Genomic DNA, 72,089 nt, shown 5'->3' with positions numbered 1-72,089 from the left:
TTAATTCAATTTAACGAAAATTAATTGAGGCTAAATTTGTCACAAAAGTACCATTTTGGGATTTTTAGTTGTCAAAATATTAGTTTGTGGTAAATTTATCACAGATGTACCAGTTTTGAGGTTTTTTGTGATCAAAAAATTAGTTTTTGGTAAAATTATTATAGGTGTACCAGTTTGGGATTTTTCGTGGTGTTAACCGTTCAAATAACTAGTGGAAAACCCACGCCTTGAGGAGAGCCATTTGAATGAAAAAAAAAGAGGGTCCATGTAGTTTTGGGGAGTTTACTTTGTTTTTGCCATAATATTAGTGTTCCTACCATTCATTGATAAGAATAAAATTTTTCATATTTCCATTCCATACAAGACCTAAATGACCTTGGTTATCGTTTATACATAAATATATGTTTGTACAAGTCTTTAGAATTAATATTAACTACTTCACTTAAAATAATCGAAACAATTTTTCTAAGTCGATATTCAAGAGTTGAGACTGACATTCGATACGAATAGTCTCCCCACAACATAAACATGACCTAACAATCAATGTGATGCTGCCTTATCCATATTACTAAAATAGGACGAATTCCATGAATTGTCTAAAACATTTTGCCAGTTAAGCTAGTGACTTAAAGCTATAATTAGAAAATTTTAAAATTATACACATTTTTCTAGAAGTAATCATTATGTCTTCATGAATCTAAATTGAAAATGTCACCGTCATTGGTGCCTGGGGCAACTTGCGAAACCAATATGGCCGAATACGTTCTAGGGTGGATAGGGGTCACAAAATATGTATAAAGTTCTAAAATTTCTAAAATTGATGAGTACAGGATATGTTCTAAGGTTTTGATCTACTTATAATTTTGTTTTTTCTTTGTAAAATTTTTCATGTTCGGATATGAGAAATGGTGGAAGGAAAATTTATTATTTGTATTTAACTTTTCTTAATGTCTTTAAATATGTTGACATTGGATATGGACATGTACTTTATAATTGTTGAAAGAGATAATAATTTCTCTATATTGAAAATAGAGATTACAAAAGTATATATATAACTCTATAAACCCTCAATGACTATTCTATCCTTACTGATATATTTCCTAACACTCCCCCTCAAGTTGGGATATAGATATCAAATAATCCCAACTTGTTACATAAAAAAGCTCACTCTACTCCCTCATAGGGATTTAGTAAAGATGTCAGCAAGCTGATCCTCCATCCTTGTATATTGAAGAATGATCTCTTTCTAAACTCTTTCTAGTACAAAATGACAATCAACCTCAATATGCTTGGTTTCCATTCAATGTGCTGGTTTGCTCATGAAAGACAAGATTATTTGCAATATGAATAGCTGATTGATTATCACAATATAATACCGACGGATATGATGTTGACATACAAATTTATGACAATAACATCCTCAACTAGAGCAATTCACTCGTCACATGTGTCATAGCTCTATATTCTGCTTCAACACTTGATTAGGAAATCATATACTATTTTTTGCTCTTCTAGGCAACTAAATTACCTCCAAGAAACACGCAATAGCCCGACATTGATCTCCTATCAGTAGGACATCCAGCCCAATCTACATTAGAGAAACCTGTAGTATTCTGATGTCTATGATTCTTGAAAAGTAGTCCTTTACCAGGTGCTCCCTTCAAATACTTAACAATTCGAAGCATAGCATCGCAGTGCGTAGTACGAGGAGAACTCATGAACTGACTTACGATACCGACAGTAAAAGATATATCAAGTCTTGTGACAGTAAGATAGTTCAACTTACCCAATAATATCTTATACTTCACTAGATCATGTAATAATTCTCCATATTCTGCATCAAGTTTCATATTGGGTTCCATAAGAGTATTAACCGGCTTTGCTCCAAGAAATCCAACCTCATCAAGAATGTCAAGTATATATTTTCGTTGTGATAAATTGATACATGCATGTAAATAGGCAACTTCAATACCAAAGAAATATCGCAGACGTCCCAAATCCATAATACTGAACTCTGTATGCAAAAACTGTTTAAGTCGTTGAATACCATCTGAATCACTGCCAGTTATGATAATATCAACCACATATACTACCAAAAGGATATAGTCAGCTGAGGAGACAGAAATAAAGACGGAATGATTTAGTTGACACCGCTTTAATCCAAACTTGATAACAGCATCACTGCACCTACCAAACCAATCACAGGGAGATTGCTTGAGTCCATACAAAGCCTTATTTAAACGACATAACAAATTCTCCCCCTGAGTAACAAACCTGGGTGGTTGCTCCATGTCCACTTCCTTAGTTAAATCACCATGTAAAAAGGCATTTTTGACATCCCACTGATGAAGAAGCCAGCCAAAGCGTGCCACCTGGGATATAAAGACACGAGCATATAGAAATTTGGCCGCATGTAAGAAAGTGTCATCATAATCAACACCACACGTCTGAGTATATCCGTTTGCAACCAACCAAGCTTTCAATCGATCAAGAGTTCCATCGAGATGAACCATAACAATAAAATCCCAACGACAACCAACAGGTTGTTTCCCCGCAAGTAAGGAAGTGAGTTGCCAAGTATGATTCTCGATGAGTGCCTTCATTTCATCCTCCATGGCTTGCCGCCATCCAGGGTAATTAAGAGCTTCAGTAACACTGCTTGGTACAAAAACAGAGGACAAGGATGAGACAAAGGTAGAGAAGGTAGGGGATAAATGATCATATGACAAAAAATTGGAAATGGGATGATGAGTCCGAAAACAATTAGAATAGAAAAGGCGAAACAATGAAAAATCTTAATACGATCTTTTATTAAGAATAACCAAATTATTCGGGAAAAATCATTCACGAATGTGACAATATGTCTAAAACTAGAAAAATCAGAAACACGACACGGACCCCATACATCTGAGTAACTAGCTCAAAAGGACTAGACACACGACTCTAATGCGAGAAGGAAAAGAGGTCCTATGGTGTTTACCAAACTGACAGGCTTCACACTAAAAGGAACTCACAGACTCAGACTCGAGAAATAAACGCCAAAGAATGTTCGGTGGCAGATGACCAGCATGACAATGCATCCAATACACATCAAAGGATGTGCCCTTCACAGCTACATCAACTAACACCTTCTTGTCAAGGTAGTATAGACCATTCGATTCATGTCCCCCACCAATCATCTGTCCAGCCCTCAGATCCTGAAAGACATAATGAGAAGAGGAAAAGGTCACTGAGCAATTTAGTTCTTTAGTTAAAGTACTAGCAAAAATCCAATTATATGGAGATTTTGATAGGTGAAGGACAGATGGCAAAGAAAGAGAGGGACTCAAATGAGCAACTCCCGTACCAATAACCTGAGATTGTGAGCCATTCGCTAATGTAACCGAATTTAGCAATTAAGGAGATGTAGAATGAAATAAAGACAGTAGATTAGAGTTACCAGTCATGTGATTGGTAGCTCCAGAGTCCATAACCCAAGAGTCTAATGCTGCAGAAAACAAACAAAATGAAGGGAAAAGACCACCAAAAACCCCAAACTTTGCCACCTGTGACACATTTACCCTGAACTTTTTTTTGTGACACCAAAAACCTCAAACTATGCTATTTGTGACACATTTACCCCATTGTACTTTAGTCCATGGGCATTTTCATCTTTTTTACTTTTTCTTTTTTTCCCTTTTTTTTTTCCTTTCTAGCGACGGTGGCCCTCGCCAGATCCGGCAACGGTGGCCCTCGCCAGATCCGGCAACGGTGGCCCTCGCCAGATCCGGCGAGGGCCGCCCTCGTTCTCCCAAGCGAGGCAACCCTCGCCCGACTCAATCGAGGGCGGCCCTCGCCGGCGTCGGGCGAGGGTCGCCCTTGCCTGAGTCGGGTGAAGGCCGCCCTCGCTCGCCCAGGCGAGGCGACCCTTGCCCGACTCAGGCGAGGGCCGCCCTCGCTCGCCCAGGCGAGGCGACCCTCGCCCGACGCCGGCGAGGGCCACCCTTCCTCGACGCCGGCGAGGGTGGTCCTCGCCAGATCCGGCAAGGGCCGCCCTCGCCCGACGCCGACGAGGGCCACCCTCGCTGGAAAGGAAAAAAAAAAGAAAAAGCAAAAAAGACGAAAATGCCCATGGACTAAAGTACATTGGGGTAAATGTGTCACAAATAGCATAGTTTGGGGTTTTTGGTGTCACAAAAAAAAGTTTAGGGTAAATGTGTCACAGGTGACAAAGTTTGGGGTTTTTGGTGATTTTTTCCCCAAAATGAACTACCTTTGGATGTTTGTGCTAAAGTTGTGATGGGAGCTGAAGATCTTGTCATCTACTGAGCACGTGTCAATGTAACAGAATTGCTTGTATTCTGCACAGCAATTGAACTTGGTGGAATCAGTGAGGAAGGAACAAGATAATTTTCAACCTCCGCACATGCAGAAAGAGTTGGTCTAAGTTCTGAGCGAAGAATATAATAATAAGGGCTTGTTTGGCAACTGGCCAAATAGTAAAAATTTCTGTTCTTTTGTTCCCATAATCAGTTTTGGAATAGAAATTCGTTTGTTAAATTTTTTGATTCTGGGCACAAATTCTTGCAAATTTGTGCCCAGAATCAGTTTTGAAGCAGAATCAAGAATAAAAAAAAGTAGTTTCTTGATTCTGGGAACAAAAATGAGAATCAATTTTTTTTTCTTCTTCTTTTTCTTGATTTTTAATGTAGCTTCTAATGTCCGGCGCGAGGGCCACCCTCGCCGTATCTGGCGAGATTAAAATATTTTAATAAAAAAATGTTATTAATAATAATATATTTTATCGGCCATGAACAAAAAAAATTATTTTACCAGCCATGGCCAGCGACTAGGCCATGAAAAAAAAATATTATTAATAAAAAAATATTTTATCAGCCATGGCCAGCGACTAGGCCATGGCAAAAAAAGGAAAAAAATATTTTAATAAAAAATATTATTAATAAAAAAATGTTAATAAAAAAAATATTTTACCGGCCATGGCCGGCGACCAGGCCATGGCAAAAAAAAGGAAAAAAATATTTTAATAAAAAATATTATTAATAAAAAAAATGTTAATAAAAACAATATTTTACCGGCCATGGCCGACGACCAGGCCATGGCAAAAAAAAAAGGAAAAAAATATTTTAATAAAAAATATTATTAATAAAAAAAATATTTTACCGGCCAAGGCCGGCGCCAGGCCATGGCAAAAAAAATATTTTCAATAAAAATATTATTAATAAAAAAATATTATTAAAAAAATATTTTACCAGCCATGGCCAAAAAAAAGAAAAAAAATATTATTAATAAAAAAAAATTTATTGGCCATGGCGAAAAATAAAAAAAAATTATTTTTTAATAAAAGCATTATTAATAAAGAAATTTTTTACCGGCCAGGGCTAAAAAAAATAAAAAAATTATTTTAAATAAAATTATTATTAATTAAAAAATATTTTACCAGCCATGGCCAAGAAGAAGGAGAAGAAAAAAGAAAAGAAAGAAATATTAAAATATTTAAAATGTTATTAAAATATTATTAATAAAAAGAAATTTTATGTCGTTACCAAACGCATTTCTGTTCTTTTACTATTTCAGGAATAGAAATTTTGGGCCATTACCAAACGCCTTCAAATGCTCAGAATCAGTTCTCAGGCACAGAATAAAAAAGAATTATTTCTGACCAGAATCTGTTCCCGGGCACAGAATGGTTGTCATGCGCAGCCTTACTATTTCAGGAATAGAAATTTTGAGCCGTTACCAAACGCCTTCAAATGCTCAGAATCAGATCCCAGGCACAGAATAAAAAAGAATCATTTCTGACCAGAATCTGTTCCCGGTCACAGAATGGTTGCCATGCGTAGCCTAAGCTTCCGTATGTCCGGTTCTTTGACACTAATGGCAAAAGAGTGAGCCATGACCATTCCCAGAACTAATGGCACCACGAGTACTAACCCCTCCATCACAGACTCCACGGCATCCACTATGAACAAAACTGCGTCCACGACCTCGGTAACCACAACCCTAACCTCCACATCCACTAGGACCATGGGAAAGCATCGCACTCGTCTCCAAAGTAAGCGTGGAGGAAATCTTCTTAGTGATTATAGGACGGAGAGCCTGAGAGAAGATTTCATCCACTGTAGGAAGAGAGCTATAAGATATAATATGTTGTCGAAGATATGAATACTCAAGCCCGAATTATTTGAGATATAATATCATCGGCAGATCCTCTTGGCATTTGGCCAAAAACAATTGGGTCATTCGAGGCAAGAAGATAAGTATCCAATTACTAACAGAGGGTCGTGAACCGAGCATAATGATCAGATAAAGATTGATCTCCACGCTGAATATCAAATAACGCTTCCCACGTGTCGCATACCTGCATCATATTATTTTGCCCAGAATAAAGCAATGCACATTTCTCCCAAACTGCCTTAGCAAAGTCACACTGAGTAAAGTGAGGACTGACCTTAAGGTCCATGCTATTCCATAAAAGAGTCCGAATCATTGCATCTCCTACAATCCAATCGGCAGCTTTATCTTTGTCAGATGGCCCTGTAGACGTAATATAGTCAAGTTGCTTGCTATTAGTAAGATAGATCTTGACCGCTTTAGACCAAGACAGATAATTAGTTCCATCCAACTTGACACAAGTTAATTGAAAATGACTGGAAGTCGATGTAGAAGTTGCCATAAGTGAATAAAAGATGTGATTGAGCCCCAAAGATGAACTTCACAACAGCCAACACTTAATTCCTGTAATCCAATCAACCACATAGTAATTTCTGAAAAAAAAAAATTTGGGCTCAATTCAACCACCACTAATCGCAGCAGTTCACCAAAATTTCATAAATTTAATGCAACACCGGAACATATAATGACAAGGCATTTCTCTCCTCAAGAATTCTGTTAAATAGGTCTATAGATGCCATTATCACTTTAGTACAAATCACCAAAAAAAAATCAGCAAGGAACATAGAGCATCAACTTCCTGGGTGAAGAACAAAGAACAGAATATTTCCCTTTCTCTCCACAAACTCCCCAGTTTCTACACGCCCTTCATTAAAAGGAAAAATATTTTTTCTTTATTCATTTTTGTGAGCAATCAATTTTAGGAAAATATTTTTCAAATCATTCATTCTTTCGCGAACCAAATGGAACCTAAATTAAGTTTCAATTTGGTAACAGGTGAGCAAAGTATTTCATAAGGGTCCTACTTTGTTGGCGATTTATTGACGTAATTACGTCTTCAATTCCAGTACTCGTCATTGGCACAATATACAAGGGAAAGTCTCTCAAGTGCTATCCAGTGAAAGTGTCCGTTAAATACACCTAAAAAGTATATTTCATATATGTTTCATACAAAAATATCCTTTAAACATTTTATTTATATATCTCGCATATTTGTGAATGTGATTTCATAATTATATCTCTTGCCCATTTACTTGGGTAAAGGCTTCAATGAAGAAGCATTATCACATTTGGACCGTATTATATTCCCATAAACCATGTCCATTCCCAATTCCATGGTCCCTTCTTCGACACCCTTGATGGATCACACCTCTCTCTCTCGTCTCACCATCGCGCAAATTCCTTCTCGGCAGCAGCAATCAAGTTGTACAGAACTTCCATAATAAAATACAGGGATAAAGTTCAACTCGCAACGCAATATCAATCGGGCACCAAATCTCTCTCTCTAATTCACTAGAATCTCAAAACTCCAAAACCGATCTCTCTTAAGCTTTCTGTTGACTTTTGTCCTTTAGCATTTTTTTGACTCCTTAAAACTCCTCAGTTTCTGAACGCCCATCAATCAGAACAGCTCCCCCCACACCACCCGCGCAACGCGCCGCCCGCCGCGCCCTCCTGAGCATCCTTTGGGTGGTGTTCCCGCCGGAGCTCCGGTTTGCCTCCCTCAAGTTCCTGAACCGGGCCTTCAACTGCTTCTCCTCCTACTGCTACATCGACATCACCGAGAATAACGGTGTCAACACCAACGTGCTCTACAACGCTGTCCAGCTCTACCTCAGCTCCTACGTCTCCGCCTCCACCTCAGCCAGCCGCCTCTCCCTCACCCGCACCATCAACTCCAGCGCCACCATCTTCGGCCTCTCCAACAATGACTGCATCAACGACGTCTTTAACGGTGTTGCCGTCCAGTGGGAGCACATGGTGACACAGCGCCAGTCACAGACCTTCTCGTGGCGGCCCCTCCCCGACGAGAAGTGCAGTTTCATGCTCCGGATCAGGAAGGGCGACAAGGACCTCATCCTCCACTCCTACCTGGACCATATCATGGACAAGGCTAACAACATCCGCCGCAAGAACCAAGAACGCCTCCTTTACATTAATTTGCGTGGCAGGTCGCTCGATTCTCATAGCCACCCTTGGGAATCGGTGCCGTTCAAGCACCCGAGCACCTTCTACACGTTGGCCATGGACCCGGAGACGAAGGGGAACATCATGGAGGACCTCTGCAACTTTGCAGCCAGGCAGACCCTATAGCAGCAGACAGACCAAGCCTGGAAGTGGCGCTACCTGCTCAGCGGCCCGCCCGGGACAGGGAAATCGAACATTTTCGCCGCGATGGCCAATTTCCTCGGCTATGACATCTACAACCTCGAGCTGACCGAGGTGCACTCCAAGTCCGAGCTCCTGAACCTCCTCATGAAGACCAGCTCCAAGTCCATCGCCGTCATCAAGGACATCGACTGCTTGGTCAATCTGTCGAACCGGTCCAAGGTGCCCCAAGCCATCGCACCTCAGAGCTACAACGACCCCGGGGTGCCTGACACCACACGCAGAGTTGAGGACGGGAACAACAACACCAACACCATCTGGGGGCTGCTCAACTTCCCCGACGGCCCGTGGTCGTGCTGTGGGAGTGAGAGGATCTTCGTATTCACCACCACCAACCGCATTGAGAAGCTCAACCCAGCATTGCTCCAGAGCAGCCGGATGGACATGCACATCTGCATGAGCTAATATTAGACGCTCCGCATTCGTGTCTTCCTATAAACATAGAAATAAAGCTCGTTTATCCACTTGGTTTATTCTTTTGGATGGCGGGCCACATCCCATGTTGTGTTGGGGTGTAGCTTGTGGAGATGCTGCAATGTGCATTGTGTGATTATAGGTCAATTATCTCATTAAGAAAAGCATTCTGCTCTTTTGTCTTAATTAAGGGAATGTTATTTCCTGGTTAATTTTCGTTGCTTTGAAGATCAAATTGCCCCTACTTTCAAAGAAAAGATTATAAGTGATTTCATTCTACACCTAAATAATGGGAAGTAAGCTTGACGCCTGAATTTTCACCGACAAGCCAAGCATACATTTTTTTTTTGTAGAAATAGAAATTAGTAGTAAAAGAACAAAAAAATTTATAATAAATAAAAATCAAATAAACAAATAAATAAATAACTAATAAGAAACTATGAATTAAACACCAACCTGACCAGCCCAGCGAACCAAAAACCCATGAAATTTGAGATGGAGCCCGGCCCATCTCTCTCTCTCTCTCTCTTCATAACACATAGGGCCAAGCATATATCGTATTGTTAATTTCTTGCTGATTTTGAAAGAAAATTTTCTACTATCTGAAATTAGAGATTTGAAACACCGTGACCATTTTACCCTCAATTCAAATAGATTATTGAAAAAAAATATATTACCAATAAAATACGTAATAAAGCGAAACTACCCCTGTTTGTGCTAAAAGTTCGCCAATTTAGTCCATCTAATTGAGAAAGGTACATAAATAATTAAAGAAAAGGATAAATCGAAGTTATTGAATGTTTTATGGAAAGCAAGACTTCAAATGAAATTTAACAAAAATCGTTTTGTTAAAAAGTGCATTAGGGCGTTTGTAATTAACTATAAAGAAACAGGCAAAAGCCACAATAAATCCTAAACTAAATTCACTATGATATGTTTTCTCTAAACTTTTTTTCGTGACACCAAAAATCTTAAACTTGTATCCGCGTGACATATTTACCCTTTGTCAAAATTCAGTCATTGAAAACCGTTAAAAATTTGTTCACATGTACACTAGAAAGCAAACGGTATTGACATAGAGCTTATGTGGCTTAAGTGAAATAAAAACGACGTTATTTTGACTGAAAAATCATTTAATAGAATCTTGACGGAGGGTAAATGTGTCACTGTAACGTCCTCTCACCTTGGGGTTATTAATGTGGCGTTTCAGGCTCGTCGCCGTCCCGTTTCTTTTATCTTATTAATAAGCACATGCGAAAACGTGTACAAACAAACTCCCAAACAAAATAATAGCTGAAAATCAGAGAAAGCACGGCATGCAAAACACACTATTGCCATTATACATTACATAAACATATTTTTCAAGCTCTTTTCTACATGGCGTTCCACGTACAAACCATATCTAGTTACGTCCCAAGCGAAGGCCGGGGTTAATCCTAGCTTCTCTATGTCAACCTCCATTTTGACGGTTACACCAAAACGAACCGGGGGCGCGAAGCTCAACCTAAAAACATGGAAAACAACGGGAGTGAGTTAAAAACTCAATGAGTAAATTCGCTAATACTCATACAGGATGATGCCTCGCCCTCGTACTAATGCATACAAATATTTTCCTTGTCTTATGTCGATGGTAAATCAATAGCAAAGACTTTGACCTTGCCCTTGCTATGTTTACATGAAAGCTCACATTTATCCGGTCACATAAAAATGGCAAAAGGACACTACAAGTGCCATAAGTTGTGTACGGAGGTCACTTTGGTGTCATAACTTTTTTTTAGATCACTTTGGTACCAAGTCGGAGAAAAAGAGATCACTTAAGTGCCAACTCCGGTAAGTTTGGCCGGAAATCCGACGTGGCATTTTTTATTAATTTCTGACGCCGACGTGGCTCGCTAGAGGATGAGTCAGCGTGTACAATCAGCATTTTTTATTTTAAATAATTTTTTTTCATTTTTTTTTCCTCTTCTTTCCTTTTTCCTTTCTTTTCTTTTTTTTCTTTTCTCCCCTCGCCAGCCGGTTGCCGGTGGCCGGGCCGGCCACCGGCGAAGCCCGGGAAGGGCTGGGCGAGGGCGGCCTTGCCCATGGCTGGCGAGGGGCGGCCTCGCCAGATTTGGGCGAGGCAACCCTCGCCGGCGACAGGTCAGACCGCCCCTCACCCATGGCCGGAGAGGGGCAGCCTCGCCAGATCTGGGCGAGGCGACCCTCCCCAGCGACAGGTGAGGCCGCCCCTCGCCCATGGCCGGCGAGGGGCTGCCTCACCTGTCGCCTCTCCTAGATCTGGCAAGGCCACCCCTCGCCGGCCATGGGCAAGGCCGCCCTCGCCCAGCCCTTCCAGGGCTTCGCTGGTGGCTTGGCCGGCCACCAGCAATCGGCCGGCGAGGGGAGAAAAGAAAAAAAAGAAAAGAAAGGAAAAAGGAAAGAAGAGGAAAAAAAAGGAAAAAATTTATTTAAAATAAAAAATGCTGATTGTACATGTTGACTCATCCTCCGGCGAGCCACGTCGGCATCAGAAATTAATAAAAAATGCCACGTCGAATTTCCGGCCAAACTTACCGGAGTTGGTACTTAAGTGATTTCTTTTCCTCCGACTTGGCACCAAAGTGATCCAAAAAAAAGTTATGGCACCAAGTGACCTTCGTACACAACTTATGGCACTTGTAATGTCCTTTTGCGCATAAAAATGTATAAGAAAATTTACACGTGAAGCCTCGCAACCAATCGGCATGCAAAAATATTCAAAAATATTCATACATGAATTCATTGATTTTACAGTCGAAATCCATTCGGCATCGCCTCCTCAATATGCGGGTGACGGGTCCCCCGGAATCCTTCGAGCATCCAAAAACTTCCGGCTCATCAATAAACACACATACCGGCACACATATTTATCGTCATCCCGGCTCAACCAGGGCATCTCGGCTCAACCGAGGCATCCAGCTTCATGTTACGCATTCTGACTCAATTAAGGCATCCTGGCTCAATTGAGGCATCCCGGGGCTAGCTTACTGAGGCATCCGGGCTTAACTCAGGCATCCCGGCTCAACCGAGGCATCCCGGCTCAACCGAGGCATCGTCGTCAATGCTATATGACGACGGTCTTCTTCTTTCATTTAGTGATCACACATCATAAGTCACACAAGCTGGTTTATTATTTTATATCTTAATCCACGCATACAAGGCCCTAGTTGCTATGTACACATGAAAAGCTCACAAGCTCATAAATCAACAAGCATGGTTAAGAACATCAACATATCACATAAACTAGTGCATCCAAGCGTCATGCAACCATGCACAAGAACAACGTAAAAAAATTCACATGGGGTTCATTTATTACATAACCAAAATCCATCGGTAACGGTTTAATCCCTCGTATGATCATGCGGTAGCAAACAAGACTTCGGTTCTTATCTTTCATTTTTAGTCGATTCAAGAATGAAGCCCGAGGGCGTGCAAAACACGTATACGAAATGACTTATCGTGGTTGAGTACAAATAGGTATGCCGGGCACGAATCAAGGCCCGAGACTCGAATCGCTACACTTTAGCACCGACCTAGATCAAACTTGACATTGGAATGACATTCCTCAATATCGTCCAAGCCTAAGAGAGGCCTGATCCGACATGCCTACGTTTCACGTTCAATGTCGACGGGAACCTTTTCTTCGATGCACGGGATGTGCTTGACTCTTAACAAAATGAATCATGAGCAAACCATACAATAACAAGCACAAACTTGTATAAGTAACATGAAAAATTTTACTTAAGAACAAGTACACCACCATTGAAAACAAAGTCATCTCAAAAATAATAATGGTCACATGAATATTGCTAGCAAGAATCAACACCCATAAGAACAAAACCATTTCAAGCAACAACAACTTCCCAAGCCGCGTTTCAATCACGTAACACACCACCTTATCCAAGTATTAGGGAATTCACTCACCTACAAGCACAAGAAAACATTTACGGGCCGCAGGCACTGTTAGATGAAGTGGCAACACATGAAACCCATCAAATCTGACAATGAATGTGAACTAGACTTGTATTATTCGAGTGGCACTCAATATTTGCTCCCAAGACACGGGCAAGAGCGACAAAAAAATGAATGGAGACGGAGATATCGACAAGAGAATGACCTCCATTTGTCAGCAATTGCTGCCTGCCGTTCCATTTAAATTGGGTAAACAAATTAAAGATCATACGGGATTGCATTCATACAACAAAACAGCAAATAATTAGACAGATAGGATATGCCATATGGTGCAATGGAGCCATATGGTGTACGGTCGGTGAGAAACACTCGACGACAAAACTCTAGTAGAGTGGGACCTGGCCAAAAAGGAAAAGAAGGGGCGATTAGCTCTAGCGATTTTCTATGGATATTATCACGAAGGTCTTATACACGTTACGAATATTCGATTTAAGTCATAATTACTCTGCACCACCCGCAACTCAAAAATACGAGATTTGCAAATCTGTCACGACAGTTTTACCAAAATTCTAGCTGTCAAGAAGTCCCTCAATATGTAATAATTAGGCGAAGTCTGCTCACAACATAAATCGAACTCGTGATCTCATGGAATACAGGTGAATCATCTACCACCAGGTTATCACGACACTCTTGAGATGAACCTCAAGGGAGTTTAACGGAATGATGGGTGGGCGCAAATAATCCTCTCGCAAGATGGCATCTACACTTAGCACAAGCTCTCTCAAATCATATCAATTGCAACTTCTTTTTTCACATTCATTCATGATTATTTTGGAGTCGCCATTGCATTTATACTAGGCCGGTTAGGAGCTTGATGGAGTACTAGAGACCACGTTTATCTCTGTGGATCAAATAATTGAGCATGGGAACTTGGCTACGCTAGATTAAATTAACGCGTATGGATTGGTACCTTTTTCTCTTTTAAGGAAAACCTTTGATATGCAATCTTGATTGATTTTATTTCCTTAACATGCAAATTTACATGGTCATGCATAAGGGCAAGTGCAATTGAAGCAATGTAAAAATAACACGAGCTATATCGGGCAAAATTAGTGCAAGCCTTGGAAACGATGTGATAAGAAATATATTCTAATTGAGATCACAACAAAACTAGTAAAACAAACTAAGTTAATCCTATCATGAAGTGCGAGAGGCGCCTAAGTTCATCTTAAATGATTAAACTCTGCGCAAGTAAACAATGTTGGAGAAAACCCACATTTATTCCTCTTTCTTTTTTATAACCCTAGGCGGAAAATAACAAATCTTAACCATATGGAAAAATGCCTAATTTAGTATAAGGCTCGCTTGCGAAAAAGCGCGTAACTTTCTCGATGGTCAGTGTCCCAGCAAAAGATCAAGAAACGGGTAGGAGGCTCACATCATAAACCCCACGAAACACGAGACTTCAAACTCGAGTTGGTCGCCTTCACCAGGGATGGCCGATGCCGGCGGGGAGGCGTCGGAGCAACGGACAGAATTGGTCCTCAAAGCTTTCTCGAGATTTTTTTCTCTCTTTCTCACTATTTGTTTTCTCTCTTCCTTTTTTTGTTCTCAATCTCTCCCCCTTCACTTCACTTTGGGCAACTTCTCTTTCCTTTCTCCTGTTCTTTTTCCTTGTTTGCCCGTTTCTTCTCCGTTCTGGCCACGAATCAACAGAGTTTTGTTCCCTCATCCTCTGTTTTTTCCTGTTCAGCTCCCACACCCTACTCTCTCTCTCTCTCCCTCTCTGCTTATCTCTATCAACATGGGCCTTGGTGGTTTACCAAAATCGGTGGATATGAAAGATAATGCTTTATTTCTTCAAAGGCATTTTGGCTAAGCAAATTCCTTAAGAGTGTGCAAAACGGACCGCCTAACTCGGGAACCGCCCGTATCGGACTGGCTGATTTGGTCCGGTTCCTGGAAGTGTCGGTCCGATTTCCGGTTTCTAAAAGTGGAACCGGCGTTCGGGTAATCTGGTTCTTGGTTTCAAGGAGGAATAGGACCGACCACATATACTTTTTTTATTTCTACAAAAAAAATTAGTAAAATGTGAATTAAACCCTAAGTGAACTTTATTGACATAGATTCATTGATAAAAATTAGTAAAATGTGAATTAAACCCTAAGTAATCGGTTCCATTGGATCGGATCGGTCCGATGCGATCCCTGGTCCAAGGACCAATTGGGCTGGTCTTTGGTTTTCAACTTTGAGAACCGATCCTCCCGGTCCGAAACTTTACGGAGAGGAAAGAGAAGGCGAACGAAGAAGACTGGAAAGTCTGGTTGTGTTGGGGTTGCCACTCGCACCATGCGTGGAAGGAGCACTAAAAGATTTTGGGCAAGTAGCCGACAAGACAAGAAAAGTGTAGATGAGAAAGATCGAAGTTAGGCCGAGCTTTGCTCGCTCGAGTCCTTCGGGCTTGCTTAAATTCGGCGCAAGAAAATTCGGGTCGGTTCGCAAAAATTCGCGATCTCATTAAAAGGGTGTCTAATATTTTTTGTTTAGAGGTGAAATTCCATTATTGCTAGGGGTGTCAAAAAAACCCGAGCCGACCCGGCCCAGCCCGACCCGATCCGATCCGAAATTTTAGGGTATTTTAGGTCAGGTCTTATTTTCTCTGGATATGGGTTTTAGATGTGGGCATTTATTAGGATCGGGTCGGGCCGGGCCGGGTCGGGCCGGACCGGGGGTTTTTTGACCTAGCACCAAATATAACCCTTCTCCCCTCCCCCCTTGCTCTCGTCTCTCTCTGGCGACCGTGAATCTCCTCTCTCCCTCCCTTCGCTCTCTCTGTTACTATATCTCTGTTATTTGCCATGAAGCCGCCGCTCCGAATCCCGTCCTCCTCCGAAGCCGAAGATGGGAGGTCCGTACCGCGGCGGCGTCTCCAGTCGCCGGGACCGTTCCCACTGCGAGAACGGCCGCCACACCCCCGAATCGGACCGCTCCGGCGAGCGCCGCCGCATCCCCTCCTATGACTCCTACGACCGCCGCGAGCCTGATCGCCGCTGCCGCAGTCGCAGCCCCAGCCCCTCGTACGATTGCTACGACGACCACCGGGACAGCTCCAGCCAGTGGCACCGGCGGCGAGTCTCGCCCCAGGTTCCGGCATATCCGATGGATCTCGCCCTCGCCCCCCTCGACCCGGAAGCTCGTCTACTCGAACAAGTCCAGCGACCGCATGTGGAGTGAGGCCGAGGCGGAGGACGAGGAGTCGTCGGGCGAGTGCGACGACGAGGACGCATCGTAGTCGTAGTGCTTCGCGGCATTCCGGCCCTCGAGCCCCCTCCTCGTCGACCCCCGATTCGTCCCGGACTCCATCGGCTTCGCTCTAGAGAAAAAAAAAAACCTCTAAACCCAACCCGAACCGACCCGACCCGACCCTATTCTTGGAGTATATGCTGAACAGGGTCTTGGGTCGGGTCGGGTTGGGTCAAGCTTGACTCTGTATATTTCGGGTCGGATTGGGTATCATGAAAACCCGACCCGACCCGACCCAATAACACCCCTAGTTATTGCCGACGGATTATATTTGTAAGGTGTGTTTATTTCGCGAAAAACGAAATAGTTTGGGAAATATATTCCCAAAAATGATCGGCCTGTATCTCTTACAAAAATGAAAAAATATTTTCGTCATTCATAAAAATTTCTAAATACAAAATATCATTGATAATAAATTTATTTTTATTAATTATTTATTTTAAATAATGTGATCAATTATTTTTAAAATAATATTTCGCGAGACAAAGGGATCTCGTCCACGGACGTTTTGCACATCCCAACTTGAGAGGGGTTGCTCTAGTGGCCCATATAATGATTGTCATATTTCATATACATTGTGTGGGACCAACCGTGTTAGATCTCAAGAAAAAAAGTACACGGCTTTCAAATGATTTGTTCTTCCACGTTGTTGCGTATTTTTTTTTGGGTCGAACACATTGTTACGTACTTGCTACATAGAATACATCACATGATGTTCCGTAAGGTATTCAAAAATACTGCATCGTTAACCTTTCATCGTTTTAAAAGATAGCGCTTGCCGTGAAATTCATAAAATATCTCAAAATTCCAGAGTTTATTTGTAAAGAAGAATAAAAACCAAGTTAGTGATTGACCATTCTATCGTCATTTTTTTCTAATTAAATCTAGACATAAAAACATACAATACTTTTAACACGTAATCTCTACTTTTAATAAGAAATTTGTTGAAATCACCATCACAAAATGTTTCATAATACATGACCTATAATATATGATCATATGATTATCGTGCGAGATGTTACAGGACTCAAAATCTCAATGGGTGAATTGCAATTATCCCAAAAAATTACTAACTAAGAAAGAAACTAGAAACTCTTACATCTTTCTTTTAAAACAACATGAAAATAACATTTTTGTCGGTTTCACTCATCGGTTACTAAACTTGTTAAAATGGGTTATTTCTTAGGTGTTATATACGTTAGTTATATTCTGTAAATGAGTTTAGAATGGAAATAATATAGGTCTTAAATGAGTTCGCAACTTTACTTAAACCTAACTCACCGTTTGACCCTTTCTTCACTCTTTCCCACTTTCACTTTTTTCTGTGCTCGCTCATTCCGCGATCTCACCTATTTTCCTAAATTGGGAATATAAAAGTATTTTATCAATATGGATCAGTCGAGTATAGATTGGGTCGGGTATGTGTCACTAGATTTGAATTGGTCGAAACGGGTTAAGTTGGTCAATTTGGATCGATCCCTTCTCGATCCGATCCACCCATTCGACGGATCCGTGACCGGATGATCCCCGCACATCACGAGGTCTTCCTCAAATGTGTAAGCAAGCACGGGGCCGAGTTTCTTCCACGTGCTTTTTTTGGTTTTTTTGTCGATAAGCACGTGAGAGGCCTTACGAAACAAATGAATTTTCTTGTCGTCTTCGTTGCTTTGCCCCTTCCTTCTGACGAGGATCTGGCTGTTGTGGGATGCGAATGCGAATGGTGGTGGAAAGATAAGACGTCTGCTGAGTCCCACTGCGACGGACGGGCGGGCGGATCGAGCCGAAGATCATCCCACACTCTCTTTCTCTCTCTCTCTCTCTCTCTCTCTCTCTCTCTCTCTCTCTCTCTCTCTCTCAAAAGCTCGTGCTCTTCTTCTGATCCCCACCAGGAAGATATGGGGAGCGACGGAGGCCGCCATGGCCGCCGCCGCCTCCTCCTCCTCTCTCTCTTCCCTTTGATCTTGTGCCTCCTGCTGTCGCGTCCGTCGGAGACCGGCGCGTCGGGCGGAGGAGGCGGGGGGAGGACGGCCCCCGTCGTCGTCGGGTACGGATACACAGTCCGGTCAGCCGCCATCGACCCGTCGGGAACCGCGTTGACCGCCGAGCTCCGCCTCATCGGCCGGACCACCGTCTACGGGCCGGACGTCGAGAACCTCCGCCTTGTCGCCAGGTCAGAGCGAAACACATGTCGATTTGCTGTTGGCTAAGATGAGCCCTTCTTCTTCTTGTTCTTTTGCCGGTAGTAGCTCTGTAAGTTAGACCGTTTGGTGAGTGGCTTTTCTGTGGAAAAAATTATCCAAAGTAGAAAATTGTCAAAGGAAAAAAAATATATACATCAGATCGTTTCGCAAAAAGATGAGTAATTTTGAAAATATTTTCTTAAAAATAATCGCATAAATCGCTTAAATGTTTTCTTAGACGGTGAAAAATTATCGGTTCATTCATTTTTGTAAGTTTGCTATGATTTTTAGGAAAATAGTTAGCTATGATTTTTTTTTTAACAAACATTCATTTTTCAGAAATGAACCCATCAAAGCGTTCTCATAACGATGGTAGAAGTAATCGTTGGACGAGTTGGGGCTATGCCAGGCCCGAAGGTCGGGGGCCTATCGCACCACATAAGCCCGACCCTGACATGAAATTACATAGAAATGCTCATGCTGAACTTAGACTAAAGTTGGGGGCGAGCTTTCTCATGTGATTGTGTTGCCCGGGCCGATAAGGATGGAAGGTGTGCGGGTATAATTGAATAACCCAACCTAACCATATCCTAATGGACGTATATGGTTAGGGTTTCGATGGGTACGACAGGTCAATTGCTCAATCAAGAGGTTGATCTTATTTTTAGCAATGTTATACTCAATTTTTAATGTCAACATATTTGCAAAAGAAAAATTAACATTTGAAATCACTTCATTTTAAAATTTCTAATTAACAAACAATGAAAAGAAATTATTGAATACACAACTTAAAATTTCTAATTAACGAACAATGAAAAGAAATTATTGAATACACAACGAAAATATATAGCGTGTATATTTATGTGTGAAATGAGAGATATTTTGAAATTTGAATTTTTTTTCTAAAAAGGTTGTTGCAGAAAGATGATAATCAAATTTAAATATTGATTCATGTGCGAGATCGAATGTTAGAAGGAAAACAAAACAAACGAAAATAACTTCAATATTTACAAGTATAATAGTATATATCTAGATATACATATATTAGTAGATTAATTTATAATACGCTCTTTTTTTTTGCGGTCCATGAAAAACAGCTAATTTTGGCTTACGTCATCATCGTCTCCTTCCAGCTTCGAAGCGGGCGGTCGCCTTCGAGTCCGGATCACAGACGCCGACCACCGCCGATGGGAAGTCCCCGACGACCTCATCCCCCGCCGATCTCCCTCCGTTCCCCACCGCTCTCTCGCCGGACAAGCCCTAACTCCGCCGCCGCCTCCGCCGCCGCCCCGCTCCCAATGCCGCCTCTCCGCCGCCGCCGCCTCCGACCTCGTCTTCGTCCTCCGCAACACCACCCCCTTCTCCTTCGCCGTCTCCCGCCGATCCTCCGGCGACGTCCTCTTCGACACCTCCGCCTCCGACCCCTCCGCCTTCCTCGTCTTCAAGGACCAGTACCTCCAGCTCTCCTCCTCCCTCCCTCCCCGCCGCTCCTCCCTCTACGGCATCGGTGAGCACACGAAGCCGTCGCTCCGTCTCCAGCCCAACCAGACCCTCACCCTTTGGAACGCCGACATCGCCAGCGCGAACCTGGATCTTAACCTGTACGGGTCGCACCCGTTTTACATGGACATCAGGTCGTCCGCGGGCGGCCGCGGCGGCGGCGGCGGCGGCGGAGCTGGGGCGGGCACGAGCCACGGCGTCCTGTTGCTGAACAGCAATGGCATGGACGTGGTGTACACTGGCGATAGGATCACTTACAAGGTGATCGGTGGGGTGTTGGATTTGTATTTCTTCCCCGGGCCGTCGCCGGAGGCGGTCATGGAGCAGTACACCGAGCTCATTGGCCGGCCGACCCCAATGCCGTACTGGTCCTTCGGTATGCTGGCTTTCGTGGGTTGCTTTCGATTGCTGATACTGACATTTCGATGAATTTGATTCCGCTATTGTGCTTCGGCTTCTGTAGCTTTTTTTTTTTTTTTTTTTGATAATCGAGGTGTCCGCGCGGCCGGCGAGCTAGGGCTCAAACCAGCGGTGATGCCCATAGCTTGTTCTGCACTAAATTTGAGATTTTGAGCATAATTATGTGGTGGTAGTATATGATAAAAAGAAGATGGAATTGAAGATTCTGAGTTTATTGCCCTTGACTAGCTCTATGAGTTTATTCTCTCATGGATATGACACTAATCGACGCTATTTGACCGATTAATCAACAAATTGTGTATGTTGTGCTCCATAGGGAACAAATCTTAGAGACATTGCATGTTATTTTCCTTTGAAAACCACTGCTTCCCAACCCCCAGCTGATCCTACCACAATGCTCACTGATGTTCAAGAAACATGGTCGCTTTCCTGGTATATGGCTAGATGTAGATCGGTTATAAAGTTTGATTCGCGGTAGATGGCCTCTTCTGCACTTTTTAATCGACAAGTTCAGAATGCAGTTTTACTGATAAAGTGTCTGTGATTTACTTTCTAGGATTTCATCAATGCCGGTACGGTTACAAGAATGTCGCAGACCTAGAGGGCGTGGTAGCTGGTTATGCAAAGGCTCATATTCCACTGGAAGTTATGTGGACTGACATTGATTACATGGATGCATACAAGGACTTCACTCTTGACCCTATCAATTTTCCGGTGGAAAAGATGAAAGAATTCGTCAGCAGCCTTCACAAGAATGGTCAGAAATATGTTCTGATGCTTGATCCAGGTATGCTAGTGGGGAAATTGTTGTGGTTGAAACTTGGTCTTTTAAGTTCTTTCAAATTGCCATCATAATACTTCTTTCCCTCTCTTTCGAATGGGTGATCTTTCACAGGCATTAGCGTGAACGAGACTTATGGGACCTACATCAGGGGAATGCAAGCCGACATCTTCATCAAACGTGAGGGAGTACCATATTTAGGTGTTGTTTGGCCAGGGCCAGTGTATTTTCCTGACTTCCTTCACCCGTCGAGCGAGAGTTACTGGGGTGGTGAGATAAAGAGGTTTCACGATGTTCTTCCTTTTGATGGCCTATGGATCGACATGAACGAGCTGTCCAACTTCATAACTTCTCCTCCTCTTCCTTCCACTCTCGACAATCCCCCCTACAAAATCAACAATTCAGGAGTTCATCGGCCGATTAACAACAATACAATTCCTGCAACGTCATATCATTTTGGTAATATTTCAGATTACAATGCTCATAACCTCTATGGACTACTGGAAGCCAGAGCAACAAACAGGGCCTTAGTCAATGTTACTGGTAAAAGGCCATTCATTCTCGCGAGATCAACTTTTGTGAGCTCTGGCAAGCACACTGCACACTGGACTGGAGACAATGCTGCGACATGGAATGATTTGGCTTACTCAATTCCTGCAACTTTAAATTCTGGGCTCTTTGGAATTCCAATGGTAGGAGCTGATATATGCGGTTTCTCTCGGAACACAACTGAAGAGCTCTGCAACCGATGGATTCAGGTAAAATGTTTTGTGCCTAATCTTAATTTATATTAACTGAACAGCTCTGCAACCGAGTAGTTTTAAGCTTTTTCTGAATTTATATTCAGAGATAGGAATTGATGAATTTTCTTTTTCCTTTTTTGGGGGAAATTTTACCTCCTTTCGAAGACAGAAATAAACTATATCTTTTGGGTGAGGGGAAGTTCGGTTATCTTTTGTGCTTATACTTCATGCTATGTTGAATATATCTCAATCTTCTACAGGTGGGAAGAATATCAAGTAGAGACTAAATAGAGGTGTAAATCATGTTTTTCTATCATACGTATTTAAGCACTTATTTTTAGAGCTTTTACTGATGCAGCTCGGGGCCTTTTATCCCTTTGCAAGAGACCACTCTGAAAAGTACAGTCTTCGTCAAGAGCTCTATCTCTGGGAATCGGTCGCTGCATCCGCCAGGAAGGTGCTCGGGCTTCGTTATCGCTTGCTCCCATACTTGTATACCTTGATGTATGAGGCAAACAGAAAGGGGATGCCCATTGCCCGGCCCCTATTTTTCTCATTCCCTGAGGATAAGATGACTTACGATATCCATTCCCAATTCTTAATTGGTAAGGGTGTGATGGTGACTCCTGTACTAAAATCTGGTGCCCAAACCGTGGATGCTTATTTTCCGAGTGGAAACTGGTTCGATCTCTTCAATTACTCAAATTCTGTGAGTACAGCTTCAGGAATGAATGTGATGCTCGATGCGCCACCTGATCATCCTCATTTGCATGTAAGGGAAGGAAATATATTGGCCATGCAAGGAGAGGCCATGACTACGGAAGCAGCTCGGAAAACGCCATTCGAGCTGTTAGTTGTGGTTGATGGGAATGGGAATAGCTCAGGGCAAGTGTTCTTGGACGACGGAGAAGATGTTGAAATGGGAGGGGGAGGAAATAAGTGGACTCTGGTGAAGTTTTATTGCGAGAAAACAGGGAATGATGTCACTGTCAGATCAGAAGTTGTTAATGGGGAATTTGCTCTGATGGAGAAGTGGGTAATTGATAAGGTGACAATTCTAGGATTGAGAAAAGGAACTAGGATGGCCGGACAGAGAGGGCATGAGTTATACAATGATGTAGAAGCAAAGTCCGGACAGAGAACAGTGAAAACAGTGGGAAAATCAAGTGATGGTGGAGAGTTTGTAATTGCTGAAGTCTCAGGATTGTCACTTCTGTTGGGAAAGGAATTCAAGTTGAAAGTGAAATTGAGCCAATCTTAAGACAAAACATTATCAGAAGGGTGTAATAAAGAACCAAAGCATGTCTCCAATAAGTTTTTGTGTGTTTCCAAAAGGGAAAAGCACACCAGTATCAAGCCACTTTCTTTCCATCAGTGGCTCTTTCTTTTCCCCATTCTAATGGGATTGTGCAGCTTCTGAGCTGGTTAAGATTCCTAGATAAAATTTCTTATGTTTTCTTGAGAGTGAAAATGATACAAACGGCTCTTAAATTTTTTGCCCAATGTGGAATGTCATCCCTGAAGTTCAATTAGTAGAAGGACAATGTAAAATATTTTCATAGAGATTAGGGACTAAATTAAACATTTACCAAAAGTATAGAAATCATATTAAACAAATTAAAAGTTCATAAATGACATTACACATTAAATTAAAGTTCAAGGCTTACATTAAACAAATTTAAAGTTTGTGGACTACATTGCACATTGAGCTAAAGTTTATGCGTCATTATCTCAAAAAATGTTTGGGCTTTCACATGATTTCCTCTTCTACGTTGTTACACGCTTACTTTGTAGAACACATCACATGATACTCTGTAAGCTGATCAAGAATAATGCGTAGTTTACCTTTCATCGTTTTAAAAAAAGATAGTGCTTGTAAAGAATTTCATAAAAAATCTCAAAATTCAAGAGTTTATTCGTAAAGATGAATAAAAACAATATTAGTGATTGGCCATTTTGGAGTCATTTTTTTCTAATTAAATCTAATTATAAAAAATATAATACTTTTAGGGCGGTGCTATTTCCACTCCCATTTTGCCTAAGATACTCCTCTCTCTTCAATTTATTGTTTCTTTTTTTTATCAAGCTAATAAAAAAAACCGCCTTAATTTCTATCATCTCTCTTTTGAGTTTCACAATACAAATGCTCCATTATACTCGACAGAATATCATCTTATCATGCATTATTTCACTTTACTAGGAGAAAATTATTAAATTTATTTTTTGTGTCATATTTTTAATCACAAAAGTTACATATATATATGACGTCTTATAAGCACACAATTATTTGCCTATTTTTAATCAAATAGTTTAAGACTATATTTCAAAGTTGAAGCTTAAAATTCAATCTAATTATCTAGCCAATTTTGATCAACAACGGAAAAGAAAAATTGATCAAAATATGGAAAAATAATCAAATGTTAAATATGTTTATGTTTAGATCACATCTAAATATTAAAAAAAATAAGCACAAAAAGGAAAAAAAGGGAACTTCTTGTTGCTCTGCTCCTACCATGAAGAAAGTAAGTAATATCGATTATAAATTCAATCTAATAGCAAGTGGATCAAAATTTTAAAATATGTTTATGTTTAAAAATTTCATTTATAATAAGCTGATGTTAGCTTAAAAGTAAAGAATGTGTAATAAGATTCTCAACCCCATCTTGAAATACAAATCAAAATGTTTAACTTTAAAACTCAACAAATTTATTACAGAAAACACCTACAATGTCAATATTGGCTAGATATATAGATTGAATTTTAATTTCCAACTTTGAAATAAAATGTCGCTCAAATTATTTGATAAAAAATAGGCAATTAATTATGTGTTCATATGCCTTATAGCCGTCATAAATGGAAATTTATAATAATCTATGTAGCTTTTCTGATTTGATCATATATTAAAATTAACGAACTTCTCTAGGCAAAGTGATAACAAAATGCAAGATAAGATGATATCTTGTTGGGAGTAATTGAGTTTTTGTATTGTGAAACTAACAAAAGAAATGACAGAAATGAAAGCAATTTTGTCGGTTAGTCTAATAGAAAAAGAAACAATAAATTGAAGAGAGAGATAGAGAGAGAGAGGGAGGGAGAGAGGAGGGTATATTTGTCGTTTAACTAAATAAGGGAGTGTTTTAGCCAAAATGGAAGTGGAAATAGCGCCGCCCGTTTTTTTATTAGCTTGATAAAAAAAAGAAACAATAAATTGAAGAGAGAGGAGGGTATTTCGATCATTTAACTGAAACAGGGAGTGTTTTAGCTAAAATTGGAGTGGAAATAGCACCGCCCTTAACTAAATAAAGGAGTGTCTCAGCCAAAATGGAAGTGGAAATAGGGCCGCCCATTTTTTTTATTAGCTTGATAAAAAAAAGAAACAATAAATTGAAGAGAGAGGAGGGTATTTCGGTCATTTAACTGAAAAGGGAGTGTTTTAGCTAAAATGAGAGTGGAAATAGCTCTGCCCTACTTTTAACACGTAATCTGAACTTTTGATAAGAATTTCGTCGAAATCATCGCCACAAGAAGTTTTGTAATGTATGACCTATAATTTATGATGATATGTTCGTTATGTGAGATGTTACAAAACTCGAAATATCAATAGGTGAATTGCAATTACAAAAAAAAAAAAAAGCTCAGAAGAAAACTAGAAATTCTTGAATTTTCACTTAAGCTCCGTTTGTTTAACAGAAAATAAAAGTTTGGAAAATATTTTATTAAAAACTATTACTTTTGCTCTTACAAAAATGACTAAAAAAAATATTTTTCATCATCCACGAAAATATGTAAATAGAATTTTTTGTCGATTATGAAAGCATTTTTCATCGATTAATTATTTCAATCGATACAAGTGATCGTTTTTAGGATAATGTTTTTCAAATCATTTATTTTCCGCGAAACTAATGATACCTTCAAAGGCAACATAAAAATGACATTTACGTCGGTTTCACTCATCCATCGCACCTGATACGTGGAGATCGGACGGTCCCCGGACATCCCGAGGTCTTCCCCAATGGGTAAGCGAGCACGGGCTCGAGTTTCCTCCACGTCGAAAAATTAGAACAAAAACCCAAAAAAAAGCATGGGAATGGAAATGAAAGCGACGAGCACTTGAGAAGCACGTGAGCAGCCTACGAAGCAGATGAATTTTTCAGTCTTGCGGGGCACCAATTTACCCCCCAAATGAAAACTAATTTTTCACTCTCTCTCTCTCTCGCTCTCTTTCTTGCTCATGAACTTCTTCGAGCTCTTCTTCTGATCCCCACCAAGAACATGGGGAGTAACAGCAACTGCCATGGCCGCCGCCGCCGCCGCTGTCGTCGCCACCTCCTCCTCTCGTTCTTTCGATGGTGCAATATAAAATATTTTGGGTTAGGTGTCGTATTCCGTCATTGTCGGCGGATTCGGTCTCTAATTTTTTATGGAGTGCACGAGATCTCTGGACGAAAAATTTTAGGTGTAAACATAGGCCAACCGCCTTGGCAATCGCTTGTCTAATCATGGGGCTAGAGAAGGAAGCCTCGTCCCTTCACTAGTGGCGTGACCAGCCACAATTTTCATCTGGTTATTGTGACGGACGACGAATCACATTTTGTAAAATCTCATGTGGGACTCATCGCGTGAGATCTTAAGACAAAAAAAAAAAAGGCATTAAACTTCCATGTTATAACGTACTCGCAATGTAAAATAGGTCACGTGAAATTCCGTAAGCTGTTTAGGGTCTGTTTGTTTCACGGAGAATGAACGATTTGGAAAATATTTTCCTAAAAATGATCAGTTATATCGCTTAGAATAATTAGCTAACAAAAAAATATTTTCATCATCGATGACAATTTATGCCTAAATATTTTCGTGGATGATGAAATTACTTTTGCCTATTTATTTTTTTGTAAACGATACAATCGATCGTTTTTAGAAAAATATTTTCCAAAACGTGGATTTTTCACGAAACTAATGAAAAGAAATTTTAAAAACAACGTGTCATTGAACTGTGGTGGTTTGAAAAAAATAGAGCTTGCCATAAAATTTATAAGGTATCTCAAAAGTCCTCCAGCCATTTTTTTAATTAAATCTTGATTAGAAAAGTAGAATTACTTTCGACATGTGAATCTGTTCCTTTTAGTGACAATTATGCTGAAATCACGGTCGCAAGAAGTTTCATAATGTACATGATTATGTACGCGTCGCGTGCCACGTTGCAAAACTCGAAATTTCAAGGGGTGAAACGCAATTATCCAAAAATAAGGGGAGAAGCAAACTAAAAATTTGTAAAATCGGCCGTTCAGCAGATGACATAGAAAGGGAAAAATAACACAAACAGTTCCTGAACTTTGGCTCAATGTGCAATTTGGTCCATGAACTTTTAATCTGTTCAATGTAATCCCTGAACTTTAGTCTAATATTCAATGTGGTCCATGAACTTTTAATTTGTTCAATGTGATCTCTGAACTTTTAGTACATGTTCAATTAGTCCCTGAACTAATGAAAATGTATAATATAGTCCTTGAACTTGATTTAATGGAAGAACTACATTGAACATTTTTTATAAAGTTCAGGGACTACATCAAACATGTACCAAAAGTTCAGGGACCACATCGAATATTTTTATAAAGTTCAGGGCCTACATTGAACAAATTAAAAGTTCATGGATCAAATTGCACATCAAGTCAAAGTTCAGAGACTGTTTGTGTTATTTTTCCCCACATAAAAAGTGGCGTTTAGACTGGTTTCGCTCATCAATCACACTCGCGCCTCTCCCGATCCCACATGATATGCCGGGACGGAACGGGTCGATCCCCGTGCGTCGCGAGCTTTGCCCCACACGAGCGCCCCCCAAAGAAAAGAACGTTCTTGTCATCGTCGCTTTTCCACCGTCTGAGACAGGGAATGGAAGACCAAGACCAAAGACCAGTGCCAAGTCCGCCGTGGTGGGTGGATGAAAATCGAACCTCCTCCGTCCCCCCACACACTCACACACGCTCTCTCTCTCTCTCTCTCTCTCTCTCTCTCTCTCTCTCTAACGAAGAACATGCCGAGAAGCAGAGACTGCCGCCGCCGTCTCCTGTCTCTCCTCCCATTGATCTTGTGCCTGCTGCCGTGCCCGCCGGACGTCCGCCCATCGAGCGGCGGAGAAGGCGAGGGGACGACGCCCGATGTCGTCGGGTATGGGTACGCGGTCGGGTCCGTGGCCGTCGGCCCATCGGGAATGGCGTTGGCCGCCAAGCTCTACCTCATCAATAGGACCTCAGTCTACGGGCCAGACGTCGAGAATCTCTGCCTAGTTGCTAGGTTAGAACCAAAAAAAAAAAATGAAGTATACAATATCGAAATTATCTGCACTATAGAACTTATGTTTATTATTTTTGCTAAGTTCATTTTTGCAATGGAATATATGAAAAAAAAAAATTAGAATTCGAAATCATTGTATTATTACAAAAATTTAATAAAGAACAATACGAAAAAATTATTAGTAATTGTTTTGCCGGTTTTATCCCGTCGAAAATCTTTCACTGAACGTTGCGTTTCGGATTTTATTAGAGGAGACTTGGGTCTTGAATCAAGTTTGGACAGAGAATGTCAAATGCGTTTATTAAGCCCAACTTATATCTTACTACTTGGCTTGATAATACACCAAACTCGACAATACTAATAATGGGATGACAACTTGCAAATACCGAGACCAAGCTATGTCGGAATCTAATCAACGACACAATTAATATGCGGCATTACCATTCAAAGTACGCCAGAATCTAATCAATGACGTAACTTGAGAGAATATGGCTGGAATCTAATCAACAGCCATATTTCAAGCACAACGCCGGAATTTAATCGACAACGCTGAACTGATGGCACAACATTGGAATTTAATCAACAATGCTAAACCTGATAAAGACTCTCGCCGGAATTGAATCTGAAAGTTGCAGCTAAAACTACTCCTAATACGCTAAGAGTAAGGATAGATAAAAGATGTGTTGTGTTGTTTGCGAAAAGGGTCCTCTCTACGTTGGAAATCCTTGAGTATTTATAGAGCAACTTAATAACTATTGACCGACCACTTCTCCTTGAAAGTCGTTTTCCACTTCCTTACGTTTCGCGCTTTAACCGCTTCCTGACTTATCGATGTTGCTTACGCTCCTTGGGCATCACGTAATAGCTGATTTTCTTCCATGTGTCTCTTTATTTTTTGCTATTTCCTAAAAGTCATTCTCTAACTTTCTTCATCTTCACGCCCACGGTCATATCTTTACCCTTTGACACGTGTAAATGAATTTTTTCACCACATGTCACCATGATTTCAGACTTATCGACACCATGTGCAAAACTCATGATTTTGGACTTGTCGACGTCACGTGAAAAGCTCATGACCTTGAATTTGTCGACGTCACGTGAAGAGCTCATGATCTTGAATTTGTCGACGTCACGTGCAAAGCTCGTGATTTTGGACTTGTCGACACTTCTATGACGTGTCCTGTCGATAATTACCTCAAGTCTTCTCAATGTCTCTAGGCCTGACTCACGGCCTTTTTCCGGATTTATGCCATGTGAGCCGTACTTTATATCCTTTGTGACTTATAACCGGCCCGCTCCCACCAGAGGTAATTTTGAGTGTCAACATATGCCCCCTTTTAAAAGGAATAAATTTGAATTTATTTCTTTAAAAGGTGTACCTTGTCTGTGTACAAATCCCTAGGCGATAATCATGCTTTTTTGTCCCTTGACGTCCTTTCGAGCAGTCCATACGAATTCTTCATCCAATATCCTTTGGACACGTCACCTTATATCTTCTTCGAACAGTCGTGACTTTTCAAATTGTCTTCTTCATCCTGCATTCTTGTAAAAGCTTCATTTCACCGCCGCGTCTTCTTCTTCAACCATAAAAATCCTTTCTTGAACCCTTTTCCGATCTTGATCCATCATTTCTTATGGCGTCCAAAAAGTCTGTATATTCGGCCAGCGATCACATCGCGGTTTTTGACAAGTTTAAAGAAGACCCGCGCGCTGGCAATTGCTTTTTTTATTTACTGAAAGCTGTCGAGGGTGAATACAACTGTTCCTCTCTAGGCCCCAGCTTCATGGACCATCTCAATATTCCTGTGAATCTTCAATTCCATTTCCCGTATAAGCATAGTGAGACTTTGGCATTGCAACATTCTTCTATTACGGATATGTGGTCCACCGGGTCTTCTCGATTTCGAAGTTTCCCCTCTTACGAAGAAGATTTTCACAAATGGTTTATTCGCTTGAAGGCTGACCAAGAAATTCAACTTTTATGGACAGCTACTGGGATCGACATCGCTCTCGAGGTCAGTATGTCATCTTATGACCTGGAACGTGGGTTATTGGGCTCCGCCATCACTTCCTGGTCCTCTTCCAACAACTATTTCTTTTTTCCTTGGGGACACATGTCCATCACTATGATCGATGTATTTGCCGTAGCGGGTTTTGAGTTGGTTGGTCATGCCGTCGAGGATTTGCCTGTACTGTCCACTCCTTTTATCTCTGAAGATGCTCTGTCATACAGCAATTTCTTGTCTCGATTTCATCGAACTTCGGGTCCCGTTACCCAGGATGAGCGTCTCTTTTTCTTGCTCTTTTAGCTATCAAAATACGTGTTTTTTAGTCCCGCCCTTAAAGTTTGCAAAGACTATCTGCAAATTGCCGCAGCCTTAGCCACGAGACAATGCCTCGCATTGGCCCCTCTTGTTCTTGCAGTTTTATATAGAGGCTTTACTCACGCCTCTCGGGCAATGAAGTTTGGGGATTCTGGAACCATCTCGAGCGCTTTTTGGATACTTCAAGCATGGATGGCTTTGTATTTCCCTTCCCTCTTTAGTAAAGGTGATTGTCACCTTCCTCATCTGTCTCTGCAAGGGTATAGAAGACCTGTACCTTTACCTCTGGGCTGTCGATTGCTAAACTGTGCTCCTCGACATATTGCTTCTCAAGCGCCTCCTTTTATCTTCTATCTTCGAGCTTTTCTTGAACTGAATCATGACCAAGTCATTTTCTTTAAATATGGCTATGGAGAGTTTGATTATTTGTTCGATCTAGCTCGATTCAACCTCTATAGGCCTTTCTGGACTTGTGCTTTATCTGCAGCAGATCTTCCCATATATACTTCATTAAAAGGTCGATTCTAGCCTGGGTTTGAGGTATATTCTCCACAATATTGTGCTAGGCAATTTGGACTCTGGCAAGCAATTCCCATGCCAATTCCTTATTCAATGGGCTTCTCGGAAGGAACCAAGAAGAAATAATATTCCCTTAAGAATCGAAGCCCACTTCTATGTTGTATTGAAATTGCTAACACAATGCGCACTCATTACAGTGCAGACCTGCCTAATGGTTTCAGAGCCCGTCCAGGACACCTTGCTGAATGGCAAACTTGGTGGTATTCCTTTGCATTTGAAAGTACATACGAAGAGGCCCTTCGGTCCGCTATTGGTCATGTGAAGCGGAATGGTTCTAAGAAACCGATTACCCGAGGTATAGACACCACCACGCTACGTTCCTATTCTGTTTCAATCCGGTGTATCTTCTAACTTTCCATTTCTTAACTCAAAAATAGAAGAAGACTCTGACGCAGAGGGTGTCGATGCTGCAAAAAATCCTACTGATGGTAAATCTCTGTCTTTCTTCCTTTGTGTCAGCTCACTTTATCCTCTCCTTTATATTAGTTTGTTACTTATAAGGTCTTTCTCCCCTTTGGACCGTCTCGAAGAAGAAACGTTGGAAGAAATTGTATCATTGCTGAAAAGGAAAAGGAAGAGATCTTCTCCTCCCTCTCCAAGAAAGAAGTCCAGCACTTTATCTATCGAACCATCTGCTGAGCCGGTTGCACGCAATGTGGCTTCTTCAGAACCCGTTACTTCTTTTGATAAGGGTCAAAGAGATAGTATCTCTGTTTCCACAACCCAGAATCCTGTTACCGCCTTGGCATCTACTGGTCTTCATTCTGTCGAGCCATCGACTGGCATTTCTAGCACAACACCAGCCGCAACCGCCTTGGTGTCTTCCGGCCCCTCTGTTACCAATTCAACGGCACCCCGAGTACGGCTCTTCATTCAGCCTAGTTCATCCACTATTGTGACCCCTGGTAAACTTTTGTTTTGTCTGGCGTATTCTACTTATCTTGTTTATTGGATTTATTTATTCTTCTTTTCTTTCCAGTTACACCAGTAATTGTTCCTACTTCTCCACTTGTCCGAACTGCTCCAATTCTTGACTCCACTGTAGGAACCACTTTCGCTCTTAATATGGTTGGATGCGAGACAGCTATGCTTGAGACAGATACGTGTCTTTCAAACATTACATTGTCTTCAATTCTTATCTAATCCTGATACTGAGATATCATTCCGGTTTTATAGCATGTGGTCCATCGACAAGTATCATGGTTCAACGGACCACTATTCCAGCCACTGTGGTCAATCCTTCCACAGTCTCACCGTCGACGTCCACTCCAATGTTCGTAGCCTCGGCTCTCATGACTAACTCTGCTGAGGCCTTATCATTGACGCCTGTCTCATCAACTCCTGACCATCAGTCGACTACCGCTTATGCGGGCAAGGCAATGCACGCTATAAACGAAGCTGAATTTATTTTGGCATTTAATTCATATGACTTGTTACCTCATTCTGGTCAATCAAAACTGGCCATTATCAAGAAGAAGATGGAATTGACGCGCTTTTTAGACTTCTCTATAGGAGGATTTGCGAGGATGTCATATGATGCCATGGCCTTAGAGCAATTCAAACTCCTCATTGAGCGTCTTGGGAATGACAATGCTGAAGTTGGATCTATTCTTCCTTCGGCACTCAGGGAACGACTCAAGGCTTTCTCCCAAGAGTTTCAGACTATGTTCAATAAGTACCAACAACTCTTGGGCAACGTACGAGAGGTGGCCATTCCTACTGAAATGCATGAAGAGCCAGCTAACACTGTGAAGGAGGCTAGTGAGACAGTAAACACTCGTCGCGAGTCCCTTCGGGTTATTACGAACGAAGTAAATGTCCTTGTCGAGAAGGGAAGGCATCTTACGACGGTCCTCGAAGAGACTCGTCAACGGCGAGAGATGAAGCTTCGTCAACAGGCAGAAATCGAGCAAGAACTGCGTCATCATGTCGGCATTTTGAAGGGCTTGAAGCAACAGGAGCACATGCGAGTATTAAACTCCGCAATGGAACAACGTCAAAATAAAAGCGCATGTATTTCAGAGATGAGTAGACTAGAATCTCAATTGTTTTTGCTCCAACGAGGGGTTCACGACTTTCTGTTGGACAAACCTTCTTCTCCTCAATAAAATACTCTTATTTTCATTGAGTGTCCTACATGTGCCACGATTATTCATAACCAATTTTGATAATGGATCCCGAGCCTTGCGCCTTCGTTCACGTGCACGTCACCAGTTAGTGGGCCTAACTCATCGGCCAAATAGACTAGTATAAAATACCTTATAGCCGTTGCTAAGCTTCATCACTCGTCCCATCATAATGGCTAACTTTTCTTTTTCCCCAACCAATGCTCAAGCTCTCCTTCGCCTGAATTGTTTTGAGAACCTTTGGAGTTTTGAACGACAAGGGCGCCTCTCCCTATCCTTTATGGATTACGATGCAAAAGCTCGTCACGTGATCCTAGGTCCGTATCTCAAATCAACACCTCCACCATCCATCTTTACCTAGCATTTTCCACGTCATTATAAGGAGGTTCTTCCCATTAGTCGATCCCGACTTAGCATCTCCACTTGGGCATCACCAAATTCTCGTTTCAACTCGTATCCGTGCTATGACGAACAATTCTCTCGGTGGTATCAAAGGATGAAACCAGAGATGTCCAGCATTTCGAAAGCGGCAAAGATAGAAGAGGCCTTATCACTAAGCTGTCTTTCCATAGATCCTGTGGAATATGGGCTTATCAGAGCTCTTTGCTGTCTCTGGTCACCATCGACTAATTGCTTTTCCTGCCCCCTGGTCCGGTAACCATCACTTTGCTCGATATGTGGTCACTGACTAGCCTATCACCTTTTGTGGAATTTTATAATCAGAAGTCGTGGTCATGTCCATATTTTTATGGTATTCCTTTCGTTGATCTCTCATTTCATGACTTCATCAAGGAGTTTAGCAAGTTAGACGGACCAATAACTCCTCAAAAACATGTTGCATTCCTACTTTGTTGGCTCTGTCGATATATCTTTTGTACTACTTCCATATCATATGGGTTTGTGGACATCGCATACGCCCTTACTCAAGGTGTTGATGTGGGGTTAGGTCGAATGGCCTTATTTGCCTTGTATAAAGGCTTGACCAATGCACAATCTTCATTGTTTAATGCGCACCCTGACCCTTTCATCGGTCCGCTGTGGATATTGCATGGTTGGGTTCGATCATATTTTCCTCATCTATTCACGTCTTACGGTTCTACATTCGTCGATTGGTATGATGCACATAAGCAACCCATAGAGATTGCTTTTGGTCCCCGTAAGTTTTGTAGCATTTTTCTCCAACCAATTGGAGGGCTTTCGGTCTTGGAGTACTTCCTAGGTATTATGCTTACCCTGAAGGACTTCATTTTTCATAGGTTTAGCGTAAACTTCGTGTGTGATCCATCGATTGTTCAACATGACACCTTAATATTTTGGGCAAGCATCCTCGTTCCCACCGATCTTCCACTGGAATTCACTTTTGGAGAAAGGTTTGGTATTGGCTTTGAGGCATACAACCCTCATTACTGTGCCCGTCAATTTGGATTGGTGCAAGGTATTCCCATGCTAATTATCTACTTGGTGAACTTCCCTTATCCTTTGTCTCCAAGGAATGATGCTCTGTCATGCTACAATGAGGTTGCCAAGTATATCCTGGGGCAATTCAAGCTTGTCGATAATTTCAACACTCCATCTAGTTCAATGTCATTTAATCAATGGTGGGATGAATATAATGTCTTGATTTTTCCTAAAGACCTGGATTCAGTTTTGTCGAGGATAACCCTGCTCCTAATGGGATTGTTACATCCTTTCAGGAGGTTTTCTATGTCCGATATGCCCTTATCTCCGAGCACGCCATCATTATCTTTCTCCGATATGGATGAATTTTTAAGCGAATCGATGGACGAAGTGAGTTCTACCATGGATCATTCTTCCCTTAAAACTCCTCAGGTTAACAACATTCGAGTTATTGGGGGTAAACAACCTTCGGTAAGCAACTTTTTTCCCTCTGCTAATCATGATGAAATTCGCTCGAAGGGAGCTCAACTTTGTGAGCTCTTAAAGGAAGGGTACGACGTTATTTGTGACGTCCCAGAGATCGAAAGCAAAGTTAAGTCCTTGCTTGACTATCTAACCAATTCACCGTACCCTATACCTTGTCGAGCTCTAGACTTTGCTCTTCATGAATTCTCTGATTCATTCGACGTAACTATGAAGGCTTTCAAGGCAGGGCTTGAATATGTTAATGATATCGAGGGCAAAGAGAAGACCTTGGGCCTCAAAGGAAAAGAGCTAGATGAGGCCCGTAAGGTCTTTGAGGCGTTCCGCATCAACGAAAGCATTTCTATGTCGACACTCTTTGATCAAAGTAAGGTCATACTAGACCTCGAAGCAACCGTGAAGCAACTGAACACTGAGGTGGAGGACAGCCAAGCCAGAAAGAACGAAATTCTGGAATTAAACTGTGATCGAGAAGTCCAACTTCACGGCTTCATCTTGGGCCTTGAGCAACATTTCATTTAATTTACAGCTAGCACCATCTTTTCCTTTCTTTTCCATGCCATTAATGCCGAGAATAGTACTGCTGTAAATATTTCTACTGCTCTGCTTTTCCTTTTCCTTGAATATTACCTGAATAATCATAGTCTGTGCCTGCTTTGATGACCTGTATGGTATTATTGACCAAACTACCCTTTCTTTATGATCTCGAAAAGACGTCTGTGTGCAACCTTCTGCACTTGCATTTAATGAATCAGTATGATACGTAATCAATCTATATCGGTGTAATTTGCTTTTGCCATCGTGTGGGCATGCGCCTGAGAATAGTTAAATCCCATCAGTACACGTGTAAACCATCGAACGGCTGGGAGTAATCATCGGCACGTTTTTCCCAAATCTTGCTTCGTGACCTTCAAGGAATGAATACCCATTACTCGCAACGTTCCAATCCCTGTATCTTGGGCTGATCAAACGGATATGAACGTGCGAACCGAGATATTCGTCACGTTAGTTGATCTTCTCGTACCGATTCGTGAAGATTTGAGACTCAAGTCGCGGGCTATAAATAGTGGGTCAAGACTTAGACCTCAGCAACTTTGAATTCTGACTCCCCATTCTCTAGAGAAATCTCTTTTCTTTTATTATGCCGATCGACGATGGAATCCAGTGCCTCGTCACCAACCTTGAGTGCTCGCAAGTTCAAGGCTTTGTGGAAGGAGATTATCTCTTACCTGAGCCTGACCTACGCCGTCCTGGTCATCAAGCCCCAGGCGGTGGCCAAGGTCGAGAAGCTGATTCACAAAGGGAGACTTGATGACTTGCCTTCCGATCATCCTTTCCTTGCTGACTACGAGGAATTTGTGACCGTTTTCGGGCACGGAGTGTCTCAGTTTCAAGCCAATGGGAGGGCCATCACTACATACCTCGTTACGGAACGCTTGTCCGAGAGTCTCAAGGAGGAGATCGAGCATGCTGATGTAGTGTACAGCACACTCTCTGACATGCAGGGCTAACTCCACTCCTCCCGAGAGCATCTTGACAAATATCGGGAGCTGATTGTTGAGCAGATCCAGAGGGCGGAGAAAAGACTGAGGTGAGGAGTTCCTTGCCCCGAAAGGGATGAAATCGAGATTGACCTCTCTATGGATTCTCGTTGTGAAGTTTTTGTCAACTCCGCTTCCACATCCTTGGGCACAATGGCCGAGAAGTCGGATGAACTGGTAGAGTCCCACCTTGAACTTATCCGAGGGCTTAACAAACGGCTGTCGAACCTGGAGGAGATGCTCCCCAAACTCGAGAAGGCCAAGGAGCAAGCTGAAGTGGCGAATCAGCGCCTGGAGGAGCGGATGCAACACTTTGTGGCCCGTTCTAGAGAACACGTCGGTCTCGGCCTGGGAGAGTGAAAATGGCTGGCAGGTCTGGGTTCGGAAAGAAGGAAGAAAGGAAGGAAAAAAGAAGGAGAAAGAAAGAAAGGGAAGAAGAAAGAGATAGAGGAAAATAGAAAAAACCAAAAATATTTTATTTATTTATTTATTTTTTTGTAGTCTGTCTTTTGTTTGTGAATGAAGCTGGACTTATTCGGAATTTTCAATCTTTTCTTCCTCCATGTCTCGCATCTCCCACATAGTAGGATAATACTTCTTCAAATATTTGCCATTGATAGTACGGGGAAACTCCTTTCCGTCGATATCCATTAATCGATAAGCATTTCCGACAAATGCTTCAACTATCATGAATGGTCCTTCCCAAGTTGGTGACCATTTACCAAATTTTTCACTGTCCAAACTCGTTGGCAAAATGGTCTTCCAGACCAGGTCACCAATTTCAAACTGTTTATGATTTACATGTTTATTATATGCTTTGGCAACTCTATCTTTCTGGAGGATTAGATTTTCCAAGGCAATCGCTATGTTCTCTCCCAATTCATTGACGTTGGCGAACATTAACTCATCATATTCCTCCTTGGCCAAGTTATTTTGGAGTCTGACTCGTAAGGATTGAATGGTAACTTCAACAGGGAGAACTGCCTCTTGTCCATAAGTGAGCATATATGGGCTAGTTCCTGTAGCAGTCTTTTTAGACGTTCTATAAGCCCATAATACAGTTGACAACAACACATCCCACTCTCTGGGATTATCCTCAAGGTGTCGTTTAATTAGTGCGATGATGGCTTTGTTAGAGGCTTCAGCCTGGCCATTGGCTTGGGCATAATAAGGAGTTGAATGAATCATTTTGATGCCTCTAGCCTTGGCGAAACTAATCACCTCTTGTCCCGTAAAAACCGTACCTTGGTCAGTAGTTATAGATTCTGGAATGCCAAATCGATGGATAATACGCTCCTCGATAAACTCTTTCATTGTCTTTTGTGTTATACTTTTATACGAGACCGCTTCAATCCACTTGGTAAAATAGTCGGTGGCAACCAAAATGAAGCTATGTTTCCTTGACGAAGGGGAGTAGATTTTTCCTATTATATCCATCGCCCAGCCCCTAAATGGCCAAGTTTTGATGATAGGTTTCATTACGGCTGCAGTAACATGTTGAATGGGTCCGTACCTTTGACAAGCTTCACATCCCTTAGCATAACTTATGCAGTCTCGGGTAATAGTTGGTCAAAAGTAACCATGTCGACGGAGCAACCACTTCATTTTTATTCCGATTGATGGGCTCCACATATGCCTTCATGAACCTCGGCCATTGCTATCACAGATTCTTGTCGTCCCAAACATTTGAGTATTAGCCCATCCACAGTCTTACGATATAACTCATCTCCAATCATCAAATAATTCAAGGCTTTTCTTTTGAAATTTTTATCAGTAGAGACTGGGTTGTTGAGATACTCTATAAATGGAGTTCTCAAATCTTGGCTTACTACTTCGTCAACAGTCGTGTTGTCGACAAGAGTTTCTGTCGATTGTGTAAACATAACTCTATTGTTCATCGATGGTAGAACCTTGGTCTGGGTAATCATATGGCCAACAAGCTCTTTTGATATTTCATAACCGGAAGCCATTTGTGCCAAATCATTGGCCTCCGCGTTATGCTCTCTTTTAATATGGATCAACTCAAAGTCGTCAAAGTGATCTAGAAGCTCTTTGGCCAGTGAATAATAAGATATAATATTCTCATTAAGACACTGGTACTCCCCAGATAATTGCTTTATCACCAATTGAGAATCCCCTATAACTTTGACGAAACGTATTTTCATGTTGGCCAAGATATTTAAGCCAACAATTAAGGCCTCATATTCGGCCTGATTATTGGAACATTCGAAATTCATTTTGAACATAAGTTTCGTTTTCTGTTCATGAGGGGATATTATCATGATCCCAGCCCCAGCAGATCCAGGGGTACTGGATCCATCGAAGTAAAGCTGCCATGGGACCACGTGAACGTATCCCTCACAACTTTCATCTCGTGCTCTAGGATATTCCGTAATGAAATCTGTTATGGCTTGTCCTTTTATTGCTTTAAGTGGTACATAGACCAAATTTATTTCGGTCAAAGCAAATGCCCACTTGGCAATTCGGCCTTTAACAATAGGCCGAGTCAACATGTACTTAATCATGTCTACTTTACATATCACATATACCGTAGTCGGCAGCATATAATGACGTAATTTTGTACATGCATAAAACAATGACAAGCATAGCTTCTCAATCGCAGTGTATCTTGTTTCAGGATCATTCAACATCCGACTCAAATAATACACCGCTTGCTCTTTGCCTTCACCATTCTCCTGCGCCAGCATGCATCTGATGGTAGTATCGGTAGCGGCCAGGTACAATTTCAATGGTTGACCCGCTCTTGGCGGCATCAATACTGGCGGATTAACCAAGTACCGCTTAACTTGATCAAAAGCATGTTGATGTTTGTCTTCCCATATAAACTCTTCTTGACTTTTCAACTTCAACAATAGGGAAAACACCTCAATTTTTCCTGACAGGTTAGCGATGAATCGACGCAAAAAATTTATCCTTCCTAAAATCATCTGAAGTTGCTTTTTGGTTCTGGGGGGCGGCAATTCTAAGATAGCCTTAGCTTTATTCTTATCGATTTCAATTCCTCTTTGATTAACCAGGAATCCTAAGAAGTTACCAGCCCTTACTCCAAAAGCACATTTCAATGGATTCATTTTCAGGTCAAATTTCTGCATCCTAATAAAAGCTTGTTCTAAATAATTTAAATGACATACCTGGTCTGATTTGACAATAATGTCATCAATGTAGATTTCCATAAATTCTCCAATCATGTCATGAAAAACAAAGTTCATGGCTCTTTGGTAAGTTGCCCCTGCATTCTTTAATCCAAATGGCATGACGAGCCATTCAAAAGTGCCAATGGCCCCAGGACACCTGAATGCAGTTTTATGGACGTCCTCTTTAGCGATGAATATTTGATTATAGCCTGAATGACCATCCATTAATGACATAATTTCATTTCCAAAAGCCGAGTCAACTAACATATCCGCCATTGGCATCTGGTACTCATCCTTGGGCGTAGCTACGTTAAGTCTCGGAAATCAATGCAGACACGTAACCTGCCATTCTTTTTCTTTACCGGAACTATGTTAGACAACCACTCGACGTACCATGCCGTTCTAATAAATCCTGCTGCTAGCAATCGCTCGACTTCTTCTTTTACTTTAAGGATAACCTCCGGAAGGAATCGTCTGGGCGGCTGTTTATGAGGCCTGAACCCCTTTTTTTATGGGTAGTCGGTGTTCAACGACATCTCTGCTTAATCCTGGCATTTCTTTATAGTCCCAGGCAAAACAATCCCTATACTTCTTCAGGAGTCTTATTAACTGAGCTTTGAAGTCATCATCGATCAACGAACTTATGTAAATAGGTCGACGTTCATTGCCTAGCCCAAGGTTAACCTCTTATAACGGGTTTTGAGCTTCAATTGATTTTTCAATTTCTTTTATGGGTGACTCTTCAAACTCAAGGATTCCATCGACAGCTTCTGTGGATTGTTCTGCGAGCTCGACCCGATAGACCGAGTACCTCTCAATGAGGTCTTTTGACAATATAAGGTTCTCCATGAACAACCTCATTTAATTGTACTGCCAGTTGACTCTTCGGGACCCACTCAACGATCCGTTTGTCGAAACGGCAGTAGGCAATACTATTGGGGTCAACGAGAGGTGACTTACTGATGGATATACTGTCTTCTAGTGCCAATTGGTGAGTTGGAGATGCATGTGCATAGGTTGTCTGTGACTTGGTGTTTGCTTTGACGTATTCTACCTTATCTCCATTCCAAAATGCTAGCATCTGATGGAGAGTTGATGGTATGTATTGATTACCATGGATCCAATCTCGGCCCAATAATAAATTTTTAAGATCCATTTGCATCAACCATACAAAAGGACGTCCTGGAAGTTTTGGTGCCAACGGTCAAGTTAGTAATGAAAATTCTTTTAACTTCGGAGACTTCTCCAGTAAAGTCGGACAATTGGATGTTCGATGGAATAATCTTCTCATCACGCCTTCCCAGTTTCTTGTAGAAATGATATGGGATGAGATTCAGTGTAGATCCCCCCTCCACTAACACTCGAGACACCGGTCGGCCATTAACTTTTGCGTTGATATTCAGAGCCCTTAAATGGTTTGAACCCTTGGGTGGAGGCTTCTCGAATTCAACCACCTCCTCTATATCAAAGTGAAATTCTACTTTTTCTTTCTCTTCCATTGTAATTTCTTCCGGATGACCTGGCTCCACTGTCATAACCCGAAGGTTCGATGGAAGGCATACTCGAACCATGCAAGAACTCAACGACGAGATTGATCTTGACAATTGTTGTGGTTCATACCGCGCAGGCTCAACGTCTTGCTTTGGTGAAGATTATTGAGGTCGACCAGATGTTGACGCTTGAATTCCTGGTTTTCTTTTCCAGACTAAGTTCCTACGCTTATGATACTTTGGCTTGACCTTTTATTCTGCGATCAAGGTTGGTTTAACCTGCTTGATGTGAACTTGTCTTACTTGTTGTTGGAGCTGATACTCTTTTCTTTTCCTCAGCATTCTCCTTTTTTGAGTCCGCGTCAGATTTGAACTGCGATTCTGAGTTCGGCGGGTCTCATACCATTGACCTACAAATGGGTCTCTTGGCACTTTCAGAGTTTGTCGACGTAGTAGATGAGGGTCTGTGCAAAGATCCTCTCGATCAGGGAAGTTAGAACCCCATCCACTTGGCTCAATCTTCCCATTGTATGAAGGTGGTGGAGCATAATTAACATAATAATCAAATTTACCACTAGCCTCTCCCAAAGTACCAATAGTCGGATCACCTTCTTCGTACCTTTGCTTGAATGACTTAATAGTCTTATTATGGCTTCGTCGGCCTCTATGATGATTAACACCCCTAGAAGGAGTTTGTTCATCATGTGAATCAGTGAGGACCAAATCGGGGAATCCGTTGACAACTTCACTAGGCGGACGTCTTCGACTGTTGGAGTAATGTTTCTCTTGTTCCAACAATCGTTTACACTTTTCGCAAAAACGATATGGCTGATGCTCCCTAGTCTTTGTCCTTAATGACACCATCCCTGCCATTATAAGAAAAGGATCGACATCAACTTCCATCAGGGACTTACCTTTGTCCTCGGAGAATTTTATTTTCCCTTGCTTAATAGCTTCCTGGACGTTTCTCTTAAATACAAGACAGTCATTGGTGGCATGGCTCCATGAATGATGCCATTTACAATACTTCTTTCCCGCTAATTCTTCTTTGGTGGGTAAAACCTGACCCTCCGTCAGTCTGATCTGTCCGTCGGCTAATAATAAGTCAAATATTTCCTCTGTCTTATTTATATCAAAAGAATAAAAAATGGGTTCCTTAGCCTTGGACATGAGGTTGGATCTTTCTTTAACTCTTGCTGGCTTTAGAGCCTAATAGATGTATGGCTTATCAATCACCATTTTAGCGAGAACCACATCTGCTATATCTGTTGATTCAGTTTCATCCTCGCTCTCATTAGCATCAGCCCAACGAACTTCACCCCGTCGACCATACCTTTTGTCTTTTTCCTGAAGGAGACTTTCATGCTTAGTAGCTATGGTTGACAACTGGAACAGATCTGAATATGGTTGTCCAACCATTCTTTCTCGGATTTCAAACTTCAGTCCATTAAAAGCGAGGTCCGCAAAAGTCTTTTCAGGTAAAGGGACTAAACACTTATTCCTTACCCTTTTAAACTTGGAAACGAACTTATCGATAGATTCATTAGCTAACTGTCTCATGGTCGAGAGATCAGCTACCGACAAATCCGGCACAGCCCTTTGAAATTGGCAATGAAATAACCTTTCCATTTGTTCCCATGATGTAATCGAATTTGCAGGTAAAGCAGTATACTAGGTAAACGCGATTTTTGACAAGGATAAGGGAAATAACCTCAACTTCCAATAATCAGCATGAGCCGCATCACCACATTGAGCCAGAAAACGATTAACATGTTCAAAAGCGGACTGATCTTCTTCTCCAGTGAACAATGTAAATTCTGGCATTTTAAAACCCCTTGGATATGGTATAGTATCCATCCAATCAGGATATGATTTTCTATAAACTTTTGGGAGGTATCTCATATCATGGCCATATCCCCTCATCACAGGGTCCACTACTAATTGATTTCGTAGTTGACCCACGACGGGCATAGGAGCTACAACATAATTAGGTGGCAATGACTGGTTCAGATTCTGATGAGGCAATTGGTAGAATGGCTGCTGTGGTAACTGTGGCTGCTGTTGAGGTGGTGGCTACATTAGCTGTGGTACGTTGTGAGCAATCATATGTGGGTTGACTGGTGGGTTTAACTGTGCTGGCAATGGTTGGTGAACTTGAACATTTTGACCCATAAGGGGTGGAAAATGCTGATTTACGTTAGGCACTACAAGCTGGGGTGCCTGACGTTGTGATTGAATGTTTATCTGTTGTATCTGCTCTTGCCCCCTAGGCAAGGGTGTTGCAAGATTCTTAACATCTAGGACTACAGGTGGAGGATTTACCTGGATCACAGGGGGGCCTTGCACCTGAGTAACCTGATGTCCTCTTTGGAGGTTTTCATCGATCACCGACTGTCGAGCAATTCCTCCATTTGGGTCCGCGCTAGCGTGAGGTAATCCCTCGCTGGGTGTTATTGGCAAGGTTTCTCCCCTTGGTAATATTCGAATGGGTGGGATCGTAGACGTACTTTGCATCATTGTTCCAAACTATATTGCAGGACCCCCCAATGCTGACGGAGATCCTGTTCTCAGTTGGGTCGGTGCGATGGACGCCCCATGTTGACCTTGCGTGCATTCATGATAAGTGTTAATGATCGAAGGCCTAACCACTTCAGTCATACGCCTTACTACATAATCAACGAACTCATGGTAGAAAGTGCAACTAGTGTGAGCTCAGTTTGCCTTCTATCTTCAACACGCTGCCTCGACATATCTGTAACCTCCTCTCGAGATTGGTTAGCAACCTCGGTATGAAGAAGTTGAGCGGATGATGTCTCGGCACGGGTATTATCTTCTGCCATCGATGCAGCTTGCTCGTCAGTAGTATTATCCGAGTTGTTTCTACTCCGGGTGCATGGCATAGCACTCTCTCTACTTAACTCAATAAAGGTCCCACTAGGAGTGCCAAAAAGATGTTTCGCCGGTTTTATCCCATCGAAAATCTTTCACCGGACGTTGCGTTTCGGATTTTATTAGAGGAGACTTGGGTCTTGAATCAAGCTTAGACAGAGAATGTCAAATGCGTTTATTAAGCCCAACTTATATCTTACAACTTGGCTTGATAATACACCAAACTCGATAATACTAATAATGGAATGACAACTTGCAGATACCGAGACCAAGCTATGTCGGAATCTAAATAACGACACAACTAATATGCGGCATTACCATTCAAAGTACGCTAGAATCTAATCAATGACGTAACTTGAGAGAATATGGCTGGAATCTAATCAACAGCTATATTTCAAGCACAACGCCGGAATTTAATCGACAATGCTGAACTGGTGGCACAACATTGGAATTTAATCAACAATGCTCAACCTGATAAAGACTCTCGCCGGAATTGAATCTACGACACAGAATTTGAAAGTTGCAGCTAAAACTACTCCTAATACGCTAAGAGTAAGGATAGATAAAAGATGTGTTGTGTTGTTTGCGAAAAGGGTCCTCTCTACGTTGGAAATCCTTGAGTATTTATAGAGCAGCTTGATAACTGTTGACGATCACTTCTCCTTGAAAGTTGTTTTCCACTTCCTTACGTTTCGCGCTTTAACCGCTTCCTGACTTATCGATGTTGCTTACGCTCCTTAGGCATTACGTAATAGCTGATTTTCTTCCATGTGTCTCTTTATTTTTTGCCATTTCCTAAATGTCATTCTCTAACTTTCTTGATCTTCACGCCCACGGTCATATCTTTACCCTTTGACATGTGTAAATGAATTTTTTCACCACGTGTCACCATGATTTCAGACTTATCGACACCATGTGCAAAACTCGTGATTTTGGACTTGTCGACGTCACGTGCAAAGCTCGTGATCTTGAATTTGTCGACGTCACGTGAAAAGCTCATAATCTTGAATTTGTTGATGTCACGTGAAGAGCTTGTGATCTTGAATTCGTCGACATTACGTGAAAAGCTCGTGATTTTGGACTTGTCGACACTTCTATGACATGTCCTGTCGATAATTACCTCAAGTCTTCTCAATGCCTCTAGGCCTGACTCACTGCCTTTTTCCGGATTTATGCCATGTGGGCCGTACTTTATATCCTTTGTGACTTGTAACCAGCCCGCTCCCACCAAGGGTAATTTTGAGTGTCAACAGTAATAATGCACAAAAAAAATTATAAATATACGTAAAAGAGAAAAAGGAGGAAAATATTTCGAAGTTCGAATTTTACTAAGAGGGTTGCTGCTGAAAAGAGAATAATCAAATTTCAATATCGAAACATCGCGCGAGATTAAATTAAGATGCTAGTTTACATACTATTTATGCGATATTTTGTGAGATAAATAATTAGGGATATTTGACAGAGAATATAAACAATTTGAGAATTAATTTAAATGGTATAGATATAATTTTCTTTTATGAAAGAAAAAAAATAGCTAATTTTGGCTTACGTCATCACGGTCGTCTCCTTCCAGCTTCGAAGCGGGCGGCCGTCTCCGAGTCCGAATCACGAACGCCGACCACCGCCGGTGGGAAGTCCCCGACGACCTCTTCCCTCGCCGGTCCCCCTCCCCTCCCAACCAAACCCTAGCTCCGCCACCACCGCCGCTCTCCGGCTCCTGCCGCCGCATCTCCGCCGCCTCCTCCGACCTCGTCTTCGTCCTCAACAACACCACCCCGTTCTCCTTTGCCGTCTCCCGCCGCTCCTCCGGCGACGTCCTCCTCGACACCTCCGCCGCCGACCCCTCCGCCTTCCTCGTCTTCAAGGACCAGTACCTCCAACTCGCTTCGTCCCTTCCTCTCGGCCGCTCCTCCCTCTCCGGCATTGGTGAGCACACGAAGCCGTCGCTCCGGCTCCGGTCCAACCAAACTGTAACTCTGTGGAATGCCGACATCGCCAGCTCGAACCTCGATCTCAACCTGTACGGGTCGCATCCGTTTTACATGGACGTCAGGTCGTCCACGGCCGCGGCGGCGGAGGAGCTGGGGCAGGCACGACCTACGGCGTTCTGTTGCTGAACGGCAATGGCATGGACGTGGTGTACACTGGCGATAGGATCACTTACAAGGTGATCGGTGGGAAAGGAATTCAATGAGACTGAGAGGGCAGGAGTCATACAATGATGGAGAAGCAAAGTCCGGACAGAGAACAGTGAAAACTGTTGGAAAATCGAGTGATAGCGGAGAGTTTGTGATTGCTGAAGTCTCAGGATTGTCATTTCTGTTGGGAAAGGAATTCAAGTTGGAAGTCATATTGAGCCAATCTTAAGACAAAACATCATCAGGAGAAACCGGTCAGAGTGTAATAAAGAATAAAAGCATGCCTACAATAAGTTCTGTTTCCAAAGGACAAAGCACGCCAGTATCAAGCCACTTCCTTTGCATCACTGGCTCTTTCTTTTCCCCATTCGAATGTGAGTGTGCAGCTTCTGAACTGCTTAAGATCCCTAGATAAAATTTCTTCTTATTTTTTCCTAAGAAAAGAATATTTTGAAAAAGAAGAAGGAGAAGGAGAAGAAGAAATTGGGTATTCTTAGAAAAGCATGTGGTGATATTTTTGTGGCAACAGGACTGATTTACTTTGTAGAGAGACTCCAAAATTGGGCACTCTTAAAAAAGCATGTGGTTATATTTTTGTGGCAATAGGACTGATTTACTTTGTAGAGAGGCTCCAAAACAACGAGAAATTGTTCAATCAGTACTAAACCTATAGTATGGATGTCAATTTTGTCTAGAATTTTTCAATTTTGTCAATTTAGTCTTGAATCATTGTGTGAAATTCCAATGTGGTCTTTTTGGTCAACTTTCGCCGGAAATCGCTAATGTGATAGTGTGCCACAGAAGACGGTTGGCGATGACTAGATCGCCACATCAGCTATTTCTGTCGACATTTGATCGGAAGGACTACATTAGAATTTCGCATGAAGATTTAAGACTAAATTGATAAAATTGAAAAGTGTAGAACTCAACTGGTGTCCGTACAATAAGTTTTGGATTGATTGGGTAATTTTCCTTCCAAAAAATTACAGGGGTGGACTAATTTGATCTATATACAAATATTGACATGTGGCATTCTAAAATTATTCAAATAAGGGTTAATACCACGAAAAACTCCAAACTAGTACACCTGTGACAAATTTACTCTCAGTTTATTTCCGTTAAATTTTACTATCGAATTGCTTTGTTAAATGACACACGACAGTTGACTGATGTGCTAGTTTTATGTTTTACCATCGGTTTGCCACAGGTATACCAGTTTGTGTTTTTTTATGGTATTAATTCAATTTAATGAAAATTAATGAAGGGTAAATTTATCACAAAAGTACCAGTTTGGAATTTTTAGTTGTCAAAATATTAGTTTGAGGTAAATTTGTCATAGATGTACTAGTTTTTGGATTTTTTGTGGTCAAAAAATTAGTTTGGGTTAAAATTATAATAGGTTTACCAGTTTGGGGTTTTTCGTGGTGTTAACCCTTCAAATAACTAGTGGAAAACCCACGCCTTGAGGAGAGCCATTTGAATGAAAAAAAAGAGGGTCCATGTAGTTTTGGGGAGTTTACTTTGTTTTTGCAATAATATTAGTCTTCCTACCATTCATCGATAAGAATAAAATTTTTCATATTTCCATTCCAGACAAGACCTAAATGACCTTGGTTATCATTTATACATAAATATATGTTTGTACAAGTCTTCAGAATTAATATTAACTACTTCACTTAAAATAATCGAAACAATTTTTCTAGGTCGATATTCAAGAGTTGAGATTGACATTCGATACGAATAGTCTCCCCACAACCTATACATGGCCTAACAATCAATGTGATGCTGCCTTGTGCATATTACTAAAATAGGAAGAATTTCATGAATTGTCTAAAACATTTTCCCAGTTAAACTAGTGAGTTAAATCGACCAAAAAAAAAAACTAGTGAGTTAAAGCTATAATTAGAAAATTTTAAAATTATACACGTTTTTCTAAAATTAATCATTATGTCTTCATGAATCTGAATTGAAAATGTCAACGCCATTGGTGCCTGGGGCAACTTGCGAAACCAATATGGCCGGATAGGTTCCAAGTTGGATAGGGGTCGCAAAATATGTATAAAGTTCTAAAATTTCTAAAATTGATGAGTACAGGATATGTTCTAAGGTTTTGATCTACTTATAATTTTGTTTTTTCTCTGTAAATTTTTTCATGTTCGGATATGAGAAATTGTGGAAGGAAAATTTATTATTTGTATTCAACTTTTCTTAATGTCTTTAAATATGTTGACATTGGATATGAACATGTACTTTATAATTATATATATAACTCTATAAACCCTCAATGACTATTCTATCCTTATTGATATATTTCCTAACACTACCCCTCAAGTTAGGATATAGATATCAAATAATCCCAACTTGTTACATAAAAAACTCACTATGCTCCCCCATAAGGATTTAGTAAAGATATCAGCAAGCTGATCCTCGGTCCTTGTATGATGAAGAATGATCTCCCCTTTTTGAACTCTTTCTCGTACAAAATGACAATCAACCTCAATATGCTTGGTTTCCATTCAATGTGCTAGTTTGCTCATGGAAGACAAGATTATTTGCAATATGAATAGCTAATTGATTATCACAATATAATACCGATGGATATGATGTTGACATACAAATTTATGACAATAACATCCTCAACCAGAGCAATTCACTCGTCACATGTGTCATAGCTCTATATTATGCTTCAACACTTGATTAGGAAATCATATATTATTTTTTGCTCTTCCAGGCAACTAAATTACCTCCAAGAAACACGCAATAGCCCGACATTGATCTCCTATCAGTAAGACATCCAGCCCAATCTACATTAGAGAAACCTGTAGTATTCTGATTTCCATGATTCTTGAAAAGTAGTCATTTACCAGGTGCTCCCTTCAAATACTTAACAATTCGAAGCATAGCATCCTAATGCGTAGTACAAGGAGAACTTGTGAATTGACTTACTACACTGACAGCAAAAGATATATCAGGTCTTGTGACAGTAAGATAGTTCAACTTACCCAATAATATCTTATACTTCACTAGATCATGTAATAATTCTCCATATTCTGCATGAAGTTTCATATTGGGTTTCATAAGAGTATCAACAGGCTTTGCTTCGAGAAATCCAACCTCATCAAGAATGTCAAGTACATATTTTCGCTATAATGAATTGATACATGCATGTAAATAGGCAACTTCAATACCAAAGAAATATTGCAGACGTCCCAAATCCATAATACTGAATTCTGTATGCAGAAATTGTTTAAGTCGTTGAATACCATCTGAATCACTGCCAGTTATGATAATATCAACCACATATACTACCAAAAGGATATAGCCAGCTGAGGAGACAGAAATAAAGACGGAATGATTTACTTGACACCGCTTTAATCCAAACTTGATAACAGCATCACTGCACCTACCAAACCAATCACGAGGAGATTGCTTGAGTCCGTACAAAGCCTTATTTAAACGACATACCAAATTCTCCCCCTGAGTAACAAACCCAGGTGGTTGCTCCATGTCCACATCCTTAGTTAAATCACTATATAAAAAGGCATTTTTGACATCCAACTAATGAAGAAGCCAGCCAAAGTGTGCCATCAGGGATATAAAGACACAAGCATATGGAATTTTGGCCACCTGTGAGAAAGTGTCATCATAATCAACACCACACATCTGAGTATATCCGTTTGCAACCAACCAAGCTTTCAATCGATCAAGAGTGCCATCGGGATGAACTATAACAATAAAAACCCAACGACAACCAACAGGTTGTTTCCCCGCAAATAAGGAAGTGAGTTGCCAAATATGATTCTCGATAAGTGCCTTCATGTCATCCTCCATGGCTTGCCGCCATCTAGGGTAATTAAGAGCTTCAGTAACACTACTTGGCACAGAAACAGAGGACAAGGACGAGACAAAGGTAGAGAAGGTAGGGGATAAATGATCATATGACAAGAAATTGGAAATGGATGATGAGTACAAAAACAATTAGAATAGAAAAGGCGAAACAATGAAAAATTTCAGTACGATCTTTTATTAAGAATAATCAAGTCATTCGGGAAAAATCATTCACGAATGTGACAATTTGTCTGAAACAAGAAAAATCCGAAACACAACATGGACCACGTACATCTGAGTAAACTAGCTCAAAAGGACTAGACACACGACTCTAATGCGAGAAGGAAAAGAGGTCCTATGGTGTTTACCAAACTGACAGGCTTTAGACTAAAAGGAACTCATAGACTCAGACTCAAGAAATAAACGCCAAAGAATGTTCGGTGGCAGATGACCAGCACGACAATGCATCCAATACACATCAAAGGATGTGCGCTTCACAGCTACATCAGCTAACACCTTCTTGTCAAGGTAGTATAGATCATTCAATTCATGTCCCCCACCAATCATCTGTCCAGCCCTCAGATCTTGAAAGACATAATGAGAAGAGGAAAAGGTCACTGAGCAATTTAGTTCTTTAGTTAAAGTACTAGCAAAAATCAAATTATATGGAGATTTTGATAGGTGAAGGACAGATGGCAAAGAAAGAGAAGGACTCAAATGAGCAACTCCCATACTAGTAACCTGAGATTGTGAGCCATTCGCTAATGTAACCGAGTTTGGCAATAAAGGAGATGTAGAATGAAATAAAGACAGTAGATTAGAGTTACCAGTCATTTGATTGGTAGCTCCAGAGTCCATAACCCAAGAGTCAGATGCTGTAGAAAACAAACAAAATGAACTATCTTTGGATGTTTGTGCCAAAGTTGAGGTGGGAGCTGAAGATCCTGTCATCTGTTGAGCACATGTCAATGTAACGGAATTGCTTGTATTTTGCACAGTAATTGAACTTGGTGGAATCGGTGAGGAAGGAACGAGAGAATTTTCAACCTCCGCACATGCAGAAAGAGTTGGTATGAGTTCTAGGCGAAGAATATAACAATAAGCTTCTGTATGTCCGGTTCTTTGACACTAATGGCAAAAGAGTGAGCCATGACCATTCCCAGAACTAATGGCACCACGAGTACTAACCCCTCCATCACGGACTCCACGGCATCCACTATGAACAAAACTGCGTCCACGACCTCGGTAACCACGACCCTAACCTCCACATCCACTAGGACCATGGGAAAGCATAGCACTCGTCTCCAAAGTCAGCGTGGAGGAAATCTTCTTATTGATTATAGAATGGAGAGCCTAAGAGAAGATTTCATCCACTGTAGGAAGAGAGCTATATGTAATATGTTGTCGAAGAGATGAATACTCAAGCCCCAATGACTTGAGATATAATATCACCGGCAAATCCTCTTGGCATTTGGCCAAAACAATTAGGTCATTCGAGGCAAGAAGATAAGTATCCAATTGCTTACAAAGGGTCATGAACCGAGCATAATGATAAGATAAAGATTGATCTCCACGCTGAATATCAAATAACGCTGCCCACGTGTCGCATACCTGCATCATATTATTTTGCCCAGAATAAAGCAATGCACATTTCTCCCAAACTGCCTTAGCAGAGTCACACTGAGTAAAGTGAGGACTGACCTTAAGGTTCATGCTATTCCATAAAAGAGTCCGAATCATTGCATCTCCTACAATCCAATCGGCAACTTTATCCTTGTCAGACGGTAGTGTAGACGCAATATAGTCAAGTTGCTTGCTATTAGTAAGATAGACCTTGATCGCTTTATATCAGGACAGATAATTAGTTCCATCCAACTTGACACAAGTTAATTGAAAATGACCAGAAGTCGATGTAGAAGTCGCCATCAGTGAATAAAAAATGTGATTGAGCCCCAAAGATGAACTTCACAACAGCCAACACTTAATTCCTGTAATCCAATCAACCACATAGTAATTTCTGAAAAAAAAAAAAAATTGGGCTCAATTCAACCACCACTAATCGCAGCAGTTCACCAAAATTTCATAAAATTAATGCAGCACCTGAACATATAATGACAAGGCATTTCTCTCCTCAAGAATTCTGTTAAATAGGTCTATAGATGCCATTATCACTTTAGTACAAATCACCAAAAAAAATCAGCAAGGAACATAGAGCATCAACTTCCTGGGTGAAGAACAAAGAACAGAATTTATCAATGCTGTGGAGACAAGTTCGTCATCTAGGCCCTTGTAGCAAGCCCACGAGCAGTTCAGAAGTTCAGAAACCCACGAGCAGTTCACAAACCCATATTGCAAACCCACGAGCGTGTGAGGAGAGGAGTCGAGGGGTGTGCGAGAGTGGGCGAGGGACTAAGGCGAGGGGCTGTGGCGAGGGGTACGAAGAAAGGAGATGGAGAAAACGAGATGGAGGGAAGTAGGCTGGGCAAGTGGCTGAAGCAGTATGGTGATGGCGATGGAGATGGAGAGGCTAGAGAGGTAGGGCTGTAAACGGTTTGGTTCGGTTCGGTTTTCTTGAAAAATCGAACCGAATCGAACCGTTAAGGAAGCACCCCTGAACCGAACCGAAACTCGCTCGAACCGAATTGGAACCGAACCAAAAAACCGATTTGGTTCGGTTCGGTTCAGATCAGTTTTCAGTTTCTTCTTCTTTTTCTTTTTCTTTTTCTTTTTCTTTTTTGCTTTTTATTCATGGCTCGATTTTCTGTTTTTTCTACTTTTTTTCTTTTCTTTTTTTTCTATTTATTCCTATAAAAATGTTTTATTCATTTACGCTATTCAACTATTTATAATTTCGATTAACTTATAAGTGTGAGTTCTTACGTTAATTACTATTTTAGTCATTTCAATCTGATACGTCAGATCTTGTCTCTTTTTTTTATATAAATTGTCATTCAATACCTCAATATGGGCTTGAATATTTTCATCCCAATTAAAAAAGAATGAAGTCGAAACTTTAAGTTACAATCAATTCACTTTTTGTGAACTCATTCAGCATTTCCTCGTATGCATATTGACATAATGGAAAGTGTATCATGTTATATAAGGTCAATATAATCCTATACACAAGTTATTTGTGATATGACCTCACAAATAAAAGGAGAATTGGAGCTAACTGCACGTGGAGCGCTTATACGTAGCTTGTGGTCATTGAATTAATCTACTGATTTGTATTCCTAAAGCGGGCTTTTCAGGAAAGACAATCATTTACACAGTGATGCATCAGCATCATTTTCATCATCATCCAAGCTCTGCCTTCTTCAAAATATCAGCAACTTTCGCTCAACGTCTAACAGAAAGAAGAAAGCTACAGGAAGTTTTTGCTGCTCAACCGCAGTGATCTACTCTAATGCTCCTTAAAATCAACCAAACTGACCAAAAGCATATTGTTTGGGGTCTTTCATAAACTAACAGCGGATAAAAGACAGGTCCTTCTGATATAAGGTATTGGAGTAAAAAAAATTGGTGTTGGAACTAGTCTGCACTCACATATCTTATTCAAGAGATTATAAAATGCCCAACTTTACTGTGTTTACTGGGGAAAATGATCAATCAACATTGGAAAACATTAGAATAGGAGTGGAAATCCCTTCAAGTCGTTGGCAATACGCTTGCTTTGAAAAATGGCAAATTCTTACATAGAGCTCGAACAAGATCGCATGTGCATATAAGTTCTCCCACCACCTCATTTCTCTTGATGCATGTGACCTCTACATGCGGTCCGATACCCCCCTTTCTTGGATAATATTGGAAGAGCTATCAATGAGCTAAATTTACCTTAAAGTGATGTGTTTGTTACAAGAAAAGTCGCTGATTTGAAAAATATTTTCTTAAAATTAACTGTTTGTATCACTAAGAAAAATTAATCAACGAATTTACTTTAAAGTGATGTGTTTGTTATAAGAAAAGTCGGTTATTTGAAAAATATTTTCTTAAAATTAACTGCTTGTATCACTAAGAAAAATTAATCAACGAAAGCTCTGTACAACTTGATTGCTGCTGCCGTGAAAAGGAATGTGCGCGATGGTGAGACGAGAGAGAGGTGTGATGCATCAAGGGTGTCTGAGAAGGGACCATGGAATCGGGAATGGACGTAATTTATGGGAATATAATACGGTCCAAATGTGATAATGCTTCTTATTGAAGCCTTTACCCAAGTAAATGGGCAAGAGATATAATTATGAAATCACATTCACAAATATGCGAGATATATAAATAAAATGTTTAAAGGATATTTTTGTATAAAACATATATGAAATATACTTTTTACGTGTATTTAATGGACACTTTCACTGGATAGCACTTGGGAGACTTCCCCTTGTATATTGTGCCAATGACAAGTGCTCGAATTGAAGATGTAATTACGTCAATAAACCGCCAACAAAGTAGGACCCTTATGCAATACTTTGCTCACCCATTACCAAATTGAAACTTAATTTAGGTTCCATTTGTTTCGCGAAAGAATAAATGATTTGAAAAATATTTTTCGCGAAGAAGCATTATCACATTTGGACCGTATTATATTCCCATAAATCACGTCCATTCCCGATTCCATGGTCCCTTCTCAGACACCCTTGATGCATCACACCTCTCTCTCGTCTTACCATCGCGCACATTCCTTCGCGCCAGCAGAAATCAAGTTGTACAGAACTTCCATAATAAAATACAGGGATAAAGTTCAACTCGCAACGCAATATCAATCGGGCACCAAATCTCTCTCTCTAATTCTCTAGAATCTCAATACTCCAAAACCAATCTCTCTCTTAAGCTTTCCGTTGACTTTTGTCCTTTAGCATTTTTTTGACTCCTTAAAACTCCTCAGTTTCTGAACGCCCATCAATCAGAACAGCTCCCCCCGCACCACCCGCGCAACGCGCCGCCCGCCGCCCACCCCCACCCCCCTCCCCCAAACATTGTCCTTCCACACCTAGAGATCTTCAGAAAAGTCTCAACTTTGGCTCACACTGAAAGGCAGAAATGGAGAGCTCCTGGGCATCCCTGGCCTCCCTCCTGAGCATCCTGTGGGTGGTGTTCCCGCCGGAGCTCCGGTTTGCCTCCCTCAAGTTCCTGAACCGGGCCTTCACCTGCTTCTCCTCCTACTGCTACATCGACATCACCGAGAATAACGGTGTCAACACCAACGTGCTCTACAACGCTGTCCAGCTCTACCTCAGCTCCTACGTCTCCGCCTCCACCTCAGCCAGCCGCCTCTCCCTCACCCGCACCATCAACTCCAGCGCCACCATCTTCGGCCTCTCCAACAATGACTGCATCAACGACGTCTTTAACGGTGTTGCCGTCCAGTGGGAGCACATGGTGACACAGCGCCAGTCCCAGACCTTCTCGTGGCGGCCCCTCCCCGACGAGAAGCGCAGTTTCATGCTCCGGATCAGGAAGGGCGACAAGGACCTCATCATCCACTCCTACCTGGACCATATCATGGACAAGGCCAACAACATCCGCCGCAAGAACCAACAACGCCTCCTTTACATTAATTTGCGTGGCAGGTCGCTCGATTCTCATAGCCACCCTTGGGAATCGGTGCCGTTCAAGCACCCGAGCACCTTCGACACGTTGGCCATGGACCCGGAGACGAAGGGGAACAACATGGAGGACCTCTGCAACTTCGCAGCCAGGCAGACCCTATACCAGCAGACAGACCAAGCCTGGAAGTGGCGCTACCTGCTCAGCGGCCCGCCCGGGACAGCGAAATCGAACATTTTCGCCGCGATGGCCAATTTCCTCGGCTATGACATCTACAACCTCGAGCTGACCAAGGTGCACTCCAAGTCCGAGCTCCTGAACCTCCTCATGAAGACCAGCTCCAAGTCCATCGCCGTCATCAAGGACATCGACTGCTGGGTCAATCTGTCGAACCGGTCCAAGGTGCCCCAAGCCATCGCACCTCAGAGCTACAACGACCCCGGGGTGCCTGACACCACACGCAGTGTTGAGGACGGGAACAACAACACCAACACCATCTGGGGGTTGCTCAACTTCCCCGACGGCCCGTGGTCGTGCTGTGGGAGCGAGAGGATCTTCGTATTCACCACCACCAACCGCATTGAGAAGCTCAACCCAGCATTGCTCCAGAGCAGCCGGATGGACATGCACATCTGCATGAGCTAATATTAAACGCTCCGCATTCGTGTCTTCCTATAAACATAGATATAAAGCTCGTTTATCCACTTGGTTTATTCTTTTGGATGGCGGGCCACATCCCATGTTGTGTTGGGGTGTAGCTTGTGGAGATGTTGCAATGTGCATTGTCTGATTATAGGTCAATTATCTCATTAAGAAAAGCATTCTGCTCTTTTATCTTAATCAAGGGAATGTTATTTCCTGGTTAATTTTCGTTGCTTTGAAGATCAAATTGCCCCTACTTTCAAAGAAAAGATTATAAGTGATTTCATTCTACACCTAAATAATGGGAAGTACGCTTGACGCCTGAATTTTCATCGACAAGCCAAGCATACATTTTTTTTTTTTTGTAGAAATAGAAATTAGTAGTAAAAGAACAAAAAACTTTATAATAAATAAAAATCAAATAAACAAATAAATAAATAACTAATAAGAAATTATGAATTAAACACCAACCTGACCAGCCCAGTGAACCAAAAACCCATGAAATTTGAGATGGAGCCCGGCCCATCTCTCTCTCTCTCTTCATGACACATAGGGCCAAGCATATATCGAATTGTTAATTTCTTGCTGATTTTGAAAGAAAATTTTCTACTATATGAAATTAGAGATTTGAAACACCGTGAACATTTTACCCTCAATTCAAATAGATTATTGAAAAAAAATATATTACCAATAAAATACGTAATAAAGCGAAATTACCCCTGTTTGTGCTAAAAGTTCGCCAATTTAGTCCATCTAATTGAGAAAGGTACATAAATAATTAAAGAAAGGATAAATCGAAGTTATTGAATGTTTTATGGAAAGCAAGACTTCAAATGAAATTTAACAAAAATCGTTTTGTTAAAAAGTGCATTAGGGCGTTTGTAATTAACTATAAAGAAACGGGCAAAAGCCACAATAAATCCTAAACTAAATTCACTATGATACGTTTTCTCTAAACTTTTTTTCGTGACACCAAAAATCTCAAACTTGTATCCGTGTGACATATTTACCCTTCGTCAAAATTCAGTCATTGAAAACCGTTAAAAATTTGTTCACATGTACGCTAGAAAGCAAACGGTATTGACATAGAGCTTATGTGGCTTAAGTAAAATAAAAACGACGTTATTTTGACTGAAAAATCATTTAATAAAATCTCGACGGAGGGTAAATGTGTCACTGTAACGTCCTCTCACCTTGGGGTTATTAATGTGGCGTTCCAGGCTCGTCGCCGTCCCGTTTCTTTTATCTTATTAATAAGCACATGCGAAAACGTGTACAAACAAACTCCCAAACAAAATAATAGCTGAAAATCAGAGAAAGCACGACATGCAAAACACACTATTGCCATTATACATTACATAAACATATTTTTCAAGCTCTTTTCTACATGCCGTTCCACGTACAAACCATATCTGGTTACGTCCCAAGCGAAGGTCGGGGTTAATCCTAGCTTCTCTATGTCAACCTCCATTTTGACGGTTACACCAAAACGAATCGGAGGCGCGAAGCTCAACCTAAAAACATGGAAAACAACGGGAGTGAGTTAAAAACTCAATGAGTAAATTCGCTAATACTCATACAGGATGATGCCTCGCCCTCGTACTAACGCATACAAATATTTTCCTTGCCTTATGTCGATGACAAATCAATAACAAAGACTTTGACCTTGCCCTTGCTATATTTACATAAAAGCTCACCTTTATCCGGTCACATAAAAATGGGCAAAAGGACATTACAAGTGCCATAAGTTATGTACGGAGGTCACTTTGGTGCCATAACTTTTTTTTGGATCACTCTGGTGTCAAGTCGGAGGAAAAGAGATCACTTAAATGCCAACTCTGGTATGTTTGGCCAGAAATCCGACGTGGCATTTTTTATTAATTTCTGACGCCGACGTGGCTCGCCGGAGAATGAGTCAGCGTGTACAGTCAGCATTTTTTATTTTAAATAATTTTTTTTCCTTTTTTTTCTTTTTTTTTTCCTCTTCTTTCCTTTTTCCTTTCTTTTCTTTTTTTTCTTTTCTCCCCTCGCCGGCCGGGCTAGGCGAGGGCGGCCTCGCCAGATCTGGGCAAGGCGACCCTCGCCGACAACAGGTGAGGCCGCCCTTCGCCGACCATGGGCGAGGGGCGGCCTCACCAGATCTGGGCGAGGCGACCCTCGCCGGCGACAGGTCAGGCCGCCCCTCGCCCATGGCCAGAGAGGGGCGGCCTCGCCAGATTTGGGCGAGGCAACCCTCCCCGGCGAGCTTCCCCGGTGACAGGCGAGGCCGCCTCTCGCCCATGGCCGGCGAGGGGCGGCCTCACCAGATCTGGGCGAGGCAACCCTCGCCTGCGACTGGCAAGGCGACCCCTTGCCGGCCATGGGCGAGGGGCGGCCTCGCCTGTTGCCGGGGAGGGTCGCCTCGCCTAGATCTGGCGAGGCCGCCCCTCACCCATGGCCGGAGGCGCGGCCTCGCCTGTCGCCGGCAAGGGTCGCCTTGCCCAGATCTGGCAAGGCCGCCCCTCGCCGGCCATGGGCAAGGCCGCCCTCGCCCAGCCCTTCCCGGGCTTCGCCGGTGGCCGGGCTGGCCACCGGCAACCGGCCGACGAGGGGAGAAACGAAAAAAAAAGAAAAGAAAGGAAAAAGGAAAGAAGAGGAAAAAAAAAAGAAAAAAAATTATTTAAAATAAAAAATACTGACTGTACATGTTGACTCATCCTCCAGCAAGCCACGTCGGCATCAGAAATTAATAAAAAATGTCACGTCGGATTTCCGGCCAAATTTACTGGAGTTGGCACTTAAGTGATCTCTTTTCCTCCGACTTGGCACCAAAGTAATCCAAAAAAAAGTTATAGCACCAAAGTGACCTCTGTACACAACTTATGGCACTTGTAGTGTCCTTTTGCCCATAAAAATGTATAAGAAAATTTACACGTGAAGCCTCGCAACCAATCGGCATGCAAAAATATTCGAAAATATTCATACGTGAATTCATTGATTTTACAGTCGAAATCCATTCGGCATCGCCTCCTCAATATGCGGGTGACAGGTCCCCCGGAATCCTTCGGGCATCCAAAAACTTTTGGCTCATCAATAAACACACATACTGGCACACATATTTATCGTCATCCCGGCTCAACCAGGGCATCTCGATTCAACCGAGGCATCCAACTTCATGCTACGCATTCTGACTCAATTAAGGCATCCTGGCTCAACTGAGGCATCCCGGGGCTAGCTTACCGAGGCATCCGGGCTTAACCCAAGCATCTTGGCTCAACCAGGGCATCCCGGCTCAACCGAGGCATCGTCGTCAACGCTATATGACGACGGTCTTCTTCTTTTCATTTAGTGATCACACATCACAAGTCACACAAGCTGGTTTATTATTCTATATCTTAATCCACGCATACAAGGCCCTAGTTTCTATGTACACATGAAAAGCTCACAAGCTCATAAATCAACAAGCATGGTTAAGAACATCAACATATCACTTAAACTACTGCATCCAAGCGTCATGCAACCATGCACAAGAACAACGTAAAAAAATTCACATTGGGTTCATTTATTACATAACCAAAATCCATCGGTAACGGTTTAATCCCTCGTATGATCACGCGGTAGCAAACAAGACTTCGGTTCTTATCTTTCATTTTTAGTCGTTTCAAGAATGAAGCCCGAGGGCGTGCAAAACACGTATACGAAATGACTTATCGTGGTTGAGTACAAATAGGTATGCCGGGCACCAATCAAGGCCCGAGACTCGAATCGCTACACTTTAGCACCGACCTAGATCAAACTTGACATTGGAACGACATTCCTCAATATCGTCCAAGCCTAAGAGAGGCGCGATCCGACATGCCTACGTTTCACGTTCAATGTCGACGCGAACCTTTTCTTCGATGCACGGGATGTGCTTGACTCTTAACAAAATGAATCATGAGCAAACCATACAATAACAAGCACAAACTTGTATAAGTATACACACGAAAAATTTTACTTAAGAACAAGTACACCACCATTGAAAACAAAGTCATCTCAAAAATAATAATGGTCACATGAATATTGCTAGCAAGAATCAACGCCCATAAGAACAAAACCGTTTCAAGCAACAACAACTTCCCAAGCTGCGTTTCAATCACGTAACACACCACCTTATCCAAGTGTTAGGGAATTCACTCACCTGCAAGCACAAGAAAACGTCTACGGGCCGCAGGCACTGTTAGATGAAGTGGCGCCACATGAAACCCATCAAATCTGACAATGAATGTGAACTAGACTTGTATTATTCGAGTGGCACTCAATATTTGCTCCCAAGACACGGGCAAGAGCGACAAAAAAATGAATGGAGACGGAGATATCGACAAGAGAATGACCTCCATTTGTCAGCAATTTCTGCTTGCCGTTCCATTTAAATTGGGTAAACAAATTAAAGATCATACGGGATTGCATTCATACAACAAAACAGCAAATAATTAGACAGATAGGATATGCCATATGGTGCAATGGAGCCATATGGTGTATGGTCGGTGAGAAACACTCGACGACAAAACTCTAGTAGAGTGGACCTGGCCAAAAAGGAAAAGAAGGGGGCGATTAGCTCTAGCGATTTTCTATGGGTATTGTCGTGAAGGTCTTACACACATTACGAATGTTCGGTTTAAGTCATAATTACTCTGCACCACCCGCAACTCAAAAATACGAGATTTGCAAATCTGTCACGACAGTTTTACCAAAATTCTAGCAGTCAAGAAGTCCCTCAATATGTAATAATTAGGCGAAGTATGCTCACAACATAAATCGAACTCGTGATCTCATGGAATACAGGTGAATCATCTACCACCAGGTTATCACGACACTCTTGAGATGAACCTCAAGGGAGTTTAACGGAATGATGGGTGGGCGCAAATAATCCTCTCGCAAGATGGCATCTACACTTAGCACAAGCTTTCTCAAATCATATCAATTGCGACTTCTTCTTTCACATTCATTCATGATTATTTTGGAGTCGCCATTGCATTTGTACTAGGCCGGTTAGGAGCTTGATGGAGCATCAGAGACCACTTTTATCTCCGTGGATCAAATAATTGAGTCAGGGAACTTGGCTACGCTAGATTAAATTAACACGTATGGATTGGTACCTTTTTCTCTTTTAAGGAAAACCTTTGATATGCAATCTTGATTGATTTTATTTCCTTAACATCCAAATTTACATGGTCATGCATAAGGGCAAGTGCAATTGAAGCAATGTAAAAATAACACGAGCTATATCGGGCAAAATTAGTGCAAGCCTTGGAAACGATGTGATAAGAAATATATTCTAATTGAGATCACAACAAAACTAGTAAAACAAACTAAGTTAATCCTATCATGAAGTGCGAGAGGCGCCTAAGTTCATCTTAAATGATTAAACTCCGCGCAAGTAAACAATGTTGGAGAAAACCCACATTTATTCCTCTTTCTTTTTTATAACCCTAGGCGGAAAATAACAAATCTTAACCATATGGAAAAATGCCTAATTTAGTATAAGGCTCGCTCGCGAAAAAGCGCGTAACTTTCTCGACAGTGAGTGTCCCAGCAAAAGATCAAGAAACGAGTAGGAGGCTCACATCATAAACCCCACGAAACACGAGACTTCAAACTCGAGTTGGTCGCCTTCACCCGGGATGGCTGATGCTGGCGGGGAGTCGTCGGAGCAACGGACCGAATTGGTCCTCAAAGCTTTCTTGAGATTTTTTTCTCTCTCTTTCTCACTATTTGTTTTCTCTCTTCCTTTTTTTGTTCTCAATCTCTCCCCCTTCACTTCACTCTCGGCAACTTCTCTTTCCTTTCTCCTGTTCTTTTTCCTTGTTTGCCCGTTTCTTCTCCGTTCTGGCCACGAATCAACAGAGTTTTGTTCCCTCATCCTCTGTTTTTTCCTGTTCAGCTCCCACACCCTACTCTCTCTCTCTCTCTCTCTCTCTCTCTCTCTCTCTCTCTCTCTCTCTCTCTCTCTCTCTCTCAACATGGGCCTTGGTGGTTCACCAAAATCGGTGGATATGAAAGATAATGCTTTATTTCTTCAAAGGCATTTTGGCTAAGCAAATTCCTTAAGAGTGTGCAAAACGGACCGCCCAACTCAGGAACCGCCCGTATCGGACTGGCCGATTTGGTCCGGTTCCTGAAAGTGTCGGTCCGGTTTCCGGTTTCTAAAAGTGAAACCGGCGTTCGGGTGATCTGGTTCCCGGTTTCAAGGAAGAATAGGACCGACCACATATACTTTTTTTATTTTTACAAAAAAAAATTAGTAAAATGTGAATTAAACCCTAAGTGAACTTTATTGACATAGATTCATTGACAAAAATTAGTAAAATGTGAATTAAATCCTAAGTAATCGGTTCCATTGGAGACCGGTCCGGTGCGATCCCTGGTCCAAGGACCAACTGGGCTGGTCTTTGGTTTTCAATTTTGAGAACCGATCCTCCCGGTCCGAAACTTTACGGTGAGGAAAGAGAAGGCAAACAAAGAAGACTGGAAAGTCTGGTTGTGTTGGGGTTGCCACTCGCACCATGCGTGGAAGGAGCACCAAAAGATTCTGGGCAAATGGCCGACAAGAGGATTCAATCATTCTCCTTTGGAGTGCTCTGTAATCGTCCTACAATGAACAAGAAGGTGTAGATGAGAAAGATCGAAGTTAGGCCGAGCTTTGTTCGCTCAAGTCCTTCGGGCTTGCTTAAATTTGGCGCAAGAAAATTTGGGTCGGTTCGCAAAAATTCGCGATCTCATTAAAAGGGTGTCTAATATTTTTTGTTTAGAGGTGAAATTCTGTTATTGCCGACGGATTATATTTGTAAGGTGTGTTTATTTCGCGAAAAACGAAATAGTTTGGGAAATATATTCCCAAAAATGATCGGCCTGTATCTCTTACAAAAATGAAAAAATATTTTCGTAGTTCATAAAAATTTCTAAATACAAATTATCATTGATAATAAATTTATTTGTATTAATTAATTATTTTAAATAATGTGATCGATCATTTTTAAAATAATATTTCGCGAGACAAAGGGATCTCGTCCACGGACGTTTTGCACATCCCAACTTGAGAGGGGTTGCTCTAGTGGCCCATATAATGATTGTCATATTTCGTATACATTGTGTGGGACCAACCGTGTTAGATCTCACGAAAAAAAGTACACGGCTTTCAAATGATTTGTTCTTCCACGTTGTTGCGTATTTTTTTTTTGGGTCGAGCACGTTGTTACGTACTTGCTACGTAGAATACATCACATGATGTTCCGTAAGGTATTCAAAAATACTGCATCGTTAACCTTTCATCGTTTTAAAAGATAGCGCTTGCCGTGAAATTCATAAAATATCTCAAAATTTCAGAGTTTATTTGTAAAGAAGAATAAAAACCAAGTTAGTGATTGACCATTCTATCGTCATTTTTTTCTAATTAAATCTAGATATAAAAACATACAATACTTTTAACACGTAATCTCTACTTTTAATAAGAAATTTGTTGAAATCACCATCACAAAATGTTTCATAATACATTACTTATAATACACGATCATATGATTGTCATGTGAGACGTTACAGGACTCAAAATCTCAATGGGTGAATTGCAATTATCCCAAAAAATTACTAACTAAGAAAGAAACTAGAAACTCTTACATCTTTCTTTTAAAACAACATGAAAATAACATTTTTGTCGGTTTCACTCATCGGTTACTAAACTTGTTAAAATGGGTTATTTCTTAGGTGTTATATAAGTTAGTTATATTCGGTAAATGAGTTTACAATGGAAATAATATAGGTTTTAAATGAGTTCACAACTTACTTAAACCCAACTCACCGCTTGACCCTTTCTTCACTCTTTCCCACCTTCACTTTTTTCTGTGCTCGCTCATTCCGCGATCTCACCTATTTTCCTAAATTGGGAATATGAAAGTATTTTACCAATATGGATCAGTCGAGTATAGATTAGGTCGGGTATGCGTCACTAGATTTGAATGGGTCGAAACGGGTTAAGTTGGTCAATTTGGATCGATCCATTCTCGATCTGATCCACCCATTCGACGGATCCGTGACCGGATGATCCCCGCACATCACGAGGTCTTCCTCAAATGTGTAAGCAAGCACGGGGTCGAGTTTCTTCCACGTGCTTTTTTTGGTTTTTTTGTCGATAAGCACGTGAGAGGCCTTACGAAACAAATGAATTTTCTTGTCGTCTTCGTTGCTTTGCCCCTTCCTTCTGACGAGGATCTGGCTGTTGTGGGATGCGAATGCGAATGGTGGTGGAAAGATAAGACGTCTGCTGAGTCCCACTGCGACGGACGGGCGGGCGGATCGAGCCGAAGCTCATCCCACACTCTCTTTCTCTCTCAAAAGCTCGTGCTCTTCTTCTGATCCCCACCAGGAAGATATGGGGAGCGACGGAGGCCGCCATGGCCGCCGCCGCCTCCTCCTCCTCTCTCTCTTCCCTTTGATCTTGTGCCTCCTGCTGTCGCGTCCGTCGGAGACCGGCGCGTCGGGCGGAGGAGGCGGGGGGAGGACGGCCCCCGTCGTCGTCGGGTACGGATACACAGTCCGGTCAGCCGCCATCGACCCGTCGGGAACCGCGTTGACCGCCGAGCTCCGCCTCATCGGCCGGACCACCGTCTACGGGCCGGACGTCGAGAACCTCCGCCTTGTCGCCAGGTCAGAGCGAAACACATGTCGATTTGCTGTTGGCTAAGATGAGCCCTTCTTCTTCTTGTTCTTTTGCCGGTAGTAGCTCTGTAAGTTAGACCGTTTGGTGAGTGGCTTTTCTGTGGAAAAAATTATCCAAAGTAGAAAATTGTCAAAGGAAAAAAAATATATACATCAGATCGTTTCGCAAAAAGATGAGTAATTTTGAAAATATTTTCTTAAAAATAATCGCATAAATCGCTTAAATGTTTTCTTAGACGGTGAAAAATTATCGGTTCATTCATTTTTGTAAGTTTGCTATGATTTTTAGGAAAATAGTTAGCTATGATTTTTTTTTTAACAAACATTCATTTTTCAGAAATGAACCCATCAAAGCGTTCTCATAACGATGGTAGAAGTAATCGTTGGACGAGTTGGGGCTATGCCAGGCCCGAAGGTCGGGGGCCTATCGCACCACATAAGCCCGACCCTGACATGAAATTACATAGAAATGCTCATGCTGAACTTAGACTAAAGTTGGGGGCGAGCTTTCTCATGTGATTGTGTTGCCCGGGCCGATAAGGATGGAAGGTGAGCGGGTATAATTGAATAACCCAACCTAACCATATCCTAATGGACGTATATGGTTAGGGTTTCGATGGGTACGACAGGTCAATTGCTCAATCAAGAGGTTGCTCTTATTTTTAGCAATGTTATACTCAATTTTTAATGTCAACATATTTGCAAAAGAAAAATTAACATTTGAAATCACTTCATTTTAAAATTTCTAATTAACAAACAATGAAAAGAAATTATTGAATACACAACGAAAATATATAGCGTGTATATTTATGTGTGAAATGAGAGATATTTTGAAATTTGAATTTTTTTTCTAAAAAGGTTGTTGCAGAAAGATGATAATCAAATTTAAATATTGATTCATGTGCGAGATCGAATGTTAGAAGGAAAACAAAACAAACGAAAATAACTTCAATATTTACAAGTATAATAGTATATATCTAGATATACATATTTAATAGATTAATTTATAATACGCTTTTTTTTTTGCGGTCAATGAAAAATAGCTAATTTTGGCTTACGTCATCATCGTCTCCTTCCAGCTTCGAAGCGGGCGGTCGCCTTCGAGTCCGGATCACAGACGCCGACCACCGCCGATGGGAAGTCCCCGACGACCTCATCCCCCGCCGATCTCCCTCCGTTCCCCACCGCTCTCTCGCCGGACAAGCCCTAACTCCGCCGCCGCCTCCGCCGCCGCCCCGCTCCCAATGCCGCCTCTCCGCCGCCGCCGCCTCCGACCTCGTCTTCGTCCTCCGCAACACCACCCCCTTCTCCTTCGCCGTCTCCCGCCGATCCTCCGGCGACGTCCTCTTCGACACCTCCGCCTCCGACCCCTCCGCCTTCCTCGTCTTCAAGGACCAGTACCTCCAGCTCTCCTCCTCCCTCCCTCCCCGCCGCTCCTCCCTCTACGGCATCGGTGAGCACACGAAGCCGTCGCTCCGTCTCCAGCCCAACCAGACCCTCACCCTTTGGAACGCCGACATCGCCAGCGCGAACCTGGATCTTAACCTGTACGGGTCGCACCCGTTTTACATGGACATCAGGTCGTCCGCGGGCGGCCGCGGCGGCGGCGGCGGCGGCGGAGCTGGGGCGGGCACGAGCCACGGCGTCCTGTTGCTGAACAGCAATGGCATGGACGTGGTGTACACTGGCGATAGGATCACTTACAAGGTGATCGGTGGGGTGTTGGATTTGTATTTCTTCCCCGGGCCGTCGCCGGAGGCGGTCATGGAGCAGTACACCGAGCTCATTGGCCGGCCGACCCCAATGCCGTACTGGTCCTTCGGTATGCTGGCTTTCGTGGGTTGCTTTCGATTGCTGATACTGACATTTCGATGAATTTGATTCCGCTATTGTGCTTCGGCTTCTGTAGCTTTTTTTTTTTTTTTTTTTTGATAATCGAGGTGTCCGCGCGGCCGGCGAGCTAGGGCTCAAACCAGCGGTGATGCCCATAGCTTGTTCTGCACTAAATTTGAGATTTTGAGCATAATTATGTGGTGGTAGTATATGATAAAAAGAAGATGGAATTGAAGATTCTGAGTTTATTGCCCTTGACTAGCTCTATGAGTTTATTCTCTCATGGATATGACACTAATCGACGCTATTTGACCGATTAATCAACAAATTGTGTATGTTGTGCTCCATAGGGAACAAATCTTAGAGACATTGCATGTTATTTTCCTTTGAAAACCACTGCTTCCCAACCCCCAGCTGATCCTACCACAATGCTCACTGATGTTCAAGAAACATGGTCGCTTTCCTGGTATATGGCTAGATGTAGATCGGTTATAAAGTTTGATTCGCGGTAGATGGCCTCTTCTGCACTTTTTAATCGACAAGTTCAGAATGCAGTTTTACTGATAAAGTGTCTGTGATTTACTTTCTAGGATTTCATCAATGCCGGTACGGTTACAAGAATGTCGCAGACCTAGAGGGCGTGGTAGCTGGTTATGCAAAGGCTCATATTCCACTGGAAGTTATGTGGACTGACATTGATTACATGGATGCATACAAGGACTTCACTCTTGACCCTATCAATTTTCCGGTGGAAAAGATGAAAGAATTCGTCAGCAGCCTTCACAAGAATGGTCAGAAATATGTTCTGATGCTTGATCCAGGTATGCTAGTGGGGAAATTGTTGTGGTTGAAACTTGGTCTTTTAAGTTCTTTCAAATTGCCATCATAATACTTCTTTCCCTCTCTTTCGAATGGGTGATCTTTCACAGGCATTAGCGTGAACGAGACTTATGGGACCTACATCAGGGGAATGCAAGCCGACATCTTCATCAAACGTGAGGGAGTACCATATTTAGGTGTTGTTTGGCCGGGGCCAGTGTATTTTCCTGACTTCCTTCACCCGTCGAGCGAGAGTTACTGGGGTGGTGAGATAAAGAGGTTTCACGATGTTCTTCCTTTTGATGGCCTATGGATCGACATGAACGAGCTGTCCAACTTCATAACTTCTCCTCCTCTTCCTTCCACTCTCGACAATCCCCCCTACAAAATCAACAATTCAGGAGTTCATCGGCCGATTAACAACAATACAATTCCTGCAACGTCATATCATTTTGGTAATATTTCAGATTACAATGCTCATAACCTCTATGGACTCCTGGAAGCCAGAGCAACAAACAAGGCCTTAGTCAATGTTACTGGTAAAAGGCCATTCATTCTCGCGAGATCAACTTTTGTGAGCTCTGGCAAGCACACTGCACACTGGACTGGAGACAATGCTGCCACATGGAATGATTTGGCTTACTCAATTCCTGCAACTTTAAATTCTGGGCTCTTTGGAATTCCAATGGTAGGAGCTGATATATGCGGTTTCTCTCGGAACACAACTGAAGAGCTTTGCAACCGATGGATTCAGGTAAAATGTTTTGTGCCTAATCTTAATTTATATTAACTGAACAGCTCTGCAACCGAGTAGTTTTAAGCTTTTTCTGAATTTATATTCAGAGATAGGAATTGATGAATTTTCTTTTTCCTTTTTTGGGGGAAATTTTACCTCCTTTCGAAGACAGAAATAAACTATATCTTTTGGGTGAGGGGAAGTTCGGTTATCTTTTGTGCTTATACTTCATGCTATGTTGAATATATCTCAATCTTCTACGGGTGGGAAGAATATCAAGTAGAGACTAAATAGAGGTGTAAATCATGTTTTTCTATCGTACGTATTTAAGCACTTATTTTTAGAGCTTTTACTGATGCAGCTCGGGGCCTTTTATCCCTTTGCAAGAGACCACTCTGAAAAGTACAGTCTTCGTCAAGAGCTCTATCTCTGGGAATCGGTCGCTGCATCCGCCAGGAAGGTGCTCGGGCTTCGTTATCGCTTGCTCCCATACTTGTATACCTTGATGTATGAGGCAAACAGAAAGGGGATGCCCATTGCCCGGCCCCTATTTTTCTCATTCCCTGAGGATAAGATGACTTACGATATCCATTCCCAATTCTTAATTGGTAAGGGTGTGATGGTGACTCCTGTACTAAAATCTGGTGCCCAAACCGTGGATGCTTATTTTCCGAGTGGAAACTGGTTCGATCTCTTCAATTACTCAAATTCTGTGAGTACAGCTTCAGGAATGAATGTGATGCTCGATGCGCCACCTGATCATCCTCATTTGCATGTAAGGGAAGGAAATATATTGGCCATGCAAGGAGAGGCCATGACTACGGAAGCAGCTCGGAAAACGCCATTCGAGCTGTTAGTTGTGGTTGATGGGAATGGGAATAGCTCAGGGCAAGTGTTCTTGGACGACGGAGAAGATGCCGAAATGGGAGGGGGAGGAAATAAGTGGACTCTGGTGAAGTTTTATTGCGAGAAAACAGGGAATGATGTCACTGTCAGATCAGAAGTTGTTAATGGGGAATTTGCTCTGATGGAGAAGTGGGTAATTGATAAGGTGACAATTCTAGGATTGAGAAAAGGAACTAGGATGGCCGGACAGAGAGGGCATGAGTTATACAATGATGTAGAAGCAAAGTCCGGACAGAGAACAGTGAAAACAGTGGGAAAATCAAGTGATGGTGGAGAGTTTGTAATTGCTGAAGTCTCAGGATTGTCACTTCTGTTGGGAAAGGAATTCAAGTTGAAAGTGAAATTGAGCCAATCTTAAGACAAAACATTATCAGAAGGGTGTAATAAAGAACCAAAGCATGTCTCCAATAAGTTTTTGTGTGTTTCCAAAAGGGAAAAGCACACCAGTATCAAGCCACTTTCTTTCCATCAGTGGCTCTTTCTTTTCCCCATTCTAATGGGATTGTGCAGCTTCTGAGCTGGTTAAGATTCCTAGATAAAATTTCTTATGTTTTCTTGAGAGTGAAAATGATACAAACGGCTCTTAAATTTTTTGCCCAATGTGGAATGTCATCCCTGAAGTTCAATTAGTAGAAGGACAATGTAAAATATTTTCATAGAGATTAGGGACTAAATTAAACATGTACCAAAAGTATAGAAATCATATTAAACAAATTAAAAGTTCATAAATGACATTACACATTAAATTAAAGTTCAAGGCTTACATTAAACAAATTTAAAGTTTGTGGACTACATTGCACATTGAGCTAAAGTTTATGCGTCATTATCTCAAAAAATGTTTGGGCTTTCACATGATTTCCTCTTCTACGTTGTTACACGCTTACTTTGTAGAACACATCACATGATACTCTGTAAGCTGATCAAGAATAATGCGTAGTTTACCTTTCATCGTTTTAAAAAAAGATAGTGCTTGTAAAGAATTTCATAAAAAATCTCAAAATTCCAGAGTTTATTCGTAAAGATGAATAAAAACAATATTAGTGATTGGCCATTTTGGAGTCATTTTTTTCTAATTAAATCTAATTATAAAAAATACAATACTTTTAGGGCGGTGCTATTTCCACTCCCATTTTGCCTAAGATACTCCTCTCTCTTCAATTTATTGTTTCTTTTTTTTATCAAGCTAATAAAAAAAACCGCCTTAATTTCTATCATCTCTTTTGAGTTTCACAATACAAATGCTCCATTATACTCGACAGAATATCATCTTATCATGCATTATTTCACTTTACTAGGAGAAAATTATTAAATTTATTTTTTGTGTCATATTTTTAATCACAAAAGTTACATATATATATATATATATATGACGTCTTATAAGCACACAATTATTTGCCTATTTTTAATCAAATAGTTTAAGACTATATTTCAAAGTTGAAGCTTAAAATTCAATCTAATTATCTAGCCAATTTTGATCAACAACGGAAAAGAAAAATTGATCAAAATATGGAAAAATAATCAAATGTTAAATATGTTTATGTTTAGATCACATCTAAATATTAAAAAAAATAAGCACAAAAAGGAAAAAAAGGGAACTTCTTGTTGCTCTGCTCCTACCATGAAGAAAGAAAGTAATATCGATTATAAATTCAATCTAATAGCAAGTGGATCAAAATTTTAAAATATGTTTATGTTTAAAAATTTCATTTATAATAAGCTGATGTTAGCTTAAAAGTAAAGAATGTGTAATAAGATTCTCAACCCCATCTTGAAATACAAATCAAAATGTTTAACTTTAAAACTCAACAAATTTATTACAGAAAACACCTACAATGTCAATATTGGCTAGATATATAGATTGAATTTTAATTTCCAACTTTGAAATAAAATGTCACTCAAATTATTTGATAAAAAATAGGCAATTAATTATGTGTTCATATGCCTTATAGCCGTCATAAATGGAAATTTATAATAATCTATGTAGCTTTTTTGATTAAAAATATGAGATCATATATTAAAATTAACAAACTTCTCAAGGCAAAGTGATAACAAAATGCAAGATAAGATGATATCTTGTTGGGAGTAATTGAGTTTTTGTATTGTGAAACTAACAAAAGAAATGACAGAAATGAAAGCAATTTTGTCGGTTAGTCTAATAGAAAAAGAAACAATAAATTGAAGAGAGAGATAGAGAGAGAGAGGGAGGGAGAGAGGAGGGTATATTTGTCGTTTAACTAAATAAGGGAGTGTTTTAGCCAAAATGGAAGTGGAAATAGCGCCGCCCGTTTTTTTATTAGCTTGATAAAAAAAAGAAACAATAAATTGAAGAGAGAGGAGGGTATTTCGATCATTTAACTGAAACAGGGAGTGTTTTAGCTAAAATTGGAGTGGAAATAGCACCGCCCTTAACTAAATAAAGGAGTGTCTCAGCCAAAATGGAAGTGGAAATAGGGCCGCCCATTTTTTTTATTAGCTTGATAAAAAAAAGAAACAATAAATTGAAGAGAGAGGAGGGTATTTCGGTCATTTAACTGAAAAAGGGAGTGTTTTAGCTAAAATGAGAGTGGAAATAGCTCTGCCCTACTTTTAACACGTAATCTGAACTTTTGATAAGAATTTCGTCGAAATCATCGCCACAAGAAGTTTTGTAATGTATGACCTATAATTTATGATGATATGTTCGTTATGTGAGATGTTACAAAACTCGAAATATCAATAGGTGAATTGCAATTACAAAAAAAAAAAAAAAAAGCTCAGAAGAATACTAGAAATTCTTGAATTTTCACTTAAGCTCCGTTTGTTTAACAGAAAATAAAAGTTTGGAAAATATTTTATTAAAAACTATTACTTTTGCTCTTACAAAAATGACTAAA

At 41.4% G+C, this 72,089-nt stretch overlaps 5 protein-coding genes and 1 pseudogene across 5 annotated transcripts; 4 read left to right on the top strand and 2 right to left on the bottom strand.

Annotated features, from left to right (window-relative positions):
- The first annotated feature begins 7,133 nt into the window (after positions 1–7,133).
- LOC130135973 (AAA-ATPase At5g57480-like) lies at positions 7,134–8,964 on the top strand (annotated as a pseudogene).
- A 9,076-nt stretch (positions 8,965–18,040) lies between these two features.
- LOC130135987 (alpha-glucosidase-like) lies at positions 18,041–23,290 on the top strand. The gene is made up of 5 exons (XM_056305923.1): positions 18,041–18,376; positions 19,520–20,262; positions 20,863–21,093; positions 21,202–21,845; positions 22,189–23,290. Exons 1-5 carry the CDS (start codon positions 18,102–18,104, stop codon positions 23,089–23,091), a joined length of 2,796 nt encoding a protein of 931 aa, XP_056161898.1. The 5' UTR covers positions 18,041–18,101; the 3' UTR covers positions 23,092–23,290.
- Positions 23,291–37,100: 13,810 nt separating this feature from the next.
- On the bottom strand, positions 37,101–38,006 carry LOC130135972 (uncharacterized). The gene has a single exon (XM_056305888.1). It carries the CDS (start codon positions 38,004–38,006, stop codon positions 37,101–37,103), a length of 906 nt encoding a protein of 301 aa, XP_056161863.1.
- A 7,616-nt stretch (positions 38,007–45,622) lies between these two features.
- On the bottom strand, positions 45,623–46,119 carry LOC130135990 (uncharacterized). The gene has a single exon (XM_056305926.1). The coding sequence runs from the start codon at positions 46,094–46,096 to the stop codon at positions 45,638–45,640; it is 459 nt and encodes a 152-aa protein (XP_056161901.1). The 5' UTR covers positions 46,097–46,119; the 3' UTR covers positions 45,623–45,637.
- A 6,413-nt stretch (positions 46,120–52,532) lies between these two features.
- LOC130135971 (AAA-ATPase At5g57480-like) lies at positions 52,533–56,255 on the top strand. Its single transcript, XM_056305887.1, has 2 exons — positions 52,533–52,604; positions 55,098–56,255. Exons 1-2 carry the CDS (start codon positions 52,533–52,535, stop codon positions 56,253–56,255), a joined length of 1,230 nt encoding a protein of 409 aa, XP_056161862.1.
- Positions 56,256–64,601: 8,346 nt separating this feature from the next.
- LOC130135988 (alpha-glucosidase-like) lies at positions 64,602–69,773 on the top strand. Its single transcript, XM_056305924.1, has 5 exons — positions 64,602–64,910; positions 66,002–66,744; positions 67,346–67,576; positions 67,685–68,328; positions 68,672–69,773. Exons 1-5 carry the CDS (start codon positions 64,636–64,638, stop codon positions 69,572–69,574), a joined length of 2,796 nt encoding a protein of 931 aa, XP_056161899.1. The 5' UTR covers positions 64,602–64,635; the 3' UTR covers positions 69,575–69,773.
- The last annotated feature ends 2,316 nt before the right edge of the window (positions 69,774–72,089 follow it).

Source organism: Syzygium oleosum, unplaced genomic scaffold, assembly GCF_021117445.2.
Source record: "Syzygium oleosum isolate NSW1041296 unplaced genomic scaffold, Sole_v2.1 Sole_v2.40, whole genome shotgun sequence".
NCBI lineage: Eukaryota > Viridiplantae > Streptophyta > Magnoliopsida > Myrtales > Myrtaceae > Syzygium > Syzygium oleosum.
The sequence above is the reverse complement of the archived record's forward strand: the minus strand, read 5'-3'. Positions and strand labels throughout refer to the sequence as shown.

What these genes read in the sequence shown, in the direction of transcription:
- LOC130135987 (XM_056305923.1), top strand. Translation starts at nt 18,102, where the DNA reads ATGGGGAGCGACGGAGGCCGCCATGGCCGCCGCCGCCTCCTCCTCCTC. An exon ending in AACCTCCGCCTTGTCGCCAG is followed by an intron (nt 18,377 to 19,519) that starts GTCAGAGCGAAA and finishes GTCTCCTTCCAG; the next exon opens with CTTCGAAGCGGGCGGTCGCC. An exon ending in TGTTCTGATGCTTGATCCAG is followed by an intron (nt 21,094 to 21,201) that starts GTATGCTAGTGG and finishes GATCTTTCACAG; the next exon opens with GCATTAGCGTGAACGAGACT.
- LOC130135972 (XM_056305888.1), bottom strand. Translation starts at nt 38,006, where the DNA reads ATGGATATAATAGGAAAAATCTACTCCCCTTCGTCAAGGAAACATAGC.
- LOC130135990 (XM_056305926.1), bottom strand. Translation starts at nt 46,096, where the DNA reads ATGTCGGCATTCCACAGAGTTACAGTTTGGTTGGACCGGAGCCGGAGC.
- LOC130135971 (XM_056305887.1), top strand. Translation starts at nt 52,533, where the DNA reads ATGGAGGGAAGTAGGCTGGGCAAGTGGCTGAAGCAGTATGGTGATGGC. An exon ending in GAGATGGAGAGGCTAGAGAG is followed by an intron (nt 52,605 to 55,097) that starts GTAGGGCTGTAA and finishes TCACACTGAAAG; the next exon opens with GCAGAAATGGAGAGCTCCTG.
- LOC130135988 (XM_056305924.1), top strand. Translation starts at nt 64,636, where the DNA reads ATGGGGAGCGACGGAGGCCGCCATGGCCGCCGCCGCCTCCTCCTCCTC. An exon ending in TGTTCTGATGCTTGATCCAG is followed by an intron (nt 67,577 to 67,684) that starts GTATGCTAGTGG and finishes GATCTTTCACAG; the next exon opens with GCATTAGCGTGAACGAGACT. An exon ending in TTTGCAACCGATGGATTCAG is followed by an intron (nt 68,329 to 68,671) that starts GTAAAATGTTTT and finishes TTACTGATGCAG; the next exon opens with CTCGGGGCCTTTTATCCCTT.